Here is a 60,948-nt window from a genome sequence, read left to right on the forward strand (position 1 = left end):
AGATTCGCCACTTTTGGGTCCTTCTCTAAGATGCCCCAGTATTTTAATATTGTTTGTTCAATAAACTTAGAGTTGGTATCATATGTTGATACAAATGGGATTCTTTGGAAGGTATCTTTTTTTCTTTGTTGTAATAAAATTTCTCTCAGTATTTTACCTATTTCCTCCTGAGCTTTTTGTAACATCTCCTGTTTGTAGCCTCTATCAATAAAATTCTCTATCCTTTTTTCTGATTCTTGTTTAAATAACTCATCGCCCCCGAAACGTTGTGACGCAATAAACACACCAGGGGTATGATCCCGGTTTAACTCGCTGTGTGTGCTAGCCTGTATTGCTTGAGTGTTTGCTTCAGAAACACTACTATTGTTTATATAAATAAGCTGCTGTGTAGCCATGGGGGCAGCCATTCAAAGGAGAAAAGTCTCAGGCTACACAGCAGATAAGCTCTGTAGGATACAATGGGATTCTTCAGAACTTATCTGTATTCTACTTTGTATCCTGTACTTGAATGGCTGCCCCCATGGCTACACAGCAGCTTGTTACTATACACTGTAGTTGTGCTTATTTAGCAAACACACCAGATTTACTAGTAGTAGAGGGCAACAGTAATTTTTTTTAGTTTAACTGTTCCTTTAAAGTTTCCAGCTTTTTCCCACCCCTGGTTACTTGTCTGGAGCTGCGACCTGACACAAGTTTCTCAACTTGCCTCATGGCAGCAGCTTTCCCAATAAAAGCACTGACTAGCATGGTCTTCCATTAAATAAATCTATATCATTTACTTATAATTGACAGTGATGTGCGAATTTGTCCCCAATTTTGACGCTCGCCGCAATTTTGATGCCCGCATTAAAGTCAATGGCCATCCTAGTAATGTTGACGTGCGACAGTTTTGAAACGAGCGACCATTCCGATGCACGTCCAAATTTTTTTGATGCTGGTTTATTTATTCGCTGGTGGCGAAACTTGCCAATTCGCGCCTGCAGAATTTATTAGCCCATAACTAATTACATCAACAATATCCAGTTATAAGACTCTGTATAGAATCCTGCAGAGAGGCCGATGTATCAATTTTAAAATTTGTATTTTAAAAAAAAGCAAAATGAGGCTGCAAAATCACAACTGCTTTAAAAATCTCCAAAAATAAAAAAACTGGAACACGAAGTTGAATACTTCAGATACACGAATCCTCCCCCCACACCACCACCGCTGGCTTCTCTAGAATTTCTTCAGATTTTAGGGGGCGGAGATTATCATTTGAATTGTTGGGATTTTTTTTTCGTGTGAAAACAGAAACTCAGAAATATTCAAGATCACATATTTTGGCCTCAAATTACAGCAAGAATGTTCCTGGTCTCTCTAAATGATGCCATGAAATAAAAGCGCTTGTTTTTATTGGAAGGCAGGTTGCAAAAAAATGGGCCAATTTGCCGTTTTATTGAACTTTGCACCCTGCTTTCCAGCCTAAATTGTTTTACACTGGTCTCTAGTTTGGAGGGGGCAAATTCATCAAGGGTCGAATTTCGAGGGGTTAAATTCCTCGAAATTCGACTGGCGAATAGAATCGAATAGGCAATTCCGGCGAATTTACGCGCTGGCGAATAGTCGAATTGGCGACTATTCGCCAGGAGAATAGGCGCTCGATCGAATATTCGCTCAAAGGATTTTCATTCGATCGAATGCCTTTTTATTCGATCAAAAACTTGGAAAACAAGCCTATGGGACTTTCCCATAGGCTTTTAAAGCAATTCGGTAGGTTTTAGGTGGCGAAGTAGGCAGTCGAAGTATTTTTAAAAGAGACAGTACTTCGACTATCGAATGGACGAATAGTCGCATCGTTTTTGCGCTCGATCCAGTACTTTGACTATCGAATGGCGAATAGTCGCAGCGTTTTTGCGCTCGATCTATTCGAATCATTCTACTCAGGCGAATTTACGCCAATTCGATAGTCGAGGAGCACAAAAATTCGAAGTTTTTTTACTTCGAATCCTTCACTCGAAGTTAGTGCATCGGCCCCCGAGGTGTCTAGATAAGACCCCCGAGAGAGAATGTTATATTTTTTTCCGTATATTTCAGAGACGCATGACTCAAGTGACATCACTAAGCAGTTACTTATAGGATAGGATATATTTTACAGTTTATTTTTTTTTTAAAACCAACAATCGCATGCGAGGGATGTTGTTTTGAAATAGCACAAGCACCACCGTGTGGGCCAAGTTAAACTCAGCCAAGATATCACAGCGCATTCTTGAGAAACAATATTGAATTGGCCAACACACAGGAACAGAACTTTTACAGTAAGGATTAACACAAATAAAGGACATTGTTGATTTAATGTTTTGTTTTTTTTTTATATTTCTTTTGTGTAAAATTATTGACAAGCAACACGTGAATTGGAAGCAGGTGTTATTTCAGGTGACTTAAATGTAAATGTAACCGCTTAAAACGAGTTAATGTAAAAATGCTCAGAGCTTTCTTCTAATCATTTTTTACAATTATATGATTTTGACTTTTTTTCTAGCCTTCAAAATATTATCAGTTTTTACGCTGCTTATTCAATAAATTTGAAACAATATCGCCACCTGCTGTTCATTTTGTCCCACTGAGCCAAAAGGAAATCTATTTTTACAGAATACCCTATAGGCTAATGTTTGCCCACTGGGGTTTAAAACACAGCCAGGGCTTATTCACGCTTATTCATCATTGTAGTGTTGAGCTTCCTAAACAACTTATGTGGAGCCAGGGAATTGGACAGTGTCGGACTGGGCCTCTTGCTGTAGGAATGTCAGACCCAGGGCCAGATTTACATTGTGAGCGCCCCTAGGCCTGCTGTCATTCATCGCCCCTCCCTTTTATTAGCTCAAATTTTCATCATCGGGACCAGAGCAATGGGGATTGGCGCATGGGAAATTTAAAAAACTATTGTATCTCCTGTGCATCCCCAGTGTTTCTGAACCAAAGTGGGTGTAGTTGGGCATCATGCTGCCCCCTAAAATCCTTCCACCCAGACCTTGGGGACCTCTCCAAAAATCCAGACCTGCTGGCCAGGCCCGATGCCCGCGTGTTTGCCCATGGATCGGGCGTGTTCGGGCCTTTTGCAGGTTGTGGGCAGGTTCGGGTTGAGCTCTCCCCGCCCACAACCTTACACTGCCTGCTTCTGTTTTTATATGTACACCCAGGCCCGGATTTGCGGCAAGGCCGCATAGGCCCGGGCCTAGGGCGGCAAAGAAATAGGGGCGGCATGCCGCCCAGCCGCCGTTCAAATGCGCCGGCGTTTTTTCGCCGGCGCGCTGGGAAGGCAGGCGCTAGGACCGCGCGGCCGCCTGGTCGGACCGCGCGGCCTAGGGGCGCCCAAAAGTGGAATCCGGCGCTGTGTACACCCTCGCCATGCCAAGGGCCAGATTTAGATAGCAGGCGCCCCTAGTACCGCTGCCAGCCTGCCATTCATAGCCCCGTCCCCTTCCCTTTCTTTGTGCAGAGGCACAAATTTTCAGCATCGGGTCCAGAGTACTGGGAATTGGTGCACAGTAAATTTTTAAAACTATCATATCTCCTGCGCATCCCCAGTGCTTCTGAACCAATTTGGATGTGCAGGCCCAGATTTGTGGCTAGGGCACATAGGCCCGGGCCTAGGGCGGCACATTTTTGGGGGCGGCATGCCGCCCAGCCGCTCTGTGGGTAGCCTGTGCTCCGGCGCGGGCGTGCGCTAGGACCGCGTGGAGCGCACGGCCTAGGTGCGCCCGTCCCGCAAATCCGGCGCTGTGGATGTGGTTGGGCAACCAAAAATTCTGCCGCCCTAGGCCCTGTCCTTTGTGGCCTTTCCACAATTCCTGGCCTGTCAGACCTGTGTTTAGTGCAATGATTTCATATCAATGTAAGTACAGGTATGGGACCTGTTATCCAGAATGCTTATGACTTGGGGTTATCTGGATAACAAATCCATAATTTGGATTTTTATACCTTGAGTCTACTAAAAAATTATGTAAACATTTAGGGGGTTATTTATCAAAAGGTGACAACCCTACTCGAATTGTATCTGTATCTGCAAAAAAAAAAAAGCTCAAATAGCTCGATTTGAAAGAGTTTTCAAGCTTAAATCATCTAATGAAGGCTAAAAACATTGTCAAATGGTTCAAGGGATCTCTGCCATTGACTTCTACATGACCTAAACAGGTTTTAGCTGGAGTATTTCCTGCTTCAAGGTATAATAATTCTCAAAAAAATTTAGATTTTTTTTAATCTCGAAAAATTATAGGTTTTTACTTAAACTACTGACCGTTAATAAATAACCCCCTAAATAAACCCAATAGGCTGGTTTTGCTCCCAATAAGGATTTATTATATCTTTGTTGGATTAAATACAAGCTACTGTTTAATAAGAGGAAAAAGGGATTCATTTTTGATTATTTGGATAAAATGTATTCTATGGGAGACGGCCTTTCTGTAATTCAAAGCTTTCTGGATAATGGGTATACCTGTACAATACCTGTACATAAAAAAGTAATAAGTAGACAGATAAATTGAATTGATTATCTCTTTTAATTATTTGTCTTATTTACATAATCTATCTATCATCTATCTATCATCTATCTATCTATCTATCAATCATCTATCTATTTAACATCTTTATCTATCTATTTTGTGTCCTGTATCTATAGTTAGAGTGGAAAGTCTGATATGCAGGGGAGAGTGAGCTGGCTAATACATCTGACTGCTTGAGGCTTCAACCTTCTTTGGCTTGGAAAACAAACTCTCTTGTAAGGCATCTCGGAGAGCTTAGTATTAAAAAAACATGACCCGTGTCTCAGCTCAGATGTTTGCCTCCTGAATGCTAAGCCTTCCTATTATTAACTTTTTAGATTCTCCTAGTCAGATGCTGCACTAAACCCTCTATTATATATGTTTGTTTATTTCTCTAACAACAAGAGTAGAATTGGCACATTTAAACTGTAAGGAAATTCAGGCAGTAACAACCCAAGGTTTTGTATCTAGAGCATATGAGCTCCTGACACCTGTTTTATTTCATTTCAGGGATATAGGACTCTCCCGGTAACCATATTTGGGGTTCAGAGCTCTGCTGCTTGGAGGTGCAGCTGAACAATAGCTGAAGGCCTGGAGACTTCTCTCCTTTTCTTTTCTTCTAAGAAATCGCTGAGAGTGAATTTTTCCATTCCTAAGTAACAGGCTTCCTTATCAGTATGCATTGCCCTATTATGTTATAATCATCTGCACAAATCTGTATGTTTATGTATTGCACAGGGTTTTCTATAATGTGTTTTTTATAATGATATACGAATACGATATATATCTTATTTATGGACAATCTAACCTTTAACTTGAGTAAAGTAAAATTCAGCAGAGTTTGCATCAGTTATTTGAGTCCAGTGCCCCTGGTTTACTTATATTTCTGGGCAAACGTTCTATGGCAAACTAATACCAGAGAATTGAACAGAAGTAACCCACCTTAAATGGTGCTAAACAATAGCCAACGTGTTTAAATATGCAGAAATCTTTATTTATTTCTTCTTTATGCAAAAAAGTATTCTTAATAATGCCCATTTTCTTTATGGTGCCTGGTGGAAAGTCAGAGGAAGCCCATATGGGTGAATTGTGCATTGGGACTGTAAAGTTTGGACTCCACACCTGGGTTTGGTGAGACCCAATGAGGACTTCACCTTTTACTCAGGGTCGGATGGGCCGGGAAAAAACTTGGTGGGACCCCGGGTCTTTTAGGCCCTCCAGGCCCAGATCTGCAATTGCCGGGGCTCCTTCCTGTTGCGACTGCCCGAAAAACATCTGTGCACAAGCTCACGCCCACTGTGGAGTGGCAGGGGGCGCTGGGCACCCGGAAGGGGGCCCTGGACAGCAGCCCCGGTGGGCCCCCGGGCCCCCAGTCCGACCCTGCCTTCACCGTACCCACCTTATTCCTCTGTGCTATTTTTAATGGATGTATTGAGTCTTTATTTTGAGGAATGGGACCTATTATCCTGTTATCTTTCCGTAATTTTCCATAGACCTTGAGTCTACTAAAACATTCGTCAAACCTCCAATAAGAATTAATTATATCCTAGTTGGGTTCAAGTACAAGGTACTGTTTTATTTTGACAGAGAAAAAGGAAATAACTTTGAAAAAAATCAGTTATTTGATCAAAATGGAGTGTATGGGAGGTGTCCTCGTAATTCGAAGCTTTCTGTATAACAGGTTTCCGGATAATGAATCCAACAACTGTATATCCTTTTTGCGTAAGGAATAAATAAATAAAGATTGCTGCAGATTTAGCACACAATTGCTCTGGCACTTTGACAAATATTTTACTTTTTATTTTTTCTTTTCTAACTTAAGCATTCAGCATGTGAGTGATGTGAGTGCCGTAAGAATAGAGAAATTGTGTTAATTCCATTTTTTTTACCACAATGTGTTATTAATAAATGGCCCCTAATAAGTCAGAGCCTAAAACAAACAGAAACCCCAATAAGTCATTTGACCCCTATAACATATGTTTTTTTTCTCCTTCAAGTGCACCTAACACCCTTGCACATAGCTGGAATCATTATTAGCACCCATAGCAGAAAGTGAACTCTTGGTAGACCCTCGTTCTTCCAATGGATAATGAGCAAATCTGTCCCATTCCGTTTTGCTGAAAAATTCCCAAAACCCACGAAAGTTTGAGACATACAATGAAGGAAATGGGCTTTGTCTTCCACACAAAATGCAAGGAAGTGGGCGCTTTTTTTCCAGCAAAGATTTTTGCGACAAAACTTGTAGTTTAACAGGTGGACAAACACAAAATTTTGCAGAAAAAGTTGTGCACGCTTAGTGCTGCTTAGCTTAGGCTGAGAATTTTAGCTGCTCAGAGTGATTTCAGCACAGTTATCATGGCAGGTATTAAGAACTGCTTTTATGAAACTGGAATAGTGAGTAGCAAATGTGTGCTAATTTAAATATCATATGAACCCTTACTTTTGGCTGGAGAGACATTTTAGAGCAGTGATCCCCAACCAGTAGCTCGTGAGTAACATGTTGCTCTCCAATTGCTTGGATGTTGCTCTCCGTGGCCTCAAAGCAGGTGCTTATTTTTGAATTCCTGGCTTGGAGACAAGTTTTAGTTGCATAAAAACCAGGTGTACTGCCAAACAGAGTCTCCTATAGGCTGCCAGTCCATATAGGGGCCACCACATAACCAGTCACAACCCTTATTTGACACCACTAATTTTTCATGCTTGTATGCTCCCCAACTCTTTTTAAATCTGAATGTTGCTCACGGGTGAAAAAGGTTGGGGACCCCTGTTTTAGAAGATTTTCTGCGTGCACTAAATTTCACAGTCTCACTAATCAGTTACAAGGAGGAAATGAGAAGGAATGCTTGTACTGAGTCACAATTCCTTTGTAGTTTGTGGATGAATTATGGCCGGCCTTGTGATAACAGACACAAGTTTATGTTAATTCCGGCTTTTATATAATTGATTAGAAACCTGCTGGGAGCACTAGACAGGGGGCATATGGGCAGATGTGGAACAGCTGTAAATTCCCAGTGGCCTCCAACATGATGTCGTGAGACTCAACCTCGCTGAGGCAGCTGTAGCCACGGCTCCTGGGGATGGCACCTGCACTTGGCTGGAACTTTGCCCTGAATAGGAGGAACAGAGTTAAGTATCTGCATGGGACCCAATACCTGTTGTTCTCCAAGCCTTGTGCAATAATCAGCAACAAAGCCGGGGAACCACCATTGGTACATTATAAAGTGAAAGTGTCTATGCTGCATCATTCTTTATTAGACAGTTTTTGCACCGTCAATTTGAATTGGACGGTGGTGAATAACAGAACAACGTATTGAATTTTGCCATTACATTTTTTTTAACCTTCCTTTCCTTGCTGAGATATCAGACTGGTGCTATTTGTGTTAATGACTTTTCTTCTTCATCTCTGACTTTGATAATTCACCATGGTCTATTGTTCTTCATTTTAGCTGTTTGCTGCCTGCCCCGACCCCTCGGTGTGTTACTGATTCTGCTTCCCTGACTTCCGATTATATCAAAGAACCTTCACTTCAGACTAGGGGGTATTAGGCCCACCGGGGATGCCACCTCAAGGGCCTTCACACCCTCTCAGGGGCCCCCACCCCAATCATCAACTTCTCTAGAAGCCTTCCTTACTCCCTGTGCGTACCTTTTACTGCTTGTGGCATTGGATGAGGGATTAGAGGGGTGCCCACGGTTGCCGGTCGGAAGTGGGTCCAGGTTTTTAATTTGAGGATGTTCTGCAGGAGAAGGTACAACCAGCACATGAGAAGACCCCAGTTTCGCCACAAAGGGGTATATTTATCAAAGAGTAAAGTTGTAGGTCGCCACAGTCCTCTAGAGTGAGATTCCGCCACTCTCCATTTATTTCTATAGGATTTTGAAAGGCGTATTTATCACTTTCACTTTTACCCATTGATAAATACTATTTTAAAAATCCCATAAAAATGATTAAAAAGTGGCGACTTTGGCGACCTCTAACTTCACTCTTTGCTAAATATACCCCTAAGTCTTACTAGTTTGCTAATTACTTTTGCAAACTCTCTATTATATTCATAAATGTAACATGTACAGGTATGGGACCAGTTGTACGGGTGAAAGCACTGAATCACAGAAAGGCCATCTGCCATCTGCCATAGACTCCATTGTATTAAATCAATTAAAATGTTTAAAAATGATTTCCTTTTTCTCTGTAATAATAAAACAGTACCGTGTATTTGATTCCAACTATGATATAATTAATCCTTATTGGAGGCAAAACAATCCTATTGGGTTTAATTCATGTTTAAATGGGTTTTTTTTTAAGCAGACTTAAGGACTTAAGGTATGGAGGTCAAAATTACGGAAGGAAAACTCCACATCCCGAATATTCTGGATTATACGCCCCATAACTGTATATGTGCCCTTTATAGAGATGTTTCTGCTATTTGTCCCAGCCGGCTTCCCATAGGCAGGAGTCTCACTCTACACAACTGACCTTCCTATTATTATTCCTGCATTCTCCACAGGCCTGAGTATAACTAGTGGCATTCTAATGAAGGTATGGCATAGTTATACCAACAACTGGGATGCGGACAAGAAAGTATTAGCTGACACCCAGCACTGGAACTTAATATTCCTGGGCTCCCTGCAACAAAAAATGTTGGGGATCCCCTCCAGTGCAGCACAACTCCTTCCCTCCCGTGTCCACAAGTGAATGGATCTGATGGGTTAATTGTGCTCAGGACATTTGGCAAAGCCTTATGGAGATGTTATGCTGTGGATAAACATGAGCCAGCACTTTGTTATGTTGGCATCTCCAGCCCTTTTTTTTCATGAGCGAGTGACAGTCCCCAATGAGACTGCCCAATTCCTAGAAGCGTCCAGGAACCCAGCGTACTTACACATTGGTCAGAAGCCGATCTCCCAAAATTAGCTCGTCTCGTGACAAAGGCTTCATGTCCCCGGCTCTAACAGAGCAGGCATGTGACCAGCAACAAGCAGTACACAAATACACCTCCTTGGAGTTGGCCACAGCCAGCAGCCGTCTGGTTAAACAAGTCCATGGACCACTTAGCCAACGTCACTGTTCCATTGTCCAGGAAAATTCCATCCACATTTTGTTCTTTCCCTCAACAAAATAAGCAACAAACCAAAACATTAAAACTGTTTATTTCAGAAAACGAAAGGATAAACATCCCCTTTATATGTGCATATATTGCCAGACATTAACCACTAGGGTAGCAATAATATATGGCCTTTTATTACATAGCAAATAAAATAAATTACTTTTTATAATCTCTCTCTCTCTCTCTCTCACTCTCTCTCATTCTCTCTCTCTCTCTCTCTCTCTCTCATTCTCTCTCTCTCTCTCTCTCTCTCTCTCTCTCTCACTCTCTCTCTCTCATTCTCTCTCTCTCTCTCTCTCTCTCTCTCTCTCTCTCACTCTCTCTCTCTCATTCTCTCTCTCTCTCTCTCTCTCTCTCTCTCTCTCTCTCTATATATATATTCCAAAGTACTGGCACTCACAGAAAAACCTATTTTTCATTCAGTAAATAGACTTTTTCTCCTTTTATGCAATTCCTGTGAGTGTCAGTACTTTGGACTATCTATTTATAATTTTTACTAGAGCACCCAGGTCGTTTAATTATTTTTAAGGTGTGTAACCTGTGCCTACTTCTTTATATATATAGTGTCTATCTCTGGATCAACGAAAATCCCAGTAGCAAAAGGGTTAAATATAATACATGTGTCTTTTTATAACCTAAGAGACGTCTGGGCATGTTTATAGCTACCTATAACCATCTGTTAATAAAAGTGTACAGCTCAGGTTATTTTCATGCCCTTGTGTTTTGCAGGTGTCTCTATTGCGTGCGGAATCATTTTTTTATATTGGTTCTGATCTGGCTGGATCTAGCTTAACAGCTGAAATTCTGTAGTGTTAATTCAAAGCATGCAAGGACGAGCATACTGCATGGCTGCCCAGAAATCTGTGTAGCCTGCTGGGTGCATCTAAATAATGAATTCCTAACCTTTGGATCTAAAAAGTCCCATTCTCTTTAGGCTGGGTGTCCATGATCAGAGTCAATTCTTTCTTACTAATATAAAACAGTAATTCAGTGTTTCAAAACTGTTTATTCCGTCAGAAACCTGACTCTTATGGGCTGATTTAGGTGTGGGGATGGGATTGGATAGAGGGAATATAACAATTTATCTAATAAATCAACACTCAGGGGCCGATTCACCAAGGGTCGAATATCGAGGGTTAATTAACCCTCGATATTCGACTGGGAATTAAAATCCTTCGACTTCGAATATCAAAGTCGAAGGATTTTAGCGCAAATAGTGCGATCGAACGATCGAAGGATTATTTATTCGGTCGAACGATAAAATCCTTCGAAACGAACGATTCAAAGGATTTAAATGCAACGATCGAAGGAATATCCTTCGATCAAAAAAACTTAGGTAAGCCTATGGGGACCTTCCCCATAGGCTAACATTGAGTTCGGTAGCTGTTAGATGGCGAAAAAGGGGGACGAAGTGTTTACGTAAAGAGACAGTACTTTGACTATCGAATGGTCGAATAGTCGAACGATTTTTAGTACGAATCCTTCGATTCGAAGTCGTAGTCGAAGGTCGTAGTAGCCCATTCGATGGTCGAAGTAGCCCAAAAAACACTTCAAAGTTTTTTTACTTCGAATCCTTCACTCGAAGTTAGTGAATCGGCCCCTCAGTCTGATATCAGTGCAAACTAGGGATGCACGGCACCGATCGAGTCTAATAAAATAGATTTTAGCCCACACTGAAACAACACAGCCCATTCTTTACCCACCTGCCAGTTCATGAATATATCTCATGCTCAACCAAGTGCTTCATAATCAGTTGATAGTGGTAGAAAATAACACCATTATTTTTAGGTCAAGACTATAACTGAGAGGAGGAGGCAGCAACTGAATTCAGTCATGTTAAGTTGTACATGTATTGGATCTATTATCTGGAATTCTCAGGATGTGGCTAATAGAAACCGCACTCTGATTGGAGGTAACAATAATTATTTTTTACTTTAAAACTTGCCCCGCCAGTTCTAGGCTGCCCACACCAGGAGGGAGCTCCCAGTAGAGGCGGCCATGTTGGGGCATTCACATGAGTGCAGCAACTTTCTCATTATAACCATTCTTGTGTAGTCAAATTGTGTGACGTTATAATTATGTGCGTACGCGCTACACGAATTGTCCATTCACACATAATCAGTTAGGGTCACTGACCTTCGGAGCCAGAAGACTGTAATAAGCAGTCTACAACTGCAAATATATTTTGGAAACCACTAAAAGTAGATAATTTATGTAATTTGTAAAATTCATTTTTGGGTTTAGATCTCCTTTAAAATGAAGACAAATAATAGGTGCTTGCAGCGTGTTTTGAGGACACAATAACATAAGGGCCAGTAGGAAGCTCCTCTCCATCGCTACATCTCCCGGCTCACACATTTACATGTAGCTACAGACAGGGTGGCACTTCCTTCACCTCTAATTCTGGCAAAGTTACAGCCGCCAAAGCTCAGACAGAATAAAAGCGAGACACTCTGACATTGAGGATAATGACAAGGGGAAGCAACCTGACCAACGAGCTTTCTGCACATAGATGAATTAGTCACTCAGTCCCCCAAGCAACATGGCGGCCTCACATTACTGCTCATCTATTAGAGTCTCCTGCCTCACGTGTGACATTGGAGGAATATGTCAGGAATTCCAGTTGAGAATAATTAAACACAGGGGCACAGTGACAAGCCATGAAGAAGATTCCCGCTGCTGTGAAATGTGCTTTTCCTAATCAATATCCATAAATATCATATTTTGGGAGCACAACTCAAGATTCCCCATTTGCACATGTCTAGTAACCGGCCTTCCCCCCCCATGTGCAAACTCAGGAGCACACTTCCCACTGACCACTAGTTACCGGGCCCAACCTCCATAGAAGGTTTTTAGTAAAGACTCCAGGAGGATAACCCCCAGAAACCAACACTACTGGATTTCCTACAACACACAGGAACCTATAGGGGAGCTGCACTGCCTGCCAAGAGCTCTTGTAGGTAAATCTAGCACTAAAAATCCTACAAAGGGGGCTTAATATATGGAATTATTCCTGCATTTATCCTGGCATGTGTTCACACTGGACCCACCAGAGGACCTAACTCCTCTGCCACTATCTTCTTATCCTACTCTTCCTCCATGTTGCAGCCAACAAACACCCCTCAACCCCCACTGTTGTCACTATCACCCATTCCACTGAGACTAACTTCAGCCATGCACCCATTTTGTGGCCACACCCCTTAATTACCATGTTCGCAGGTTATAAAAGTTTGAACATATTTCTGTGTTTTCTTTCAGTTATTACAGTTTTACTAATGAAGGTGAATTGCCCTTTAAGCTGTAAGTCTAACTTTTCCCGTGTTATCTTATAGTGTTACAATTACTCATTTGCTTATCTAGATACATTTGAATTGTTACAAATGTATCTTATCTTCTGTTGTGGCTGTTCTGTTCTCTCTGCCAAAAGCCAATTAAGTTAGAAACGTTATTTCTTTTTCTGGCTGTTCAGTGCAGAGAAAACAGGACTTTCTAGTACAAATGAGGACTAAAGCACTGCGTATCTTGACAGCGCTGTATAAATAAATGATGATGACTGCGGGTTGAGCTGTCAAAGGAGGGACTGTCCCTCTAAAAACGAGACAGTTGGGAGGTATGCACATAGCCCTGGGATACTATAAACGAATCCAAGCCAATTCTAAGAAACTTTTACATTGGTCATTATATACTTAGTATAGTTTTAAATTATTTGCCTTCTTGTACTGACACTTTCCAGCTTTTAAAAGGGGGTCACTGACCGCACTAAAAATAAATACTCTGTAAGGCTATCACTACTTTTCATTAATCATCTTTCTATTCAGGCCTCTTCTATTCATTTTGGAGTCTCATATTCAAATCAATGCATGGTTGCTAGGGTAATTTGGACTCTAGCAACAAGATTGCTAAAAATTGCAAACTAGGAAGCTGCTGAATTAAAATTGAATTAACCATAAGTTATAAAAAAATGAAAACCACGTGCAAATTGTCTCAGAATATCACTTTCTACATAATACAAGCGCCGTTTCTGATGAAGGAGCTGCCTGAGACAGCTCCTGCAATGCCGCCCCCCCTCGTCGACTTACCTGTCGGGAGGGGAGGTAGGAACACTATTGCGGAGAGCGCAATTGCCCTCTCTCGTAATAGTACAGCTGAATTTCCGGTTTAAAAACCGTAAATTCGGCTCTTAAAGGTGGAGGAGCGGCTTTTTGCCGCCCCTGGAATCTTCTGTGGTGCTGCCGCCTGAGGCGAGCAGCTCAGCTCGCCTAATTGGCGGAGCACCCCTGCATAATACTTAAAGGGATCCTGTCAACAGAAAAAATGTTTTTTTCAAAACGCATCAGTTAATAGTGCTACTCCAGCAGAATTCTGCACTGAAATCCATTTCTCAAAAGAGCAAACAGATTTTTTTATATTCAATTTTGAAATCTGACATGGGGCTAGACATATTGTCAATTTCCCAGCTGCCCCTGGTCATGTGACTTGTGCCTGCACTTTAGGAGAGAAATGCTTTCTGGCAGGCTGCTGTTTTTCCTTCTCAATGTAACTGAATGTGTCTCAGTGGGACATGGGATTTTACTATTGAGTGTTGTTCTTAGATCTACCAGGGAGCTATTATCTTGTGTTAGGGAGCTGTTATCTGGTTACCTTCCCATTGTTCTTTTGTTTGGATGCTGGGGGGGGGGGGGGAGGAGGGGGTGATATCACTCCAACTTGCAGTACAGCAGTAAAGAGTGATTGAAGAGTGATTGAAGTTTATCAGAGCACAAGTCACATGACTTGGGGCAGCTCGGAAATTGACAATATGTCTAGCCCCTTTTTCAGATTTCAAAATTGAATATAAAAAAATCTGTTTGCTCTTTTGATTAATGGATTTCAGTGCAGAATTCTGGTGGATCAGCACTATTAACTGATTCATTTTGAAAAAAATATTTTTCCCATGACAGTATCCCTTTAAAGTTAACTCAAAGGTGAAGAACCCCTTAACAGCCCTGGAAGAGTCTATTGCAGGAGAGTGAGCAAATAAGAGAGACTTTACATCAGCAACAGCCAGGCTTCAGTCTAGACAAGGCCACTCTCCCAAGGAAAAATGTAGTTTTCAATCAGAAAAACAGATATTTCACAGTATCCCAGGAATCAAAAATCCTTCCAATGGAGCAGAAAAGATATTGTGTATATTGAATTGTATTGTGTTATCCTCTGCTGCCCTCTGCTGGCCAAACAAAGCAGTGGCGTTTTAGGCCAGTATGTACAAAATGTTTTTTCTCTCCACTAGGATTCCGCATATTGGGATTCTTGTGTGAATGGACTATTGGACTCAGTTAATTTAACTCGGTACATAGCGGTACAAATGGTACCAGTGACTTAGACTGTAATTGCTGACAAACTATTGTCACTGTAACCTAAACACAAAGGTTAAACGCTGAGATCTTAAGACGATAGATGCACTTGTTTGGCAATGGGGGCAAAATGAGCAGATCTTTTTCTTGATTTTCCCAATTGCACAGTGAGCCAATGATTCAATTTAATCATTTAGTCCCCAGATCAGTGATTAGATCATATGGGAGATCCATCTGGAACAGGGCTGTCCAACTGGTGGCCCGCAACCCCCCCTTCTTTGGCCCCCCAGATGCTGTGTCTGTTTACCATATGTAAGATTTAAAAGGTATTTTAAAACTGCACCCTGATTGTTTAAACCTCAAATTCAGACTCTAATCCCCTGTATCACACCTGTGATCCCCCTGTATTGTTCACACTTGTGACACCTCTATTGTTCACTCCCCTAAAGCCTGTACTGTTCACACCTGAGACCCAGACTGAACCTGCCCACATTGTTCACCTGTTCACACTTTATACAAAATGCTAATGGGGCACCAGCACTATGAACAGATACAAATTGGGGCAATATGATGGATTCTTTTGGTTGCCGCTGGCATGGGTACAGATTGGGGGTAAAAATATGATGGATTTTTTGTCTTATGCTGACACAGGTACAGATTGGGGCCTGGGGGCAATCTGAGGGATTGACTGCCATTGGCATAGGTACAAATGGAGGCAATATCATAGGTGCTGGCACAGGTACAGGGGGCTATATGACTGGTAAGGTGGGAAATGTTAATGCAGGACTGGGTTGGAGGGACACTGATTGAAGCCTTTGCCTAGGGTGCAAAAATACCTTGGCCCGGCCCTGCCTCCCTGTGTGTGCCATTCTCTGCTTGCCCTATGCTACCTGTGGAATGTAAGCCTGTTAGGGGTTTGTTCTTGGGGTTATTAGCATTTGGAAATTGTTGTTAAGGGCCCCTAAGGTGTTTAATCATGTGTTGGGCGGTTGTTGTATTATCCACAGGGGAGAATGAGGCATATGGATTTAAGGGTATATTTTAACATGACTTCAATTTTTCACATATGAGTGATGAGGGATTTCCCTGCAGTGAGCACAACCATATGGTTTTTTGGTGTGCTACCACCGTTAATGTGGATATTATCTTAAAAGTTCTTGTGGTAATGTGGGTGTGTTTACAGTGGGTGTGGTTTAAAAGGGGGAGTGGCCAACACTGACTTCAATTATCGGACCTCCTCCGCATAGGCCAGTAAAATTTTGGCCCTCGGTACCACAGAACTTGGACAGCACTGATCTGGAAACACAATCCTCGCCCAGAGATAGAGATAGAAATTGATCAGCCAATAAGCTGTCGACGAGAGGCAGAGTCAGTATAATTTACTGTGTATGGCGCTGGTTCAATACTGTTTTAGTCCCCAGATAAAAGAAGTCAGTATAAAGCAAGGGTCACCCTGGGATGTCCATGCTAAGGAGAGGCATTGCTTACTAAACTGGGGGTGATAGGTGGAAAAAACCTGACCTGTGGGGTTCCTTCAAAAATGTGGGTAGCATCTGCTATAGGTATTGGTGCAGGTCAGCAATAAATGTTTATTTTCCTCATTTTTCATCTCCCCCTGATTCGTGGTTAGCGGGTCAGGTTGTGGATAAAGCAGGTGCGGGTTGGATCAGGGTGTGGGTCCAAGTGGATAAAAGAGCAGTTTGCGGGTCATGGGTCTGTGGGTGAGATTTGGGTCTACTGGATTAGACCCAAGCAAGACTATAACCTAGTGTATTTCAATCTAGGTGCTGCTTCAAGGGAATGTCAACCCAAAAAATAATTTGTGCCTACTAAAAGATAATTCTCAGCAACTTTAAAAGCACTAACATTTTTAATAAATTCATATTGGCATGTTTTTGCTTAGAATTATTTTTTCTTTTATTAGGCATTTTTTTATTTGGGGGTTGACTTGCCCTTTCACAGATTCCAGATGACATTTTGAAATGGAAAGGCGCTTCCCTTCCATAGGCAGAGGGAGATAACATGATATTAATGGATGAACTTCATTAGCCAGTTTCTGTGGTTTTTCAGTTATTAGCCTCCTATTCTGCCTGTTTTCTACCTGCAGTTTAACATGACATCTGGTGCAACCAATCATCAAATAGCTGTGAGTGTTATTCTAGGAGATTCCTCTCCAATGGATCATCAGTTTTTACTTCCAAACTGCTCCCTGGTTGCTGTGGATGTTGAGTTATAGCGACCAGATAGAAATTGATCAAAAGGACACATAATAAAAAAAAGTCGATATTAAGGTGGTTATTTACTAAACTCCGAATGCAAAAATCACAAACAATTTGTTGCGTTTAAGTCAATGGGAGAATGTGCGCTGGGTTTTTTGGCAAAAATTCAGATGAAAAATCAAAAAAAAAAAATCGTGAAAATTGGATGAAAGATCCAAAAAAAACGTGAAAATCAGATTTTTCACTATTTTTTCGGATTTTTTTCCTGCAAACAAAATTTTCGGGAAAGTGTGCGGATTTAGTCTGAGTTTTTTCCACAAAATATTGAGATAAATTCAGACTTTGATAAATAACCCCCTAAAAGTATAAACGATTCACTAAAAAAGGATTTACTAAAATTTAGATTTTGTTTTTTTTCACAAATCTTTTTTTTCCTCTAAAAATAGTTTCTTTTTATTATTTCTCTAAAACTCTAAAAATGTGAGATTTATATGAAGTGTAAAACCCATGTAAACCTTGAATACAATATTGCGCCAAGATCCCATAGAATAAATATAGAAGAAGCTGCGCAGATTCTATTAGACCATTTATATCAATTCGGACTTTTAAAGGTTTTTGGAGTTTTTTCCTTTGCTAGTAATTGTCCAAAAAACTCAAATTTTTAGAGGTTTTTGTATTTTTTTAGAGCAACGTTCAGCATTTTTTCCCCATGCTTTATATGTTTGGGTCTTTTAATAACCTTCATTGTATTTGTAGTTTTAGAGAAATACCCCTATATGTAATAAAAGGTACTACGTTTGCCCAGGAGCAGTAACCCATAGCAACCAGTAAGATGTTTGCCTTTAGACAGGTGACCAGTAAATTCTACCTACTGATTAGTTGCTATGAATGTTAGAGTTTTTTTTACCTTGAATGAACTCGAATGACCTCAGAACTCCTGTATCTTATTTAAGAAAAAACTTCAATGACAAAAACCAGATTCTGCGAGTTCGAGTCCAGCAACCTGAAAACCCGAAAATAAAAAAAAAACAGAAAAAAGTTTGAATCAAAAAAAAAAACTCAAGCAGGCTGTTAACCTCTTCAAATGGTTCAAGAGACCTCTGCCATTGACTTAGATGGTGTATTTTCAGCTATTTCCAGGACCAGGGTATAAAAAAACTTAAAAATGTGTGTCTTTAAAAGAAAACCTCGAATCGTTCGACTTTTTTTTAACTCGAAAATGTGACTTTTGACCCAAAAAAACCTAAAAGATTAGAATTTTCGTGGAAAAAAACAACTCGAACCTTAAAGGTGTTGTTCACCAGATCACCAGAAATAACAACTTTTTCCAATTACTTTCTATTTTCGATGTGTGGCCGTTTTTCTAATATTGAAGTGTAAAGTGTAATTTTTCACATTCTAAAGCAGCTCTGGAAGGGGGGGTCGCCGACCCTGCAAACTGTTTTAAATTGATACATTTAGTTGATACATTTCTTATCTTTGTCCCTGCTGAGCAGAATCTCTGGGTTTCATTACAGGCAGCTGTTAGAATTGATACAATAGTTGTTAATATTCCCACAGATGCTGCTGAGAAATGTATCAACTAATGGAGCAAATTGTAACATTTCGGAGTCTGCACCTGAATTACTGAGCTGCCAGACTCAAACACCAGAGACACAAACATTCAACTTTAAACTTAGATTTTGGAAAAACAGTAAAAAATAAATAATGGAAAGTAATTGAAAAAAGTCTTTATTTCTGGGGAACAATCTGAAAACAACTAAACTGAAAAAAGTGTTCGGAAGGTGAACAACCCATTTAATATATCTGCCCCCTAATGTTTTTAATTATATAACCCCCCCCCCCAAGGTGGCAATATAACCTGTGTTTTCTAAATAAACACCCTCCCCCTATTATAATTTAAAATAAATGAATTATGGAATTCTGTACGTTCTAGTTCAGCAAGAGTAGAAGAGCTGAGGGTTGAGGATCCCTGGAATAAGGGTTCACAAGAGACTGTACATATTCTCTAGGTCATTTTGACTTCCTTGAATCTGTTGAACCCAACAGCAAATGCAGCGCTGTGTGACCCAGTACATGTTTGGGACCTGTTATCCAGAATGCTTGAGACTTGTTTTTTTTAGAAAGTGAGAGAACACAGGGTTATGGGAGATAGCTCATAGTACAAGTTGATCCAGGGACTAGTCCGATTGCCATTTTGTAGTCAGGAAGAATTTTTCCCCCCTCTGAGGCAAATTTGAGAGGCTTCAGATGGGGTTGTTTGCCTTCCTCTGGATCAACTGGCAGTTAGGCAGGTTAAAAAAAAGTTAAAAGGTTGAACTTGATGGACGTGTGTCTTTTTTCAACCTAACTTACTATGACCTGTGTTTTTTTCTTTAATTGGAACCTCCATACCTTAAGTCTACTAAAAAAACATTTGAACATGAATTAAACCCAATACATTTCTTTTTGCCTCCAAAAATCATCAGCCAAAGAGGCCTAAAAAGGCAGCTCTACCCAAACTTTTATCTCTTGTAATTCCCTCCCTTGACTCTAGGGGGAGTGCCTCTTGATAGAAGTCTATGGATATTCCCTGTGCCATATTACCAGCAAGTGAATACCTCCCAGCATTTGAATTTCCCCCACTCAACCCTGACCATGCCATATTTTGCCCACAAAGTTTCCCATCACACCCCTTGTGGGGTCTGTTATTTGGGACTGTCCCCACAAGCTATGATCTAATGAATAAACACAGACCGGCTCACAATGAACTGAATGTAACCATTAAACATATGTACTGTCAGACCCTCATACAACTGAGCTGAGCCTACTATTCCCACGTTGTATCCTGACAATCTTCTGAGTCCAACCCCTGTTCTATGTGTTTAGTCTCATACTGGGCCAGAGGGGGGTCCTGCAAGAATCTGATAGGCTGGAGACATGTACCTCCCCACATGCATGGGAATAATAAAAATAATAAAAGGTGGCAACCCTGCTTTTGATTGGTGTTACTTTCTGGCAAACCTTCTTGATGATTTTTTCCATGTCACCCCCTGATTCCAGAATGCTCAGCACCTGGGGCTTACCAGATAAGGGGTCTTTCCATTACTTGGATTTCCATACCAAAAGTCCCCCAAAAAATCTTTTTAATGACTTGTGCACATAAAAGCATCCTATTACAGGTAAGGGACCTGTTATCCAGAATTCTCAGGACCTGGGGTTTCTTTCCTTAATTTAGATATTCATATTCTACTAGAAAATCCTTTAACCCAATAAGCTGATTTTGCTTCCAATAAGGATTAATTCTATGTTAGTTTGGATCAAGTACAAGGTACTGTTTTATTATTACATAGAAAGAGGAAATCATTTAAAATAAAATAAAGTCAGAAACGGCCTTCCTGTAATTAGGATCTTTCTGGATAACAGGTTTCCAGATAACGGATTTCATACCTGTACTTTATACAGAACACCTACCTCCAAAAAGAAGGTAGTAAGTACAGGGCTCCGTAGCACCGTGCAACCACTGTTTCTCTCTAGATTGTGCCAGGAGATGCCCATATACCACCGCCAGACCACCCTTGTGAATACAGAGCTGCTGAACGCAGACAATACTGTATTCATAGGAGATGGGTAAGTCTATTTGTAGCACAATGCAACCTGCAAATTACAAAAAAATAGCAGTTTGCTCCTGTACCCTGCCCAGCGCTACATAAATGTTCCCTTCATTTCCCTTCATTTCCCAGTGTCAGGGTTTTTATTATTCTGATGGCATCAAGCAGCCCTGACCCAAGGGTTAAAATTGAAGTCAATTCTCACTCTACCCTTTAAACATATTAACAAGCAGTTAATCATTACTCATTTACGTCATACCTCTGCAAGACGCGAACTAGGGAAGCTGTGCCAATAACTGGTCATATATTAATGTATCAACATTTCAGCAGGACAGCGTTTAAATACCCAGAAATCCAACTGCAATTGTAGAGCATTAAAACGGATGCAAAACTGTGGGCATTTTGACTTCGTCATAAAAGGTACTTACTCCTATTCATGTTCCTTGTATAACTGTGCCGCAAACCTTGACTGGCATTCAAAATAAGCCCCAGCATTTCAAGTACACAGAGGCCCAAACAGATCCCCCAGTTTCAGAGCTATACAAGTTTTTCCAATATAATGAATTTTGTAACAACAGTGCCACCTGCTGGTCGGTTCCTGTAACTGTACTGTCAAAGACAAAGGGGCCGATTTACTAAAGTGCGAAGTGGCAACATTTAGCCAGAAATCCCATCCGCAGGGAGATCGCCAATTTACTAACAGATGTAGGTGACAATTCACTAGCGAACGGGACCGTCGCTAGTGGTCGTTCGCACTCTATCGCCAGGCGACTTTTCGCTCTGACGAACGGTTGTTACTCCGCAAATTCAGTGTGAATTTTACTGAACGTTACTTCTTTTGCCAGAATTTCCTTTGCCACCTCTGACAAGGCGAACTCATAAAATGAAGCTTCATCTGCCTCAATCTTATGTCAGTGACATCCTATCCTGTCTGCTGGAAATGCATTAAAGTTGTAAAAACGCTGGCAACTTTCACTTTTTTTAAGCGGGATTGCCTGCAAAAGTCCTAACTATTAAACTTTTTTGTGTTAACATTCTTCCCGAGACATTTGAGGGGCATGGAACATTCATTTTACAGTAGACTCATGTCTAGGGCATTATATGATCTCTTTTGTCTTTATTAAGGTTCCTTGGACATTTGTAATAAAAAGTGGCCACTTCAAGCATTTGCACCATCTCTAATAAAGACGTCCATACAACTTTAATGTCCCGCCCTATTCAAATTGACCAAAGCGTAAGAGGACTAACGAAGTTTCGCTAGACAGAAGCAATCGCTAGCGTCATTTAGATTTGAAACGCTCGAACTGCCGAAGTAACGCTAGCAAAAAGTCGCCAGCGCTAGGCACCCAGAACGCAACTTTGCATTTTAGTGAATTAGCGTAATTTTTCGCCTGGCGCAAAGTGTGTCGAAACCAGTGGTGGGACTACTGGGGGAGCAGGGGTGCGATTGGACCACGGCCCACACCCGCTCAGGACCCACGGAAGATCGTGCACCACTGGTAGCCGGCAAGAAAATCGCGTACAGAAGGGGGTGGGCCCAGGCTGCACAGCCTACACCCAGGGCCCGCCCCCAGCTAGTTACGTTACTGGGCGAAACGTTTCGCTGGCGACAATTCGCCCTTTAGTGAATCTGCCCCAAAGAGACAAACATTCACAGGGAAACAGAGAAGTGTTCTGATGTTGCTCTGCTCAGGAAAGAGATCAGATGCCTTCTCGTGAGCAGAGCAACATCAGAACTGTACAGTTACAGGATCCGACCAGCAGGTGACACTGTTGTTGAAAAGTTCATTATATTGGAAAACCTCAAAATAGCTCTGAAACAGAAAAAGTAAATAACTAATGTAAGCTGCAAAAGTGCTTCCCTGAGCAATTTTACTTTCAATCCTTTAAGAAAAGAATAATAGAAATAAATAATAATTAAGCAGATTGCGGAGAAAAGTCTGTTTTAATAAATAATCGGAAATCTGTATTTCTTTGTGTTTGTGCAAGTACTTGATCTTGCCTAATATGTTATGTGGGTGCTCAGCTCAGCAGTGCTCACCCGCGTGTGCAAGACGGAAAACATTTGCAGTAGATAAAGTCAGCAGTGACCTTGTGCCCGTTACACCACTGGTCAATCAGTAACCAATGGAGTGAGATGTAATGACTGACGCCGGCTGTAGGACAGACCCAAGGAACATGGCTGGATTATATAGCTCTCTATTGGCCGAATTGTGTGGTCTCCTCCAGACCCATGACAGTTGGTATAGTTAGATCAACCAATAAGGCCCTGGGTTCCATTTTCCTCTAAATTCCTTTTTAGATTATATCCAATAGGTTTAGTTTGCCTAAGATTGGCCCTGAAGAGGATCATGGGAAAATTAATTATTATATTATAATATCTATATATAATATAGATTATATATAATCTATATTATATATTCATTATTATATAGAACTCAATGCATTCTGTTCCAGAGGAGCATCGGTATCCGTAGGAGAGACACGGCATTTGGGGATGTGCAGGATACATAGAGAGGCGTAACTAGAACTGGGCCCCACAGCAAATTGTTTCTCAGGGCCCCAAAAAGTCTAGAGATTGTTTTACCAATATTTATTGAAATTGTATATGAATTAGGGCCTCATTGGGCCCCTATACCTCCTGGGTCCCCCCTGCAGCCCCAGGGTCTGCTTCCTCTGTAGTTACATCCCTGGATACATAATTTCTATTCAACCACATACCACATTACCTCTACAAAATATCAGCAGTTTATATAAACATCTTAATAGCTATGAAACTAAAAAAAAAAAAAATAGTATAAATTACAAGGCACTTGGAAAAGCATCCTGAGCAATTTGCCTTTTAATTTTTTAAAGCTATTTTCAAGGGTTTACATTTCCTCTAAGAGGTTTTGATTCTGTTTGGCAGAAATAATGTATGTTACTAAATATAAAATCTTGGAAAAAAAAGTGCTGTAACTGGAACACATCCCAAAGTGAATCCTCCTGGATTTGGTACATTCTTGAAAAGATTTATTGGCCAGCTTTTTTTACTTTCAATACTCAGGTCTGCCTGAAGGTGGCGCAGGAGCTCCATTACAGCCACACAGGGGCACATTTACTTTGCTCGAGTGAAGGAATAGAAGAAAAAATACTTTGAATCAAATGTTTTTTTTGGCTACTTCGACCATCGAATTGGCTACTTCGACCTTCGACTACGTCTTCGACTTCGAATCGAACGATTCAAACTAAAAATCGTTCGACAATTCGACCATTCGATAGTCGAAGTACTGTCTCTTTAAAAAAAACTTCGACCAAGTACTTCGCCACCTAAAACCTACCGAACATCAATATTAGCCTATGGGGAAGGTACCCATAGGCTTCCTAACAATTTTTCTGATCGAAGGAAAATCAATGGTTTAAAATCCTTTGAATCCTTCGATCCATCGATCGTAGGAAATGCGGTAAATCCTTCGACTTCAATATTCGAAGTCGAAGGATTTTACTTTGACGGTCGAATATCGAGGGTTAATTAACCCTCGATATTCGACCCTAAGTAAATGTGCCCCACAATGTCTGAAATGTATTGTTAAAGAAGTAGTTTTTTTCAGTTAACTTTTGGTATGCTATAGACTGGCTGATTCTAAGCAGCTTTGCAATTGGTCTTCATTTATTCTTTGTTAGAGTTCAGGTCATATGCCAATCTCTTATTCAAATCAACACATGGTTGCTAGGGTAATTAGGACCCTAGTAACCAGATTACTGAAACAGCAAACTGAAGAGCGGCTGCATAAAAAGCTAAATAACTCAAAAACAACAAATAATAAAGAATGAAAATTACTGGCAAATTGCCTCAGAATCTGTCATACTAAAGGTTAACTTAAAGGTGAACAACCCCTCTAAATTGCCACTACACTTGCATTTTTGTTTCTAATATATTAGAAATAAAAAAGTATTTTTAGGAATTGTTGTATATAATATAAAGAGGGTATAATCTCATGCTCATTCAGTAAGCAGTTGCATTCAGGGCTTTATTGCATGGGGAAGTGATGGGGACAGGGCTGTGTAAGTTCGGGGGCATTGTGGGGGACACATACTTATACAGTATAAATTCCCCAGCTCACCTTTTGTGAATACAGCTCTGCCAATCACACATGGTAATGTATTCATGGGGATAGCACAGGTCTTTGTGTATACTGCACCCATGGAGAAAAATGAATGATGGTTTGCACCTTTTTTTTGCACCCAACCCTGCACTTTGTTATCACAAACCTGCCCACTTTAATTTAATACCATTTTGTTTTGAATTTTCCCGATGTTGTGACAGTATTACAATATATTCACATTCAGGCTTCAGATTTCATATAGTTATATACTTTATAAGATCGATAAACGGGTTTACTTTTCTGTCTCGGCCACTTTATCTTTTCCACTCCCACCGTTATATCAGCCACAGAGGTTCCAAGCAGCACAGCGTATAATGAATATTAACCCGACGTTCAGATAAAGGTTCATTAATCCTGCCCTGTCAGGTAAAGGTGTCGTACTGTGTTAGCCAATCAGAAACTTCCAAGATAACACTATTGAGATGAAACATTAAATTGTGGCATAAAGGTGACGCATTTATTGGATAACCAAGATTTAACTCACTTTAAGTTCTCAGTTCTGATTCTCGTCTGCCAGAAATCAAATAGAAAAAGTCATATTAAGGTTGGGGGATAAGTCGCCAAGCAACAAATTTTCGCTACTGCGGGCGACTAATCTCCCCAAATGCCTTCCCATCGGCAAGAATTCAAATCACCGGCGGGATGGCATATGAATCACTTCAGTTATCCGAAATCACCCAATGTTTCCGCGTGAGGCAGCTTCGGTGCCTTCTGAAAACAAAGCGATACGTATGCCATTCAGCCGGCGATTCGCATTCTTACCGAGAAAGCCTTTGGGGAGATTATTCGCCCGCAGTAGCGAATATTTGTCGCTTGCCGACTAATCTCCCTATATGCCACCATCTAAAGCAGATAAGCTCTATAGTATACAATGTGATCCTTCAGAATTTATCCATTATCTACTGTTAGGGTTGTCACCTTTTCTGCAAAAAAATACTGGCCTTCCTATATATTTATCTTTTTTCCCTATCAACCATCATTTTTACCGGCCAGGGTGGCAACCCTATCTACTGTGTATCGTGTGCCTTTTCCCCTTTTTCAGCTTTGAATGGCTGCCCCCATGGCTACACAGCAGCTTGTTTATATAAACTATAGTAGTCTTTCTAAAGCAAACACATCAGTGAAGGGAAACAGTACATCATATTGTCATTCCTTTAAAACACTTGGGGGCAAATTTACTTAAGGTCGAATATCGAGGGTTAATTAACCCTTGATATTCGACTGCCGAATTGAAATCCTTTGACTTCGAATATCGAAGTCGAACGATTGAAAGAAAAATCGATTAAATCCTTCGAATCGTGGTCGAAGTAGCCCTATCGGTGGTCGAAGTAGCCAAATAAACATTCGAAATTTGAAGTTTCTTTTCCTCTATTCCTTCACTTGAGCTAAGTAAATGGGCCCCTTGGTGTTACTGTTCCTTTAAGCCTATACAGGTATGGGACCTGTTATCGAAAATGCTCTGGTTCTGTGGTTTTCCAAATAAGAGATCTTTTCGTAATTCAGATCTCCAGATATCTAAAACATACTAAAAAATCATTTAAAAATGAATTATACCCAATAGGATTGGTTTGCCTTCAATAAGGATCAACTACATTGTAGTACAAGTACAAGGTACTGTTTTATTATTACAGATAAAAAGGAAATCATTTAAAAAAAAACCTCAGAATTATTTGAGAAGTGGCCTTCCTGTGATCCGGAGCTTTCCGGTTAATTGGTTTCCGGATAATAGATCCCGTACCTGTATAACCATTTGGTTTGGCAATGAGCGGAATTTTTTGCCAAGTTTTGCAGTGAAATGACACCCATAGACTTCAATGGGTGAAAAAAAGTGTCACTCACCAAAAAAATGTTGTTGAACATAGACTTCCATGCTTTTTGGCGAATTTTCAATGTTTCGCAAATTTTTGGCAAAGCGGAACGAGTCAGATTCGCCCATCACTAATTGCTGTGAGTGTGGGACCTGGATGTCTGGTTCTCTTTATTTTAAAAGAAATTAAAATGTAATTTAGAATGTAAATCGCCGGCGGGGTGGCGCCTATCGTTTTCCGAAGTCGCCCGAAGTTGCCTTACGAGGAAACTTATAAGCATGTATAAAAAGTGGCACGAATAAAAGTTTGAATCACTGATCGGAGTGCTGCTGGAGTCTTTGGGGTATATTTATCAAAGAGTGAAGTTAATAGTGAAGTTCCGCCACTAGAGTGAAATTCCGCCACTCTCCATTCATTTCTATGGGATTTTTATAGGCGTATTTATCAAAGGGTGAACTTTCACTTTCACCCATTGATAAATACTCCTTTCAAAATCCCATAGAAATGAATTGAGAGCTGCGGAATTTCACTCTAGTGGCGGAACTTCACTCTTTGATAAATTTACCCCTTTATTTCCATTTCGAGCGAGTTCCTACTCCTCTGATGGGGATTAGCTAAGCAGCATGGCATCAGATGTTAGGGCAGCCATACATGTTGATTTTCCGGTCACTAATGGCCTGCGGGTAGTATAGCTCAGTACTGTCTGGTTTGGGTAAATCTTAGTTACAATGTGAAGGTGTGAATCTTATTTACATGGATACGAGTTTCTTGTTAATTCTAGGTCAATACTGAAGGAATCTCAACACTTTGAAGTTCATTTATACTAGACATGGACACACACATCAGCTGAGTGTGATATCATTGCCATCCAGTGTATTTGATAAATGAAGGCAGGATAGAGTTAGTACTTCCTTCTGTTTAGGCTGGGAATGGGGTATTTTGGGGGGCACCAAGTGTTGGTAGTGGTACAGCTCATGGGTGGAAGTCCAGCTTTTAGTTATCTTATATCATTTGATGCAGTGATACCAGAAGCCAATCAATCAGATTCCCTGTTAAAAGTCTCTAAAAGTGCATTTCCAGAGCAGCCAATGAGTCGGCATCATTGATTGGGTCACTTTTTTGTTTAAAGGCAATCAGCTTAAACGTGAAGATGCATTGGTGCTTTCTAAATTGACTTTATTTTTGTTGCTTAAATGTTCTTAACCTACTTGTTTTCTGCATGTTTTTATATTATCATTTGTTGGGGGGAACCTGTGCCTTGTGTACATGATACAGTGAGAGTAACCAAACTGGTTTTATAATAACAGAGAGCAGAGGGCAAGATAAAGGATTCCTGTCCTGGAATGTTATTGTTTGTAATGCTAAGGGTGGCAGAGATAAGGGCAACTACAATAGCACGAGCACAGATATCCCATGTCTTGTAACCCATAGCAACCAATCAGATCTCTGTGCATCCAATAGGTTCCTTTTCATTACTAGTATCAAGAGAGAAAAACAGGTGGGTAGGGATGTTTTGTCCAATCCTGTTCTCTGCTGTATGGCAGTGGTGGGCCAAACCCCTTCTGTGCAATAGCCCTCAGGAATTTCCAGCTTTTCTCTTATTTTTTTTTACAGTATTGTAAGTAGGGAAGACTTAAATAGATATATTGTCAGTCTCTCAAGTTATGCTGTCATTGCTAATGTACAGGTTACGAAACCCAACTGCACCTTATGTGCGCAGTGGCTGCACTTTATAGTTATGTATGCGATGGCTGTGCCTTATGTTGTCATTCTCTCAAGTGATGCTGACTTTGTTACCTCACAAGCTGCTACACCAGCTGCACCCAGGATCAGACTGGGATGGCAGGGGAAAAACCCAGTGGGCCAGGGCCCAGATCTGCTCCCCATGGCTGCATTGGATTAGTACACTTCCCCACCCCAATTATGAAGGGAAGAGAGAAGAGGTATGCGTTGCACCTTATAGTTATGTGAACAATGGCTGCACCATATAGTTATATGCGCATTGGCTGTACCTTATAGTTATGTGCACAATAGCTGCACCTTATGGTTATGTGCGCAATAGCTGCACCTTATATTTATGTGCACAATGGCTGCACCTTATAGTTATGTGCGCAATGGCTGCACCTTATAGTTATGTGCACAATAGCTGCACCTTATAGTTATGTGAGCAATGGCTGCACCTTATAGTTATGTGCACAATAGCTGCACCTTATAGTTATGTGCGCAATGGCTGCACCTTATAGTTATGTGCACAATAGCTGCACCTTATAGTTATGTGCGCAATGGCTGCACCTTATAGTTATGTGCACAATAGCTGCACCTTATGGTTATGTGCGCTGCACCTTATATTTATGTGCACAATGGCTGGACCTTATAATCATGTGCACAATGGCTGCACCTTATAGTTATGTAAACAATGGCTGCACCTTACAGTTATGTGTGCAATGGCTGCACCAGGTAGTTTTGTACTTAAAGGCTGCACCTTATAGTTATGTGCACAATGGCTTCACCTTGTTGTTATGTGCACAATGGCTGCACCTTATCGTTATGTGAACAATGGCTGCACCAAGTATTTATGTACTTAACGGCTGCACCTTATAGATATGTGAACAACGGCTGCACCTTATAGGTATGTGAACAATGGCTGCACCTTATAGTTATGTTTGCAATGGCTGCACCAGGTAGTTATGTACTTAACGACTGTACCTTATAGTTATGTGAACAATGGCTGCATCTTATTGTTATGTGAACAATGGCTGCACATTATAAATATGTGAACAATGGCTTCACCTTATTGTTATGTGCACAATGGCTGCTCCTTACAGTTATGTGAATAATGACTGCACCATGTATTTATGTACATAACGGCTGCACCTTATAGTTATGTAGGCAATTGATGCACCATGTAGTTATGTGCAAAATAGCTGCACTTTATGGTTATGTGCCTGAAAGCTGCACCTCATAGTCATGCACTCAACAGCTGCACATTATAGTCATTTACACAATTTCTCCACTTTATTGTCTATCAGCTGAGAAAGATACATGAAGAATGTGGAAAGGCAAAGCAGCCAGGGAGAAAAGCAGCATGTCAGTGATCACTTGTCCTTGATGTCAGTGCGATGGGCAGCCAGTTACTACTACTTCTTTTATGTTTGAGAAAAAAAAGCCTTATGTTTCGTTCTGTTTTACTGTAAGCACTGTGTATTAGCCATGCAGATTGAAGAATCGGTATCAGTGCAAGGGTTAATAGAAAGTGGGCTGAGACTGTCTATGTGACTCTATGACCGCCCCTCACAGCAAACAATTGTGGTTTCCATAGACAGAGCTGACTTGCTGCAAATTTTCACATTTCCAGTACAACCCTGTCCATAGATCTCACTGACTCCTCCTCTGCCTCCCCCACCTCCTTGTGCAAGAAGGAATAACACTCACAGCACCCTCCCTGCTCAGTGGCCGCACAGCACCCAGTTGTCTCCTCTCGCCAGGTGAGTGACAATCTAACTCATTTGCACTGCTCCTTTGTGCCACCCAACACCCTTGTGATTATAAGGCTCCTGCTGATAGGGTGCCTGGGCAAGTGTGCACCTACATGGGGGGGGCATGTGTTTTGGGGGTGAAGTGCCACTTTTTGCATGTTTCAATATTCATATCCCATAATTACTTAGCGGGGGGGGGGTCCATGGGTGGGTAAGTAGTATACATTGAGTTAAAACCCCAAAACCTCCAGGTGCATTGGCACTGTGACTATGCCCACTTAGACTACAGTGGGTTGGATGCAAAATAATACAAAATTCAGGGTAAAAAAATAAAGACTGTGGCCAAGACTTATGTAAGTGTTTTGTGCTGCTTTCTGCGTTCTATATCCAATTGGGAGTTCAACTGCAACTCCCTGCATCTCGTTGGCACCCAAAGGCATTGCGCCGGCCACAGCAAATGTCACACCAACTCATTGGACAGATTAAATCCTATGCAGGGGATCTCTGCCAGCTTTGATACCTAATTAGATAAATTATGAGACCCCCCATACACTGTAAACCCCCCCTACACACACTAGTGCTTCAGTCTGGGGGACCTGTTGGCTATAAGAGCACGGCTGGTGACACTTATATGGGTGTTGGAGATAGAGTTGCAGAATATCATTCCTCTGCGGTCACAACCTATTTGCAGAATATCAGATTTAACCATATGTTATCGAGCCAAGTTACAAAAAAGCCCTACACCCGCGTATCCCCATTGCCCCAGGGGCTTTCTTATTTGCCCTGTGTTGAAAAACAACCCCCCCCCCATGTACTGTAAAGTCACTGGCCTCCCATATCAGGGAGAAATCTGCAAGATCACAAAGGTCTTTGAACTGTAATAATCCTACAGAGAAATAGCTGCAGAGTTTATTTGCCTCTGATTGGACGGGCCCCTGGGAGGTTTGTGCGAGGCAGCTTTGGGATTGGTGGGAAAAAAGCCAGCGCCCACTTTCCTTGAAATCTGTTTGGCCGTTGACATCTACAATGGGATGAAATCTTTAACAGAGCAAATAGTTCAGAGTTGATTTAAAGTGACACTGCCTTTTATATGCATTTTTGTCTCATAGCCTAGTGCAGTCATATTGCCTGAATTGATCCTGAAAACACTGTATCTGCATGATTTAAAAAATAAAAAGTCTTTCTTAGCAATCTCCTTATACAAACGCTGAATGTTTTTTTATAGTAATTTGTAACAGTAAGAAAGCAGAATACAGAAGCCAGACCTGAAGGATAACTGGCGTCTGCTAAACTGTCAGAGAATGTAAAGGAATAAACAAATACTGCTTTGAACGGGAAAGGCATTTACAAATAACTTTAAAAACGATTGGGGAAATGTAAATCAATGTAGATTAGAAAGTTGCTTAGAATTAGCATTGCTTTCATTATGCAAAAACAGTCGTTGGGTGGAGGCTCCATTTGAAATGCACTATATACAACTTGCATTCATACAAAATTAGCACCTCGGAAAGTCCAATACCTTAAATACGAATAAGCAAATTAGCAATGACAGTTGTCAGACAGGATCTTGAAATCCTTTAGGGCCCAATTGCATAGAAATGAACTGGTAAAACCAGTGAAATAACTGCATGGGGAGCAGAAATCACAATCATACACAGAACCTATGGGGACCTGTGGCATTTCTGCTGTCACTTTTCCTCATACAAGGGGTAGTTGTATCCCACAGCCCCAGCCCCTTCTAAAGAGACTATTATCCCACTGTTACTATAGGCACCATCTCTCCCTACTATACCTGTTATCCCACAGTCACAGTCCCTTCCCAGAGACTATTATCCACTGTTACTATAGGCACCATCTTTCCCTACTATACCTACTATCCCACAGTCACACTCCCTTCCCAGAGACTATTATCCCACTGTTACTTTAGGCACCATCTCTTCCTACTATACCTGCTATCCCACAGTCACACTCCCTTCCCAGAGACTATTATCCACTGTTACTATAGGCACCATCTTTCCCTACTATACCTACTATCCCACAGTCACACTCCCTTCCCAGAGACTATTATCCCACTGTTACTTTAGGCACCATCTCTTCCTACTATACCTACTATCCCACAGTCACACTCCCTTCCCAGAGACTATTATCCCACTGTTACTTTAGGCACCATCTCTTCCTACTATACCTGCTATCCCACAGTCACACTCCCTTCCCAGAGACTATTATCCACTGTTACTATAGGCACCATCTCTCCCTACTATACCTGCTATCTCACAGTCACACTCCCTTCCCAGAGACTATTATCCCACTGTTACTATAGACACCATCTCTCCATACTATACCTGCAGTGCCACAGTCACACTCCCTTCCCAGAGACTATTATCCCACTGTTACTATAGGCACCATCTTTCCCTACTATACCTGCTAACCCACAGTTGCACTCCCTTCCCAGAGACTATTATCCACTGTTACTATAGGCACCATCTCTCCCTACTATACCTGCTATCCCACAGTTGCACTCCCTTCCCAAAGACTATTATCCACTGTTACTATACGCATGATACACAATAACATACATACGGGTGCCTAGCCAATGATTTAATATCCTTACAGGTACTCACGTGACCCGGGACCATGAAGATTGCAGTGATTGGTCAAAGTCTGTTTGGCAGAGAAGTTTACAGGGAGTTGCTGAAAGAAGGACACCAGGTGGTTGGAGTGTTCACCATCCCAGACAAAAATGGCAAAGCAGATCCTCTTGGTAAGTGTGGATAAACAGGAACAGCTAAAGAAAAACAGAGAGTTAACTATTGACTGGCTAAACATGTGCCAGTGTGCTAGAAGTGTGCTAGAAGAAGAATGTTAATATGTCCTGTTAGGTGCCCATAATGTAGATTATTAAATAGAAACCATATTGTGCACAAGGGGTGGGGGACATATCTTAGCAGCCATCATCATTACATAATACTGGAAACAGCAAGTTCCTATTTATTGGCAAAGCTCTGATTACTTGAGCTACTATGGGTAGAACTTGCAGACCTTGAGCAAGTGGTTCTAAATCAATGACACTGCCATTCATTCCACTAGAACTGCACTTATCTATTCTTATCCACAGAGTAAAGTAAATGTTTGAGCCATTATCTTGTCTATGTAAGTGTATGGGGTCCAAGCGTAAACCATGTAGCCCCCAGATTTGAATTAAGGGAGCTTCCTGTTAGCCATAAATTACATATGTTGCCTGAATATAGAAGCCTGATTTCTGTGCCCCTTAGGTGCTGATGCTGAGAAGGATGGAATACCCGTTTTCAAGTTCCCACGTTGGAGGGTAAAAGGTCAGGCCATTCCGGAGGTAGTAGAAAAATATAAGGCACTAGAGGCTGAGCTCAACGTCCTTCCTTTCTGCTCCCAATTCATTCCAATGGAAGTCATTGACTGCCCTAAACATGGCTCCATCATCTATCATCCATCTATTCTTCCCAGGCACAGAGGGGCCTCTGCAATCAACTGGTAAATAAATGATTGTCTTAGGGAATTACTGGCTTAGAACAGTGTCTGTATTTTTTTCACTCAACACCTGTCCCCTTTTCCAGGACCCTAATGCAAGGCGACAAGATTGGGGGCTTCACTGTATTCTGGGCTGACGATGGACTTGACACAGGAGACATCTTGCTACAGAGACAATGCGAGGTCCTCCCTGATGATATGGTGAACACAATTTACAACAGGTTCCTCTTCCCCGAAGGAGTGAAAGGAATGGTGAGATCAACATATCTTTACTGTGACTGTAAATGTTAAAATGATATATAAGAGACAAGCAAATGTCCCTGAATTTTGAATTGCAGCCTCATAAAGGTTTGTCTTTATACTTCAAAGGTGGCATCTTGTTGTATTAGCATTTCCAGTAGGGGGTGGAGTGTCTTTGATATAACTTTGTTATTAATTATGCATTGGGATAAATATCGGCACAATTCTATGGTCCCTCGATTACAAGGTAACTTGTTTTTGGCAGCTTAACCTTCAATGGTTTAATTTTCAACCCAGCAACCCTGAAAGCCTTTGGGTGCTTATACATGAGCATCTACAGATACGTCTTCAAAGGTGGAATGTACCTGCCTTGTGTTCTTTATGCCAAATATAATTTATATGGGGTAAGGAGCTGAATGAGCTGGTTGTATGCTATATACACTAAACCATTTATACATCAAGCTCTATCTTGGCAGCTGTGGTGCCTAAAGGGATACTGCAGAAAGAATCCCAAGGCACACAGGATAATTACAAGCAAGCTGCCTTGCGTGTTTATTGCGAAGTGCAACGTTTCGGGGTCACGCTCAAGCTTGAGAAAGGGGCGTGACCCCGAAATGTTGCACTTCGCAATAAACACGCAAGGCAGCTTGCTTGTAATTATCCTGTGTGCCTTGGGATTCTTTCTGCTGGACTGTTTGTGAGGCGGCCGATCCTCAACCTTCGTGCACCAGGTGTCGTTACTTTAATTTACTAATGGTGTGCGAGAGCCATAGTTGAAGCTTAAAGGGATACTGTCATGGGAAAACATGTTTTTTTCAAAACAGTTAATAGTGCTGCTCCGGCAGACTTCTGCACTGACATTGGGCTAGACATACTGTCAGTTTCCCTGGTGCCACCAGTCATGTGACTTGTGCTGTAATAAACTTCAGTCACTCGTTACTGTTGTGCAGCCTATCAACCGATCAATGAGAAATTAAACAGATAATAACTCCCTGCTAGATATAGGAACAGCCCTCAATAGTAAAAATCCATGTCCCACTGCGACTTTGTCATTTACACTGAGTAGAAGAAACAACAGCCTGTCAGAAAGCAGTTCCATCCTAAAGTGCTGGCTCTTTCTGAAAGCACATGACCAGGCGCAATGACCTGAGATGCACCAACACACCATTATTATAACTAAAATACTAAAAATACACTTGTTTGTTCAGGAATGAAATTTCATATTGTAGAGTGAATTATTTGCAGTGTAAACAGTGTAATTTAGAAATAAAAACAACACCATAAAAATCCTTTAACCTGAGTGCACACCAGCTATAGATTTTAACAGCACTTAACAATTATTTCATTGTTATTTCCTGAAGCAACATAAAAATATTGATATGCCCAAAGTGACTTCTGTGGTTCTTACAGTGATCCATTGATCTTTCCAGGTGGAAGCTGTGCGCCTCATTGCAGAGGGTAATGCCCCGAGGATAAAGCAGCCAACTGAAGGAGCCACGTATGATCCCATGCAGAAGAAAGAGAATGCCAAGGTACATCATGAATAATTATGTGACACTGCTACTAGCACCAAAACAAAGTTTCCAATTCTAGGCCCATTATTATTAGTTCTGTTACCTACTGGCAGTTTCAACCCATCAGTGCAAAAATGACAATTTTATCACGTTTCTTTAAAACTTTTTATTTTGATTTTATTATAACAAACCCTATTACATAAACAATTAAAGGAGAGTTTCATCATTAAGTTAGCTTTATAAATGGCCAGTTCTAGTCAACTTTTCATTTGGTCTTCTTAATTGTTTTGAATTATTTGCCTCTTGTTTATCTGACTCTTTCCCCATGTTGCAGCCAATGAACACCCCTCAACCCACTGTTACCAATACTACCAATTCCACCACCAACTCCTGCCATGCACATATCTGACGCACAATGGAACCGGGGCCCGAGGGCCCACTGAAATTTCTGGTGCTCCAGTTGGCCATTCCAATGCTGTAGAAAATTATTATCGGCTTGGTCCCTAAGTAAAGCCAAAATTAATTAATTAACCGCTCACCCAGCGCAGAGTAGGACCCAGGTGTAGAAACCCTGGGTCTATCGTTGGAGGGTGCAATTTCACTCAGTGCACAGCATACAAATCACGAACACAGCAATCTTAGTAAAGATGAAGACTCACCGAATTCACAGAGTGGCCCGGGTGCAGCGCCCCGAACCCGTAGCTGGGGGAGTAATATCAATGCAGATAGCGAAGAAGCACGCACTCCATGGACCAACGGATAAAATAAAAGATCTTTATTGAAACAGCTAAAACAATGATCCTTACGCGTTTCGTATCCGTAGATACTTAGTCATAGGCATAATTGAAAACAGCCGTGAGCTAACATTTAAACAGATAAAAAGGATATGACGTATAAATCAGTGATCCTAAATTTGAATTTTAAATTTTTAACCCTAAAATTGTTTCAGCTGAAACGAAAAATTCTGCTTTTGTACATATTCTTAAGTCAAGTTAAATAATTAATTTATAAATCACAATTAATATGATATTTCTTAACATAATTTTTATACAATTTTTATTCACAAAACGATCTATTATTTATGTGGATAGAACACTAAAATTAATAATGGTAAGTTAATAATGATAAGTTAATGAATCACAATTTACATAAACTTTAATCGCTTTAAATCTAGCATCAAATTCAAAAGTATTCATTTACATTGCGAGATTTATGTTAGGTATAGACTTGTATTGTATATCATATTTATATCTCTATCAGGCATCAGGTTTAAAAGGGAAGAGGAAAGAGGAAGGGGACGCAACCCAGACCATCTTTCGGCAAAAACCCAGAGAATAGCATTATTTGAGCTTCATCTAGACGTCTTTCGGTTGAACTAAAATATTAGAACTGATCCGTTATCAGCTTTATTGGTCTTAAGATCGAAGCAATATGTCAAAGTAGATTACTATTATCTTGAAACAAGTTCACCAAAACTTAATGTGCTTTTTACAGATTAAATTATAACAAAAAGTGATTAAACAAGCAAACAAAAAGCGAATTCATTCATATATATAAAGCGCTAATTATAAATCGCTAGTAGTGAACAAAATCATAATAATATCAGTGCCCTTAGTGAATAAAATTTTAATTTTTACGCGCTATATTTTAAAATGAAATGCCATATCTCACTTAATGTAATTAATTTAAATGAAATTATACCTTAACCTATATCCAAAAAATTGCCACAATGTACATTTGTGCACTAATCCATCGATTTTAAATAACTTTAATGTGCCAATTAATATTCAAATTCAAATTATTAAATTTTAACTTATTAAATTAATAAATTATTACATTATTAAATTATTGGATTCTCAATCCTCCAAAGTGACTTCCTTATCGAGTTATTAATTCATTATAATATAAATTTGCTCAAACCACCCACTCAATATCAATCATATACCATACTAAAACGTTGTCTCAAGTTGCATATCCATCTAACATAACCATTCTACTAAGGATCAAGAACATTAACCATTAATCCTAACCAGTCTCTAACCAATCAACCAACGAAACCCATTTTCATCTTATACAGGACTTTAGACGTGACAGGAAATGTCAAAACGCAAGTTCAAACCTAGTGGCTGTCTAGTTTCTAATGTAAAAATCCAATATGCTTCTCTGTAAAACAGTCTCTGCATCCGATCTCCACCTCTTGTGGTTGGGATGATTTTCTCTATCCCTTGAATCCTTAAGTGAGAACAGTCCCCATTACTACAAGCAAGAAAATGTCTCGAAACCACTGTAGAGGAATTACGTGAGGCTATCTGGCTGATATGTTCTCGCATCCGACACTTAAGCTTTCTAGAGGTACAGCCTACATATTGAATACCACATTTTGTACAAGTGAGTAAATAGACAATATAGGTCGAATTGCAATTAATGAAATCTTTAATCTTAAACTTCTTTTTAGTATTTCGACTAGTAAACTCCTTTGATTTAAACATGAAAGTACAAGTTATGCATCGCATTGCACCACACTTAAATGTTCCAGTAGTATTCAACCAGGATGTTCTCACTACATCCCTATTGACCTCACTTGGGGATAAGATGTTACCCACTGTCTTGGCTTTCCGTGTCACAAATTTACAGCCTTTTGCCAGGACCTTTCTTAAGTTTCCATCTCCATTCAAAACAGGGAGATATCTCTTAATTATTTGCTTAACTTTATAGTACTGCTTACTAAAGGTTGTAATAAACATCGGTATATCCTCCTTCGTTTTGTTTTTCCGGTGACTACTACTCATATGATCACATAAGAGCTCAGATCTCTCCGTTTTTAATGCCCTGCCAAAAGCCTCTATTAGGTGATCTAAGCGATATCCTCTTTCAAGAAAACGATTCCGTAGCTTGATAGATTGTAATATAAATTCCTTGTCTGTGCTACAATTTCTCCTCAAACGTTGAAATTGACCTATGGGTACAGCCTTAAAAACATGACCTGGGTGGCAGGAATCAGCTCTTAAAAGCGAATTTCCTGCTGTTGGCTTTCGAAAAACTGTACTATTAATTTCGTGATTCCCTCCAGTGAGTTTCAAATCTAGAAAATCTATAGAAAATCTGTGAAATGTGCAAGTAAATTTCAAATTCCAATTATTATTATTTAGTGTTTTTACAAAATCCATAAAATCAATTTCAGTGCCCTGCCATATATATAAAAGATCATCCACATATCTTTTGTAAAATTTAATGTGTTTTACTCCATGCACCAATCCATCAAAGATGTGCACCTCCTCCCACCACCCCATATAGAGGTTGGCGTATGTGGGAGCGAATTTCGCACCCATTGAGGTACCACACCTTTGAAGATATAAAACGTGATCAAATTTGAAAAAATTATGTGTAAGCAAAAATTCAAGTGCATTCAAAATAAAAATTTTAATATTTTCTTCATAATTACTGTAAAGATCTAAGTGATACCGTACAGCTTCAATCCCCTTGTCATGTGGGATGCAGGAATATAAACTTACTACATCAACTGTAGCCCAACTATAAAAACCGTCAATCCAAACGAAATCCTTCAAAATCTGTAGCACATGTTTTGTATCTCTTAAATATGAATCAAGCCGCTTTACTAATGGTTGCAATAACATATCAATCAGCTCAGCCAGGTGCTCATTGAGCGAATCTATGCTCGAAACAATGGGTCTACCTTCAGGGGGGCGCTGTTTTTTATGCACCTTAGGCAAAACATGAAATATGGGGATTTTGGGATTAACAGGTAACAAATAATCTCTTATCCTTTCATTGTAAACACCATTACAAAACCCCATATTTACCAAATCCGTCAGTATACATTTGAACGAGCTTTGGGGATCTATGCTTAATACTTGATATGTATTTCTATCCTTCAGTTGTCTTTCCACTTCACTTATGTAAGTCATTCTATCCAAAACTACAACTTTTCCCCCTTTATCAGCTTTCCTTATTACGATGTCTAAATCATTTTTTAACGTATCAATAGCTAACCTCTCACCTGCAGTTAAATTAGTTCTATAGTCACGTTTTTCTAAGTCATCAAGCTTCAATTGCCTTAAATCTCTTTCAACCAAATCCTGAAATGCATCAATATGTAGCCCCCTAAAATGAACAGGATAGAAATTAGATTTTACTCTCAAATTATTAATTTCACAACGTTGAATACCATGTGTTCGCTGCAAAGACATATCAGTTTCTGCCGAAAGAAAATGTAAATTTCGAAGAGCAACCTCATCCTTAAAATCAAGATTACAGGGATGTAAAGAAATGTGTGAATTAGTTGATATGGCCGAAGGGGTTGATCCCCCACCATCACTGCCCGAAACCCTCGATTCAGAATGATGGATATCACTATTAGGGGAATCAACTCCTTCAGCAACTCCTCTCTCATTATGCTCTTTAGTTAAGAAAAACTTTTTTAGAACCAACTTTCTAACAAACTGATTAACGTCAATAATAGTATTAAAAAGATTAAAGTCAGCTGTTGGGGTAAAGGATAAACCTTTAGACAAAAGTCGCAGTTCATCCAGAGTTAAATGCCTTTTTGACAAATTCAAAACTGTGTCCTCCTGGAATTCCCCCGACCCTTCATGGGGGGTTCTTGGAACGGCTCTACCCCCTCGCCCTCTCCGTCTGATTCCACTCTTTTCTTTTTGGATCCCTTCTGATGTAGCAGTTGTTCTTTCTTCCGCTGGGGTTGCCTGTATTCGTTGCCCATATCGTTTTTTCTCCTATTACTGACGTCCGTGTCTTCTTTCCCAATGTCCATGAAAGCATCCATAACCTCTTTTGTACGTTTATTCTGTAAGGATATAGAAACAGAAGAGACACCGGCAGTATCTTCATCGAGAGGGTATGGAGCATTACTGTTTAAAGAATTTGCATTTGCATTTTTAGAACGAGGCAAACGCCGCGATACAAAGCCATGCGACTTGTATCCGCGATACTGTTGCGAATTTGAACTTATTAACTTTGCGTGCAACAATTTGGTCTTCTTCTTTCTTAATCTTAATAGATAAGCTAGAATTTAAAACATTTATGCATTCTTTCTTTTCAACCTTACCTAAATCTTTTCGGACCTGTTCAATTTCATTTCTTATTTCATTCAAATACTCTCTTTTATGATTAACTAACAGATGTATTAAGTTATAAGAACATTCCGAAAGAATAGCATTCCATCTAACAGTAAATTAGTTATCTTCGGTGACAAAAGTAGGAAACTTTTTTATCCGTAAACCACGTGGGACCATTTTAAGCTGAATATATTTTTCCAATGTAGCTACGTCCCACCATGTACGAATTTCTTTAAATAAAAGTTTCTCTAAAGTCGAGGATAGGGCCGCTGCAGGTTTAGGTAAATCAGAGCTTGCTTTTCCATCAAACGCATCTTGCAACCTTTTTAAGCGTATATTCTCTTCTTGCAACAGGCTCGAATCTAAATCATCCAAATCCTCATTTTCATTCATATTTACACTGATTGCTGTCCAATCTTTAAATTAACCACTAAGGTCTGCTGAAAGAGGACCGCACGATATAGCTACTTAAATTATGCACAGAAAATTATTATCGGCTTGGTCCCTAAGTAAAGCCAAAATTAATTAATTAACCGCTCACCCAGCGCAGAGTAGGACCCAGGTGTAGAAACCCTGGGTCTATCGTTGGAGGGTGCAATTTCACTCAGTGCACAGCATACAAATCACGAACACAGCAATCTTAGTAAAGATGAAGACTCACCGAATTCACAGAGTGGCCCGGGTGCAGCGCCCCGAACCCGTAGCTGGGGGAGTAATATCAATGCAGATAGCGAAGAAGCACGCACTCCATGGACCAACGGATAAAATAAAAGAATTACGTGAGGCTATCTGGCTGATATGTTCTCGCATCCGACACTTAAGCTTTCTAGAGGTACAGCCTACATATTGAATACCACATTTTGTACAAGTGAGTAAATAGACAATATAGGTCGAATTGCAATTAATGAAATCTTTAATCTTAAACTTCTTTTTAGTATGCCTGATAGAGATATAAATATGATATACAATACAAGTCTATACCTAACATAAATCTCGCAATGTAAATGAATACTTTTGAATTTGATGCTAGATTTAAAGCGATTAAAGTTTATGTAAATTGTGATTCATTAACTTATCATTATTAACTTACCATTATTAATTTTAGTGTTCTATCCACATAAATAATAGATCGTTTTGTGAATAAAAATTGTATAAAAATTATGTTAAGAAATATCATATTAATTGTGATTTATAAATTAATTATTTAACTTGACTTAAGAATATGTACAAAAGCAGAATTTTTCGTTTCAGCTGAAACAATTTTAGGGTTAAAAATTTAAAATTCAAATTTAGGATCACTGATTTATACGTCATATCCTTTTTATCTGTTTAAATGTTAGCTCACGGCTGTTTTCAATTATGCCTATGACTAAGTATCTACGGATACGAAACGCGTAAGGATCATTGTTTTAGCTGTTTCAATAAAGATCTTTTATTTTATCCGTTGGTCCATGGAGTGCGTGCTTCTTCGCTATCTGCATTCCAATGCTGTATACATGGAATTGGCCCTGGGATAATATAAAATAATCCAAGTTAATTCTAAGAAACATTTCAATTGGTCATCTTCATATATTTATTATAGTTTTAAATTATTTGCCTTTCTCTTTGGACTCTTGCAAGCTTTGAAGTGGGGGTCACTGACCCCATCTAAAAACCAAATGCTCTGTAAAGCTACAAATGTATTGTTATTGTTACTTTTTATTGCTCATCTCTTCTATGTATATTCCAGTCTCTCATTCAAATTAGTTCATGGTTGCTAGGGTAATTTGGACCCTGGCAACCAGAACGCTGCGTTTTCATCCGACAGTTGAATAAATGTAGTTCTTACCTGCGATTTCTCCTTCACTTCCTTTTTCTTTAGAACATCCGGCACGTCACGTGCGTTTTGTCGCATTGCGACGTGTCGACTCCTCGCGCATCGTAAAGTCCTACCCTAATATTGTATTTCTCTATAAGTTAGTATTACCTGGTCTCAGCTTCATGTTTTCTGTATATAGTTAATATTACTTACCCCCATAAAGGTCTGTCTGTATTTTGAAGCTTTTGGGTAATGGTGCTGTTGGGCATTTTCAACAGCCCACAATGAGACCACAAAGTGCCAAACTTACCCCCCACATCCCAATGATTTGCAGCCGACATAAAATATTTCTTTTGTGTACTGATCTTCCAGTTCTCCTTTCCCTGCAGATTAACTGGGACCAGCCAGCAGAAGACATCCACAACTTCATCAGAGGGAATGATAAGGTGCCAGGAGCTTGGACAGTCGTGGATGATCAGGTAAATATTTAAACTTCTCCAGTTATGTTCAATAAAATAGCAATTATTACCTAAAGATTTACCCCACTGGAGGTGAGGGCTAACAGAGCCTTGGAGTAAACAATAGTATTGTTTCTAAAAAAAAATCCCCCCATCAATCGCTCTGTCCACAGTGTAGAAGGCCATGTTGGTATAATGAACTAGTGTCCCAAGCACATGCATGTGATGTAGGATCAATAGATCAATAGATACCAAAAACATGAGCATTATGAACAAACTGAGACATTAGCAGGTGTTAACCAACATGGCCATCTGCACCGGGAGTTCCTGGGGGCCAGAGTGCTTAATAGGGGGCTTTTCTTACTATAGATTCCTCCATTCAGAGTGTGGGCAATCATTTTTAGGTGATATGTGCCTATGCTGGGGTTTCCTAAATGTTTTACCTGTAAGCTACATTCAGATGTAAAAAAGTTGGAGAGCAGCACAAGCATGCAAAAAGCTCCTGGTGTGACAAATATGGGCTGCACTATTGGTAGCCCCTATGTGGACAGGCAGCCTACAGGAGTCTCAGTTTGCCAGTACAAATAATTGCAACCAAAGCTTGCATTCAAGCGAGGAACTATATCTATTAAAATATTAAAATCTACTTTTAAGTTTCCTTTAAATTCAAGGGGAAGATTTAGGCATTATTCCTACAAACTGTTTTGTTTGCCATAAGCCAGATCCCTCCTGAGGAGCAACCCAACGTAAGCCATATTACTCAAGATCCCTGTTAACCTGGAAATATGACTATGAAGATTTTCATTAATCAGGTCATGGTATATACAGTAGTTGTTTTTTTAATGACTTATATTAGATGTTAACTCGGAACTTGCCCTTGTAAATGACTACAGTACATACGGGACTGACCATTTTACGGTTAGGGGCTGGTTGTGCCCTCCTCAAGATATTTTCATGGTGCCATCCTGCCCACCAACTTCAGCAAGTTTATTGTATGACACTGTCAATTTTATCTGCTTTATGTGTGTTCTACAAACATTTGACCTACCCTATAATATGCTCTGCACATTCTAAATAATTTGACTGAGTACTACCCTACTGCCTCAGCTGAACCAACACTTTATTTCCATATATTTCCAGTATCTGTCTTACACCGCTTCTCTCACTGTCCTCTGTGTGTGTTCTATAAGAAACACTATTTTCCTTAAAATTGCCTTTTCATTACAGCAACTGACCTTCTTTGGCTCATCATTTACACGTAATGGCCCAGCTCCTGATGGACAGCCACTGGAGATTCCGGGAGCTTCTAGGCCGGCCTTGGTCACCAAAACTGGACTAGTACTTTTTGGGAATGATGGCGAGAGGGTAAGTGGCAGCTTTTATGCAATGTGTGTATCAGTTGGAGCTTCCACAGTCCTTATGTGGCCTACACAGGAATTGTAATGGTCCTAGCCTGCCCAACAAGCCCCAAAACTTGTGATGTATTAGATTATCCGCCCACCAGGTACAGATTGAGAATTAAAAAAAGCCCTGGCATTTCAGGTACACAGAGGCCCAATCAGTCTACACAGAGGCCCAAACAGTCCCCACCAGCCCACTAAATAGTGACTTTCTATGGCACGTATAGCAGCCCCTCTGGCATTTGCCAGAACCCACAGATTGCCAGTCCGGGCCTGCTGCCCACTACATGAAAAGCACTACATTATAAAGAAAGCTGACAGGGTTGAACAATGAAGGGAACGTTGTTCAAAAGGCAAATTCACCTAAATATTACTTTGCATTAGAGAAGATAGAAATAGGGACTGCTAACATAAACATATGAAGAGAGATAATGCAGAATCCCTGTCTCTGTCTTGCAGTTAACAGTAAAGAATATCCAGTTTGAAGATGGTAAGATGATTCCAGCATCTCAGTATTTTAAAACTGCTGACAGTGCTGCCCTGCAGCTATCGGAGGAGGAGCAGAAGGTGTCAGAAGAAATCCGGGTAAGTATAAGGAACATGCTGACACCTCCAAACGATATTCTACATTCAGGAATGCTATACACACTCGAATAAGAGAGCGTATGACACTCTAAGCATAGATATTAAACTGAAAGTTAAAGGTCTAGGTTGCAAAGCCTTAAATGCGTGGTTCAACTTTAAATAGTATGATGTAGAGAGTGATATTCTGAGAAAAATTTGCAATTGGTTTTCATTTTTTATTATTTGTGGTGTTTGAATTATTTTGCTTATTATTCAGCAGCCCTTCAGTTTGCAATTTCGGCAATCTGGTTACAAGGGTCAACATTACCCTAGCAACCATGCATTGATTTGAATAAGATACTGGACTATGAATAGGGCCTGAATAGAAAGATACGTGATAAAAAGTTGCAATAACAATACATTCGGAGCATTACAGAGCATTTGTTTTTTTTAAAACGGGTTCAGGGAAAGAGAAAGCTGGAAAGAGTCAGAAGAAGGCAAATAACTCAAAAACTATAAAAAAATAAATATATAAAGCTGCTCAGAATTAGCAATTATATAATATACTAGAGGTTAAAACAAATGTGAACCACCCCTTTAATAAAACTAAGACTATATGATTCAAATACTACATCCAGTTTTTCTTTATACTCAGAGTGGATTTGCACTTTTGCGATCCATTTTTTTATTCCTGTTTTCAAGATGTTGGCTTTTTAGACACTGTTAAAAAAAATTAATTTGAAACAACATCGCCACCTGCTGGTAATTTCGGGAAACTGGCTACAGTCAACTGAAAATTAATTGAAGCAAAGAGAAACCTCTTGTTTAGTTCTTGTATTAGATCTTATGTCTTAACATAGGCGTATCTTCCTCGTGTTGCACATGGGCACAATGTCCATCAGCCATTAAAACTGCCACTGTCTGATGAGATGTGACCTCAATATGAATCAATGACCTCATTGACCTGTGCTGCATTTCACACTGTTGAGCTCTCTGCTCTAGAAGCAGCCATGAAGGCCAGTGAATTCGTGATAATAGAACATAAACCATAAAGTGCATTTTTTTGCTGTTTTGTTTTTGGGTCTAACTCAGTGCAGCTTGTTACATTCCAGTACTAAAGCCAACTGTTAATTGGCATTGAATTATTCCAAAGTCCAAATCACATGCTATATAGTGTCTGATATGACAAGCAATATAAAGTATATTTATTTTATGTGACATTATTTGAGTTGTATAAAGATTATAATGATAAACTCCTTGACATTGCCTTCAGTATCTTTCCTGTGTAATTTCCTTATAGCCATGATTATAGTGCTAAATAGCATTACCAGCATATCACTTTAATTGGAGACAGTGGAAAACATATTGAAGGGTTCCACACAGTCCCAACCTTTACTGCGTTTTTTAGGGCCCTTACATACGGGCATGTAACATAGGTTTGAGCGAACAAAAGCTCAAGCCAACTGATTCCAATTTAGACTGGTTGTACCAACAAGCTTTCAGACATAGATTTTAGTACAAGTACAGTTCATTGTGTTTTTAGGAATTTATTTACTGGTAACCCTAGTTCTAAGTTTAGGGAGCTTCTAATAGGCCAGCTTTTGTGACTGTCACACTGGCAATGTCTCATCATACTAGTGGCAACTGTCAGTCTGTTATTAACACATGTCTATGTGACAGGCGGCATGGAGACGAATCCTCACCAATGTCTCTGAGATTGAAGACTCCACAGACTTTTTCAAAGCCGGAGCTGCCTCCATGGATGTTGTGAGGTTGGTCCCGTGCATGTATTTTATAGAGTTTGGTGTTTATTTTACATTTTGTTTTTGGTTTGATTTACAAAATGAATAAAACTGGTTAAATAAGGGATATTCTGTCTGTGGTTATCCAGCTGTTGATTTTGAACCCGTGTACCATTCAATGCATTCCATAAAAAAATAGCGTTTGCTTCCATTGCTGAGACATGTTCTACCTCCTGCCTCTAGCTGGGGAGACCCTGGGGGCTGATAATTAAACACAGGTGCAACTCACCAGCAAATAGTTCTGAATGTGCTGGAAAATAACCTAATTGGTTGCTATTGGCAGCTGCAGCAGCTATTTATGTAAATCAGCCCTAGTATATTATATACATGTCACGATGTAAATAGCATCCAACTACTATTAGAATTGTGGTTTAGTATCACTTCCATGGCAGAGGGTGATGAAACAGGCCAGATTAAAGGGCAACTAAACATAAAAAAATACTTTATGGCATATGAAGCAGACGGAGTAGTCAATATAAACCAGTTTATAGACTCACCACATCACATGGGGGGTCCAGTTGCACATGCCCCAAACCTTCAGCTTCAGGAGAACACACAAAAAGCCTGACACGTTTTGTGTCAACATGAGGCACTTAGTCATATGACTAAGTGCCCCATGTAGGCACAAAAAGTTTCAGGCTTTTTGTTTACACAATGTTAAAGGGTATCAGAACAACCTTTTAATAAAATAATGTACAGCAGCTATTGACTTGGATCCTGTTTTTGCCAGCCTGTTGTATGCAAGAGTAGTAGTCATTAAATCATGGAAAAAAAAACAATCGGCATTAGTTTGAAGAGATAAAAACAGAAAAGCAAAAGAGAAAATGCTTAGTCCATCCCACTAGAAAAGGGAAAATGCTTAATCCACCCCACTAGAAAAGGGAAAATACTTAGTCATTCCCACTAGAAATGGAAAATGCTTAGTCCATCCGCGAGGAAAATATCCTGACTAAGGTTGGAGTCTATTGGTTATTTGCCTTCATCATCTCATAAAAAACTGTTGTACTTGAATATGTTGCTGTGCTATGCACTCACACTTCTCTTTCTGTGGGCTCAGGCTGGTGGAAGAGGTGAAGTTGAAATGCAATGGGCTGCAGCTGCAAAACGAGGATGTCTACATGGCGACCAAGTTTGAGGAGTTCATACAGATGGTGGTGAGGCGGATGAGAGGAGAGGATGGAGAAGAGGAACTGGTTATAGATTATGTGAGTTCTAATCACAATTACAACATAGGATGCAGTGGCACAAGGAACTTTTAAAGTTTACTTTAAGTATAATATAGAATGGCCAATTCGGCCAAACACAAGACATATCTTTAAGGGGTCACAAGAAAGGCTTTGGTCAGTCATCTTGAAACATGAGCAGCTTTGGAAACAGTAATATGTTTAGACAACTTGATGAATGGACAATAAAAATGTTCTAGTGGCCCTCTAGTGGAAGGGTTCATGGGTAAGGCAGTCCCTTGCTAAACTAAATATTTATGTGACTGAATTTTAGGTGGAGAAGGAAATCAACAACATGACTGTCAAAATACCTCATCAGCTTTTCATAAATGGACAGTTTATGGATGCAGAAGGAGGGAAGTCCTATGACACAATCAATCCTACAGATGGGACGGTAAGTCTGAATATCAGGTAAAAGTTTCGTGGTAGTCAGCTATGGGTTCGGCATGTGCCTTATCTAGACATTTCTGTGATACAGCCAATGGAAAATAAATTTACATTCCCAATATACCAAAATTAAGTGAGAGCTTCCATTGAGCCATCTGATTTTAATGATACATAGGCAGCTTATAAAAATGGCAGCAGAGAGAAATGCCTTCAGGCTTTCACAGTATGAGGCACTTCCTGCTCTTGGGGGAACAGAATTCAGAAAGGGAATCTATTGGGCCAGATCCGGTGCCCACTGGAATGTCCCTACCCTACTTGCAGGTTGAGCAAGACAGGAGCACCAAGCAAAGTAAGGAGCTTACCCTTTACTTTACAGGTCCCCTGTGGCTGTCAGAGCTGCAAGAAGTACCTTGTGCTGGATTTCAACCCAGCATAACATTTATATACTGAATTATGTATTACCTTCCTTAAAAGTCATTTCTTTGTACAAATGTGAGAGCTTCCAGCTTATGGCTTGGTTACTAGGTCTATCATTTTTATATATTTATTTATTTATAATCTCCATACTTGTGGTTTCATCTGCTTTCAAGCAAAGCCATCCTAAGATCCTTTTTTAATTGCCCTCAGAATATGCTTGAGCAGTGATTGTGCAAATGTTCTCCATACAAGAACTTGTTGGGGGGATCAGCCTTTAGACCAGTTATTGAAAGAGTTGGGAAGAGTGCCTATTTGCTCTCCTAGATACACCAGACAGGGGAGTTTTAAGGTCATTTATGTAGAGATTTAGGTTAAAAACCTATTTGATGCATTAGATATAGTTGTAATTACGACTGAATGCCTACTACATCAATGTTTTCCAATATCTGCAACCTTGTTATTAGCTAAAAAAAAAAATAAACTTCTAAGGGAACTTGAACAGAAACTATTTGATAACCATTGTGCTAGAGACTATGAAGATTGTCATTCATCCAGGTCATGGTATATCTAGTATAGGTCAATCTAAAAACAACTAGACTTGCTGAGTAATCAATGAAGACGTTTCACTACTCATCCGAGCAGCTTCTTCAATTCAACTGACTGGTGTGGGAAATTCTCGGCATATAAACTCTTCCACTAATCCAGTCACAATGGCACATTGTATCTATTCAAAGAGGTGACATCTGAAGAAATTCACAGAGGTGTAGATTCTGTGTAGTTACTGTGATAGGATTAGCCAATGTGTCATGCAACTCCTAGAAACAGGTGTTACTTGTGAGAGTTGCAAGAATGGATATGTGAAGTGTTCTGAAACCTCCGGGGTACAGATGTTAGAACAGCATTGTATGTAGCAAAAAGCTGGTGTCGAAGGCCCCCGCCACTGTTCAGGGATGGTTTCTCCACCTTGACTCCTCGTTCAAACCAGCGGTCTTCTTTATCCAAGATTTGGACCTTGCTATCTTCAAAGGAGTGTCCCTTGTCTTTTAAGTGTTTAACCCAAGATTTACATATACTAGATATTGTGCTAGAAAAGACATCTGAATCAGGAAAAATATAAGTGAAGGTTCCTTACCATCATTCATCAGGGTCTTTCCTTGTATCTTTCTTTAGGCAATTTGCAAAGTGTCTTTGGCCCAGATTTCTGATATAGACAGAGCTGTTGCCGCAGCCAAGGAAGCCTTTGAAAATGGAGAATGGGGGAAAATGAATCCAAGGGACAGAGGCCGTTTACTATACAGGTGGGAGAGGAAACAGTGGCTGTTGTATTGGTGGACACAGGAACATTACAACTTCAGCCAATGAGGCAAAATGTAAAACTGACACATGTTCTGTGTGTTTATTATCAGACTGGCAGATCTAATGGAAGAGCACCAAGAAGAGCTAGCTACCATTGAATCTATAGACTCTGGCGCTGTCTATACCTTGGCCTTGAAGACTCATGTAGGGATGTCTATCCAGACTTTTAGATACTTTGCTGGCTGGTGTGATAAAATCCAGGTGAAGTACAGATGCTCTTATTAAACGTGCAATAATGGTAATTAGGAGTGCTCTACCTTCAGTAAACCTGTGTAGGTTTCCAGTGCTGAACTGGAAGACCCTCGCCTGCTTTTTGAGTCCACTTAGCATCCAAAGTAAGAAATCCAGCAGCACTAGCATTAGCCCATATATCAACAAAAAAAGGGGCAATGTTTTGGGCCATTCTGGACCCTTTATCAAGCCTAATGTGATTACTTTCGCCAAACAGTTATATACAACTTGCTTATTAAACGTGCAGTCATACAGGCCTATAATCCCCTGCCCCTAATGCACTTTATTCTACTTTATCTTTTCTATAGATTAAAAAGCTTGTTTAAGATACACTGTTTCAGTGGCCAGAACCAGCAGGGCAGAGAATATAAACAGCCAGACAGATGCTGTTTTCAGTAGCAATTATATTTAAACGTTACTTCCCTCTTGTTAAATGTCCAAACCCCTGTAGATATTGATTTTTTCTAGGAACTTTCATAATTCCACCTAAATTTACCTCTGCACCTTGTAACTCTGATTATAATAGAATAAATGTTTTCCCCAGATATACAAACCAGGGCTGCACATAACAATGTAGTGGTGCATATTTTGCAGGGTAGAACCATTCCAATTAATCAGGCTCGTCCGAACCGCAATCTGACATTCACCAGGAGAGAACCCATCGGGTGAGTATATTTTTACATCATGGTGATGAAATTTAGCACATCTCTTGCCATGAGACCACTTTGACAGAAGTACTCCTTTCCTTACGTGGGGCAGGTATTGCTTAGCCAAGCTATGGATCCTATATCCTAAAAGGTCCATCTGCCACCACAGTTTACAAAGATGCAGATGCAGGGAATCCAAGTTAATGAGCCCCTGGCACTAAGTCACTGCAAAAACCAGTGGTCTCCTCACTGGGCCCTCAGAGCTGTGGCAGTGGGGGTTCAGTCTGAGGAGGGAATTTGCTCTCCTAAATACATCCGAAAGCCCATCTTAAAGGTAATTTAGGGTGAAATTTGCTCTTCTAGATATCTTGGAACTAGGATTATTTTATGGCTGATACACCAATAGTTCTCTAAATCTGTGCTCCTTTCGAGAACTAAGGGAAGCCCTGACCAAACCTTGGACCTTCAGACTTGAATTGGAAAGTTTGATCACAAGCCTAAACCATAACATCAGGTTTAATTGCTTCATCTGTATTGCTGTGTAGCTGACACACATGTAGATACAATATCTGTAACATGTCTATGTCTTGCCTTGATCAAGTGATTAAAGAGTATATCCTGGGTAAAATACTCCAGCTCCAGGGATGGAATCTTTAACTTATGACTACAGCTCCAAACATCCATGAGGGCATTATATATTATTTCATATGACCTCCACCAATTTGTTTATAATAAATCAGCCTTCCTATGAGTTAAGATTGCAACATTGTAAAGAGTAACATATTTATTAGTGGAGAGAGAATAGAGCTTCAATAATAATTCTCATCTCACCCAATTCTACAGTGTCTGCGGGATTGTGATACCATGGAACTACCCCTTAATGATGCTGGCATGGAAAACAGCAGCTTGCCTTACTGCTGGCAACACAGTGGTACTGAAACCTGCTCAGGTAAGAAACAGAGCATTCCAGCCAAATATCAAAGAGAAACACATTCCTGATTCTTTGGAAAAAACAAGATTTGGGGACACCACCATAAAAAAGCAATGCCCTTCTTGCATTGAGGAGCTTAGACATAGCCTCAAAATTAACAATTGTGCCATTCATCTTGGTTAGAGCTCTTGATTTTTTATGGCCCTTGATTTTTTATGGCCCTTTGTATAACTGATGCCCAATATACTTCTTTCAGGTGACCCCACTGACTGCACTTAAGTTTGCAGAATTGTCAGTTAAAGCAGGAATTCCCAAAGGAGTCATAAATATCCTGCCAGGAGCTGGTAAGTAGAAGAGGACAGAATATAAGCTTAGCTATACATAGGGGCACATTTACTAATGGTCGAATATCGAGGGTTAATTAACCCTCGATATTCGACCCTCGAAGTTAAATCCTTTGACTTCGAATATCGTAATAAGGAATAATCATTCGATTTAATGATACAAAGGATTTTAATCCATCGATCGAACGATTTTCCTTCGATCTAAAATTGGCTAGAAAGCCTATGGGGATCTTCCCATAGACTAACATTGGTGCTCGGTAGGTTTTAGGTGGCAAAGTAGGTGGTCGAAGTTTTTTTTAAAGAGACAGTACTTCGACTATCGAATGGTGTAATAGTCAAACGATTTTTAGTTAGAATTGTTCGATTCAAAGTCGCAGTCGTAGTCGCAGAGCCTGGCCAACCCGGCCAGGCGCCCTAGGCAACCTGGCGGGCCACGGCGCCGACTCTGTGCGCGCTTGACTGCGCATGCGCAAAATTTTGCGCCAGCGCGAAGTTTCGCTCCGCCGCGCATGCGTGAAATTTCGCTCCACCGCGCATGCGCAAAATGTGTTCACGCATGTGCAGAATAGCATTTATGCGCAAGCCGCCAGTGGCAGTCGGGGAGAGACGGGACCAGACACGGGGTAGGCGACAGAGCAGGTACGTGCCTGGCGCCCCCCCAGCTTTGCGCCCTAGGCACGTGCCTACTCTGCCTACCCCTAGTTCCGGCCCTGTGTAGTCGAAGGTCGAAGTAGCCAATTCGATGGTTGAAGTAGCCAAAAAATACTTCAAAATTCAAAGTATTTTTTATTCTATTCCTTCACTTGAGCTTAGTAAATGTGCCCCATAGTGTCTGTGTTTTTCATGTACTAATGCAAAATGCAAACTACTTGGGCAGTCTGCCGTATTTTCTCCCTAAGGTGCACCTAGCAAAAATAGTAAATGTGACCTTGTAAGTGAAACATCCTTTACAACTGTCAACAGGTTCTCTGATCGGCCAGCGTCTCTCTGACCACCCTGATGTCAGGAAAATTGGTTTCACCGGCTCCACTCCCATAGGAAAACAGATCATGAAAAGGTAAATGTAGAATAGATATAAACTTGAACATTGTAATTCATCTCTCATTCTTGTAAGATAGGGAATCATAGTGTAAACAGAAGGTACCGTTGGACAACAGGACATCTAATATAATGACTTTCTTGTCCCCTCTAAGCTGTGCAGTGAGCAATGTGAAGAAGGTATCCCTGGAGTTGGGTGGCAAATCTCCTCTGATCATTTTCCATGATTGTGATCTAGACAAGGCAGTCCGCATGGTGAGCACATATTTATGCCGTAAAATATTTGGGGGGGTAGTGTTTATGTTTGCAATGATTTGTAATGGAAAGAGAGTTAAGGACACTTAGGTTTGCTGGATAATAAAACACACTTTTATGAGCTGTAATATTGGTATGTAGGCAGCCATATCAGGTCATTGTGCCTGATCCTGTGCTTGCACAAAGAGCCAGCAATGGAAGTGCTTTCAAATAAACTATTGTTCCTCCAACTGGAGGAGTTATGGCGGGACTTGGATTTTTTCTACTGAGTGCTATTTCTATATCTACCAGGGAGCTTTCCATTTTTCTGTTTATAGGCTGCTGGCGGGGTAGGGAGGGGGTTATATCAGTCCAACCTGCAGCGCAGCAGTAAAAAGTGACTAAAGTTTATCAGAGTACAAGTCACATGACTGAGGGCACCTGGGAAATAACATGTCTAGCCCCATGTCAAATTTCAAAATTAAATATAAAATCTGCTCTTTTGAAAAATGCATTTAGGTGTAGGTTTCTGCTGGAGCAGCATGATGCCTTTTGAAAAAAAAAGAAACATGTTTCCCATGACAGAATCCCTTTAAGTCATTACACCTATTGTCCTCTGGCATTTCAGCCTTGTGTGTCCTGAATAACATGGGAGGTATTGATTTGTGCTATAGGAAGCACTAGAAAAACCTAAAGGGGCACGGTGGAGAGTGCCCCACAGTTGTAAATAAGCCTTCTTTTTGCTTTACATGATCTTTTACTCTATTTACCTTAAATGTACCTTACCATTTATTTCTCTGTCCCTCAGGGGATGAGCTCTGTGTTTTTCAATAAGGGGGAGAACTGCATTGCAGCTGGCCGACTTTTCCTAGAAGAATCCATCCATGATGAGTTTGTGAAGAGAGTGGTAAGTATCAGGCCCAGGAACTGAAACCAGGGATTCATAAGAAGGGCTGAACGCCTGGCAGATTTGTACACAGATTTGTGTCTACAGAGAAGTTCTCTAGTGAAGGAGAATAAATACACGCATGTAAACCACATCCACAGAATTTATAAATAAATAATTTAAGAAACTTGGACCACTCAAGAAAAGTATACTTTGTACCATTGGTGTATGTTATATTAAGTCTCCATTCAGACTTCTGTAATCTATGTGGGTACAATAACTGCTTGCACAAAGAATTTTTAATGTGACTGCTTACCTGGGCACTCTGGAGTTGTAGTATCTCATGAACCCATGGTATTGCTTGAACTGGAGTTTACTAAAGTCAGATCCATTTCTAAGAATGTGACTGCAATCGTTTACATTCCCACTCTTGCACAATTGTTACAACATACCACAAACTGAATGCAATTGTTACGGTTTGGACGATATTGTTCCTGTAGTTGGTTTCCATGAAAAAGAGCACTTTAGTAAAGCAGGCTCCACATCTTCTGGGCAGCAGGGTGTACTGCAGCTTAAAGGGCAACTATTGTGTAAATTAAAATGTAATCTAAGCTTCATCATATTGAAATATGAAACTGTCTAAATACAATCAATTAAACATTCTGCATAGTTTCAGTATCTGTTTTTCTTCATTCTCTGTTCATGCAGCAGTTGGGTGTCAGATATTCATCGACAGTTAGATCCAATATATCTTATCGGAGGGCTTTCTTTCCTAGCAGATGTATAAGAGCTCTCTCAAATAACTGATTCCAGTACAAACAACATCTGACAAAATAACTGTCTTCTGCACAAATCCTGCATGTAGAGAGACACGATGTCTGGTGATTTTTAATAGACTGAGCTCTAACACACTTTCTAGGCAAAAGGACTCCCCTATAAGATATATTGGATCTAACTGTTAATGAATATCTGACACTCAACCATTGCATGAAGAGAGAATGAAGAGATGAAGAGATGCTGAGAGAGGCAGAATTTTAAATTAATTGTAGAATGTTTCTTATTTCAGTATGCTGAAGCTTATATTACATTTTCATTTTTGGAATTGTTCCCCTTTAATTAACCTAGATGTATAATGGCAAAATCTCTACTATATTAAATATACACAATGCAAACTGGAACAGCCTTTTTCCAGTGTAACGTATTGTGTTGCTGTTCCATGTTGTGCCATAATACAGCCCGTTATGTATATCGTCTCACTGAGTAGCCACTGGCTGGGAAGAGTGAAGTAGAGATAATGAAGGGGCAGTTGAGGTAAAAGAGGGTGATAGGATTGTTACAGTTAAAAGGGGAAACTGGGGGGGATAGAAAGGTAGAGTGTCTGGTCCGTTACTGGAACACAATATCGCAATAAGGAAAATGGAAATTAATCTGACTTACACTTTGCCTTAGAATTCCACAGGATGCTGGAAGGTGCAGCTCAGGAACTGAGCAGGGAATAAAGCAAGGAATAGAGCCTATTGATTTCTACATCTCTCTCCTATCAGGTTGAAGAAGTGAAGAAAATGAAGATTGGGGACCCACTGGACAGATCCACAGATCACGGACCACAGAACCACAAAGCTCACCTGGATAAACTGATTGAATACTGTCAGACAGGAGTGAAGGAGGGGGGCAAGCTGGTGTATGGGGGGAAGCAGGTAGAGAGGCCAGGTCAGTGATCAATACTTAATTTATAGTCACTATTGATTATTTGTTAGCTTTATAAATGGGTAATAGGCACTGCCATGGACATATTGGACCAGATTCAATTCCATGAGAAAACTTTTTTTCTGGTATATAACATGAAACCATGGGCAAGATTCAATTTGAGGAGAGAATATTTTTCCTAATTCAGTTCTAGTTTTTAGACTTTAATAGCTTTTTCAGGTGATAACCAGTGAGACAACTTTTTCTTGCTGAATTACATCTGGTTCTATGGGAGAAATTGAAGTAGGACATAAGCTTTTCTCATCTGGCCCATTCTCTGGAACTGGCAGGGCATGAAACACGAGAGCATTTTACAATCTATGGTATTCGAACATTCATCCTAAATTCTTCCTTTACTATGCAAAACTGCTGGGAGCTATGGTTAACCCCAAACAGCTGACATCCATATCTCAAAGCAGCATCTGACAAAGCTAAATATATCACATATAGAAATATGTCCAATCCAGTCTAAGATGAATGTGAAGTTAACATGAAGCTGAAAATGAGACAATACAATATATAATTTTAATACCATTTAAATATAAAGAAGGCGCCTGCATTGGTTTCTGATACTGGTTATAGGAAAATGTATCTGGGGACTGCAGCCTGGCACCCTCTGGGTCTTCCTTGTGGCAATGCAAAACCTGAACTGGCACCCTTGATCTTCCCACACAGTCTTTCAGTACTGGATTCTGTGTAAGCCACCCTTTTAGGCCTCATCCCAGTTATTAACGTGGGGGTTGATTATTTCTAGAAACTGCAAAGGCAGCTTTCAGAGGGGACCAATATGGCTGCAGTCTAAGTGGGCCATTATAGGGGCTAGTAAAGACAAAAATTCCAACACAAGTAATGGGTAGGAACATTTTCAGTTATTTTTCTGGCACTGTGCAAAAGAAGTTCCCTATCCTTCGCTAGCAAATTATCATATTCTCCAGGTCTGAGATAAAGAGTAAGGGGTTTATTTATTAAAGCCCTAATGCTAAAAATGTGGAGTTTTTTTTGCTATAAAATACGAACTTTTAGTGGAAAATTTTTCTTAATTTATTATACCCTGAGGTATCTGTTGAGGTCCTGTAGAAGTCAATGGCAGAGGTCCTATTTGCAATTTGAAGATATTATGGTCTGCACTGGGTTTTGTACGATAATCCGAACATTTCAGACTTTTCCACTGATTTCACAAAAAATTCGGACTTTTCAGGTGTCAAATCTGAAAAATTCAGATTTAAAACATGAGAAAAATTTGGATTCTAACAAATAACCCCCTAAAGTTGTAAGGAATAAATAATAAAACAAAGCAACATGCATTGAAAATGTGTTGGAACAAAACAATGTAGGTTTTATAAACTTGGTAATTTTAAAAAAAATCAGCAGCCTTCAACAAATTTTTATCATTTCCACCCCTATATCCAGGGCCCTTTATTCTTTTTCAGCAACTAGTATTCAGCACTGGCAGTGCTTTAGAAAACAATGACCTATAGTACTTGTGGCATGTTTGCAAAATCACTTACTCTTTGCTCCAGGGTTTTTCTTTGAGCCGACCATATTTACGGATGTCACAGATGAGATGTTTATCGCAAAAGAGGAATCATTTGGCCCTGTAATGATCATATCCAAGTTTAATGATGGGTAAGTACTGGGATGGGTCATGTGTCACTTGATGAATCAATATGGATTTACCCTAAAACCAAAGTTGCCTACTTCTGTCTAGTGTGGCACAATTATGCCCAACAGACAGCTCAGAGGCCATATACAACCCCTCTGTGAACAACCAGGGTCGGACTAGGCCTGCAGGACACTCGGTGAGCTCTAGTCCTCGTGGGCCCCTGCCAGCTCAGACCCATTCCATCAGCTTCCACCCAATCACACGAAGAGAGAAGAGAAGGCAAAAAAATAATTTTTTCTGTTGTTTTAGGGACATTGATGGGGTTCTTAAGCGAGCCAATGACAGCGAGTTTGGCCTTGCCTCAGGAGTATTCACCAAGGACATCAACAAAGCTCTCTATGTCAGCGAGAAGCTTCAGGCCGGAACTGTGTTTGTAAATACCTACAACAAAACCGATGTAGCTGCACCCTTTGGGGGTTTCAAACAGTCTGGATTTGGAAAGGACTTGGGTAAGAGATTATACAATACGGCAAAACCCCTCAATAGCTGCCATGTCTAAGGCCAAAGGTACATGGGAAATTTGCTTGCCTCTACAAATTGATAACTACTGATCGTAACTGATTCCCATAACCCAAACGAACACCTAGTACCATCTGTTTTAACTAAATATCAATACAGTGGGGATTTAGGGTGTTAATGGCCCAGGCTAGCCTATCATGGTGCCAGCACATATAAAACCACAATATGATGTGTCAGGAGTAAGCAATGGAATGGAGAGCAGAAAGTTCTTACATAAGGTTGCATTAATATTTACAGGCTGCCACAATGTTGGCACAGATCTAATGCCTAAGCAGTGTGCCAAGCCTTCCTTACCACAGGACAGTCTCTTTCCTTAGACTAAAAGGGTTGCAGCCTGCAGGCTTCTGGACAAACATCCAAACTCAACCAACCTTTCTATTACATCTGTTTACACATCTCTCTGATTTTAGTCCTAATAAAACCTTAAAGATTATAGAAATACAAATTTAATTCAACCCTTTTCAATGTAGGTTCACCAGAAATAAAGACTTTTTCCAATTACTTTGAGATAACTTTTAGTATGATGTAGAGAGTGATATTCCTAAATAATTTGCAATTTGTTTTAATTTTTTATTATTGAAGGAGTTATTTAGCTTTTTATTCAGCAGCTCTTTAATTTGCATTTCAAGCAATCTGGTAACCAAGGCCCAAATTACCCTAGCAACCATGCACTGATTTGAATAAGAGACTGGAATATGAATAGGAGAGAGTCTAAATGGAAGGATCAGTAATAAAAAGGACACAATAACAACACATTTGTAGCCTTACAGAGCATTTGTTTTTTTTAGAAGGGGACAGCAACACCCATTTGAAAGCTGCAAAGAATCAGAAGAAAAAGACAAACAACTATAAAACTATAACAAATTAAATAATGAAAACCGATTGAAAAGTTCCCTAGAATTGGTCATTCTATAACATACCCACCCCTTTAAAGGCAGCTGTTAGAATTGATACAATAGTTGCTAATACTCCAGAGTTGATGCTGAGAAATGTATCAACTAATTGTATCAACTAAATGTAGCAAATTGTAACAGTTCAGATGTTCCTGGATCACTGAGCTGCCAGACTAAAACACCAGAGGCACCAACATTATAAAAATAAAAATGAAAAGTCATTGAAAAAAGTCTTTATTTCTGGTGAACAATCTGAAATCAATTGAACTGAAAAAGGTGTCTGGAAGGTGAACAACCCCTTTAAGAAAACTGAAATTTCTATGTGCATTTTATAAATTTAAGGATCAGGGCACAAGCTCAGATTCGGGGAGATTAGACGCCCGGCGACAAATCTCCTCTTCTTCGGGGCGACTAATCTCCCTGAACTGCCTTCCACCAGGGAGAATGTAAATCACCGGCAGGAGGCAGTTCAGGGAGATTATTCGCCCCGAAGAAGAGGAGATTTCTCGCCGGGCGACGAATCTTCCCGAATCTGAGCGTGTGCCCTGACCCTAAAAAGCATTTCTTGGAGAAGAGAGTCAAAACCAGGGCCTGTCCCTAGAAATTAGAGACAACTGGACCTTTGATTTAATGTAAATATCTGCTCTTTTTGAGCCCCTGTTGTTAAATAAAGGTACATTTTTTAATACAGTGCAGGATTTGGACCTGCTTTTAGTAACAGTCTGCTAAAATTGATTTATACATGGCTGAAACTAAAGTGGAAGCAGAACCTGGGATTGAACCTGGGTCTAGGAGATATAGCGGGCATTGGGTGTTTCAATACGTTTATGAAAAATCTCTTATTCCCAAAGTTATGGAGAGCCATAAAATGATTCTGCTGTAGGGCCAATAACTTCTCGTTATGTCATGAAATGTATAATAACTATTCAATATTCTGGCACTAATGTTAATGAAACCTAACCCAATGGAATTCAGTTTGGCTATTTCAATTAACAGACTTTATTTCTCTTCATATGTTTCAGGTGAGGAGGCACTGAATGAATACTTAAAGACAAAAGCTGTCACCATTGAATACTGAGGAGATTTGCAGCCAATCATTCTAGTAAATGAAGATGAGCTTGTGCCAATAATGCCCGAAATCAATAGAGAATGGATATTAGGTCCTCTCTGTAATTGCATTTACAAAACCTGCAATGATCTCCATTGTATTAGAAGTCCTAAGCAAAGACATTGAGGTGTCCCCATGGGAAAGATGGGTGCTAAGGAGAAATCATTTATGGTGTGCCACTCACAGCTTCCTGGCATATGTATGTTAGGAAAACTGTCAATCACTGGAGCGGAGGTGGCACTGGGATATGTCGAGTAAAGTTCTAAGCCTTATCAATCTTATCAGTGAAGATGTGTCCTATGTGCTCTGATATCAGCAAATCCTTCTCTGCTGGTTGAGGTTACAGATGTAAAGCAACGTGCTGTAAGGAACTATTTTGTAACTCTACAGAATACTTCCATTTGCGAGCAGATGATTATTGACTGCCCTGCTACACTATGTATATATAAATAGAAAAAATGCCTAGATTTTCAGATCTCTTCCAGATTTGCCCTCAGTTGTACAGTGCTTTGGAATATGGGGTGCTTTATAAATAAAAATTAATTGTAATCAAAGCTGTAAAACATGAAGTTTTTTTGGGGCTCCATGAAGTTGTTATAAGCAGCTATTTTGTGTTGGTAACGAGAGTTAAACATTTGGCACCAGGTCTAGTAACCTATAGCATACAACTTTTGGATATTTTGTGGGGGTTGGATGTTTTGGTCCTGTTCACTGGGCTAATAAAAATACCTGGCAGCAATTACTTGTGCCATTCTCCTA

General features: G+C 40.1%; 1 protein-coding gene across 2 annotated transcripts; it reads left to right on the forward strand.

Annotated features, from left to right (window-relative positions):
- The first annotated feature begins 30,048 nt into the window (after positions 1–30,048).
- Positions 30,049–60,743, forward strand: aldh1l1.L (aldehyde dehydrogenase 1 family member L1 L homeolog). Of its 2 annotated transcripts, XM_018256711.2 has the most exons (23): positions 30,049–30,202; positions 32,807–32,954; positions 33,466–33,700; positions 33,784–33,949; positions 35,368–35,469; positions 42,732–42,821; positions 44,028–44,165; positions 44,660–44,785; positions 46,445–46,536; positions 47,624–47,771; positions 48,064–48,183; positions 49,764–49,891; positions 50,000–50,150; positions 50,775–50,845; positions 51,671–51,776; positions 52,015–52,102; positions 53,066–53,159; positions 53,296–53,395; positions 54,183–54,281; positions 55,805–55,970; positions 57,527–57,632; positions 57,919–58,118; positions 60,104–60,743. In XM_018256711.2, the coding sequence occupies exons 2-23, from the start codon at positions 32,828–32,830 to the stop codon at positions 60,157–60,159; spliced, it is 2,709 nt and encodes a 902-aa protein (XP_018112200.1). In that variant the 5' UTR covers positions 30,049–30,202; positions 32,807–32,827; the 3' UTR covers positions 60,160–60,743.
- The last annotated feature ends 205 nt before the right edge of the window (positions 60,744–60,948 follow it).

The sequence above is a fragment of the Xenopus laevis genome, chromosome 4L (assembly GCF_017654675.1).
Source record: "Xenopus laevis strain J_2021 chromosome 4L, Xenopus_laevis_v10.1, whole genome shotgun sequence".
Lineage (NCBI taxonomy): Eukaryota > Metazoa > Chordata > Amphibia > Anura > Pipidae > Xenopus > Xenopus laevis.

Excerpts from the sequence above, each read along its gene's own strand:
- aldh1l1.L (XM_018256711.2), top strand. The coding sequence starts at position 32,828 with ATGAAGATTGCAGTGATTGGTCAAAGTCTGTTTGGCAGAGAAGTTTAC. Across the intron at positions 50,846-51,670 it reads ACCAGGAGAGAACCCATCGG|TGTCTGCGGGATTGTGATAC; the intron begins GTGAGTATATTT and ends CCAATTCTACAG. Across the intron at positions 53,396-54,182 it reads TAGACAAGGCAGTCCGCATG|GGGATGAGCTCTGTGTTTTT; the intron begins GTGAGCACATAT and ends TCTGTCCCTCAG.